Source organism: Xiphophorus maculatus, chromosome 18 (genome assembly GCF_002775205.1).
Source record: "Xiphophorus maculatus strain JP 163 A chromosome 18, X_maculatus-5.0-male, whole genome shotgun sequence".
Classification (NCBI taxonomy): Eukaryota; Metazoa; Chordata; class Actinopteri; order Cyprinodontiformes; family Poeciliidae; genus Xiphophorus; species Xiphophorus maculatus.
The window spans coordinates 24,030,137-24,089,689 of NC_036460.1; the positions used below are offsets into that span (position 1 = coordinate 24,030,137).

Sequence of the window (59,553 nt, forward strand, 5' to 3'; positions counted from 1 at the left end):
AAACTTCTGGAACACTATGGACTTAAAAGACAAACCTACCCGGAGTGCTGGACAGGAGGGAGATGAAGTCCTTTTCTTTGTGGACGTATCGGATAGCATCGTCAACAATCTTGCCGCCTCCATTAGCAGGAAGTTGCTGCGACACATCATCAGAGACCACCTTAGCCGAAGCGCTGTCACTGACTAACACGGATCCACCCGTCTCTGTAACCAACAGGGACCAGATTAAACCAGGATTAGGTCGTCCCAAACCAGGACAGGTGGTGCCCACCTCCTCTGCAGGCCTGGATGATGATGATCTTGGGTTTGTTCATCAAGGCAGGGCATTCCTGGGGACCCAGGTGTCTGTAGATGTTGTCGACGGGGAATTCATCTTTATTTTCCTCGCTGTGGTTGACCCCAAAGACACATTCGCGTTTCCCATGAGACATGATCACCACAAACACGCTGTCGGTGTCCCTCAGCTTCGGATGCTCTGCGAAAGTGTGCAGAACCTCATTCATCCTCTGTGCGAAATTAAAATGGAGACAATTCAGTCACAGCACAATGAGGAGAATGTGCAAGATGTCAACGTTCAAACAGATTTCCTCATTAAACATCTTCTGTCGGTTAGCTCTATACACAAACTATACAAATATACATTCTTGTTATTCAAAACAAAATTTCCTGTCATGTTAAATATTTATCTTTTGCTACCTGAGCAACCCTGACAACTACAGGTGAACTTTGCTCATTGCTTATGCAACTTTCAGTCATGACAGTCATATTTCAATCATAAAAGATGATTCTGCGACTTAGAATCAAAGTTTGTGCTCTGATTTTGTTGAGAACAGCAGCAGCTTTATCAGGCATCAGACGTACTGTGCACTGCAAAAATATTAATACTTCAGATTTTTACATTGCACAAACTTTTGGAGTATTTTATTATAGTTTTCCATGATAGATCAATACAAAGTTGCTTTTTTTTTCAGATAAAAGTTTTGAAAGTTTGGTATGTCTTCCTGTATAGCTTACATTTTAAATGTAGACAGAGTAAATTGACTAAACATAATTTATTTCACCAATTCTGAAATATTTTATTGTTTTTGTCAAACTTAAAGCTAGGAATGCCAGAAATAGCCAGACCCCCAAAACATCATAACTTTTTTGGCAGCAGGAACTAACTTTTATCCCGATTGTTAAATATTAATTGGGAAAAGTTGCTTTCAATACAACTAAAGTAAGAAAAAAGAAAGTTAAAAAAGGCCCATTTAATACCTGTGCAGTGAGGTCGTTGTGCTTCACCACCTCATATCCCAGGGATCTCAGCAGTTTCTCCATGTTCTCCTCGTCTTTCTCGGCTCCCTTTCTGGTTAATCTCTCATTAGCAAAGTTTCTGTTAGTGATTAAAAGGGCCACGCGACTTCTGAGGGACTCATCTGACACGGCGTAAACCTGAAATATCAAACGAGACACAAATTAACATCAGAAAGAGTAAATAGTATTGAAAATGTGAGGCTTAAGCATCGTTTAACGTGGAAAATTCCCAAAGTTTTTATCTGGTTTGGGGAGAACTTAAATGAAATCACAAGGCCTTTTATCCTCAGACTGCGTCTCTTCAAACTAAATTATGTCGTGTTTGTGTCTAATTGTTATTTTTGCCTGTTTTCACTTTTTATTGTTAAACTTTATTTTCACAATAGTGGACTGTAAGCTGAAAAATTAGCAACTGCTCATTCAAAACGCCCTCCGTGAAGTAAAAGCGGCATAGCTCGTGTTGAATAAGTCAGAGGAGGCAACGCAAGAGTTGAGCTCAGGTTACATCTTTGGATTTCCGTTTCTCGTTCCAGAAGGAGTCGGTCGTGGTGACGAGGGAGTTTGACCAGGCGTGCTGGTTCTGAGGAGCTGGAACTGAGGGGGGAAAAAAAACATCTCTAGTTATCACAACTGGAAAATTGTGTGTGTGTGTGTGTGTGTGTGTGTGTGTGTGTGTGTGTGTGTGTGTGTGTGTGTGTGTGTGTGTGTGTGTGTGTGTGTGTGTGTGTGTGTGTGTGTGTGTGTGTGTGTGTGTGTGTGTTTTTGTATCCATTTGACATCACGGACTTTGTGATAAAGGATTTCACTTGGCTCTCACCTGGCGTTGGCTTACAGGTGAGGCCGAGTTCGGAGTGAAGTGTAGGGTCTCTGTTCTCAAGGTGTTGGATCATCTTCCTGCTGGCTCTGTCCCCTTTCCTCCTCACCATGTCGATGAGGCAGCGGGCCATGTCCGCTTTCCCCGTGTTGTCCTCCAGCACAGAGTCGGTCTCCCCATCGTTCAACAAGCGGTCCTCCAGCAGGTCATCCAGCAGCTGCTTGATTAAAGCTTTGGAGACTTTTTCCACAAATCTCCCTCTCACTCTGGCGAGCTCCTTGTCTGCAGAGAGAAACAGGATGTGGGAAATACAGACCAGGGCTTAAATCTGCGGTTGCTCGAGCCTTACCAGCCATCACACTGGAGGTGAACGTCCTGTCTTCTAACAGATGAGGATTAGTGTGTGTGTGTACAAAGGAAGAGTTCAAGCTTTCAAAGCCCTGTTGAGTTCCAGGTAACTGGTTGGAAGCCCGTTCAACTAGTATGTCCTTGTCAGTTTTGTCTCTGAGGCTGTCATTCACTCAGACCTGAAATCATGCCAATTATGCTAACAATTATTTACTCACAAGTGTTTCAGAGGTCATAAACCCTTTGTAACTGTTTTCCTTACACATTTTGTCGAACCTTGCAGTCGAACGTTAATGCATGTTAGGATTCACATCACCAGTGATGTGCCAATTTTTTTATGTGTGCATATCTGCTAAAAGTGATGCTTTGCCTAAGAATACCAGGCTGTACATCAGTTGCTTGTTGCCACTGATAATGAAAATAGAAGTGTTTTCTTTTTGGTTTCTCTTACTTGGAATTTCTAAAGAGTGTTTGGCTTTTAACTCGTAGAAGTCAGGTTGTCAGACAGGATCCCACAAAAGGCAATAATGGTGAGAGGAGTACGTGTGTAAAACGAAGAGAATGACATGGAGTGAATGTCAAAATAACCTTTGTATGTCGGTGATGCCTTCGAGCAATTTGTTTTTGTCCAGTCTGGAATAATCTTTCAAAAATCTCCGTAATGCTGATAAATGTTAAAAACAAGAAATAGGCGCATGGATTTCAATATTTTGCGTTTTGGGTTTTTTTTTGTTTGTTTGTCTGTGTTTGCTAATCCATACATGATGAAAAGTGCAACACATGCAGGATAAACTGCATACACTAAACAAATGAAACCAGACATTTACACACCATAAAAGAAGAAATACATTTTTTTCTCACATTAGCATGTTAACTCTTTTGGTCAGCTAGGGTTTCCAAATTTATTTCTAGTTGCTAAATGCCAGAATGAGGGGGTGGGGGGAGGGGGGGGGGGCTTCAGTTCTTGTACAGTTTTTTTTTTTTTAGGTTTTTGAAAAATTTCTTGTCAAACTTTATGACTTGGGTCAAATATTTGGATCTCAAGCATCTGAAAATAGTGAACAGGAACTAGATCAGGTTTGGACACGGACTTCAGTTTTGCCTATACGTTTTCTGAGACTGAGAAGGATGGCACTGCACTCTAAACATTGACTTTATAACTAATTTTCTGATATTAGAGTGAATGTCTATTTGAAGATCAATTTGTCCAAGCTATGCTTTCCTGGCTACTTCCTAGAGATGTTGCTTTGATTTTTCCACAAAATGCTTTTTCCCCCTGGTTTCATGCTGCTCCTTCACAGTTCGGATGCTGTTCTCGGGCTTGAAGGCTTCCGCCTTTTCCCCAGTAACCATTTACACTCTGTTTCAATTTTACTTTCTTCAGATAATAGGACGTTTTCTAATATTATTTTACCTTCTTCTTCATTCTTCATCCTTCTGAAAACTGAAAAAAGACTAAAAACAATGCAATCCAACACTTTAGGGGGAAAAAAATTACATTAAAATGAAATGACATGAACATGAGAGAAAATTTATTCTTAATTCAGTCATTAAATCAGCATTCACACATATTTCTTTGTAATGACATTTTTCTACAGCTTTTACCAGATTTTTCCAGTTGTTTTGCTGTTGCTGCAAACACTGCAGCACGTTTACATTTTGTTCTTGGCTGTACTCGTTTACCAAACATCTCTTTCTTGAGCCTGGCAACTTTATTAGTCTGTGCTTGTTACAGAAAGCACATTTTCACATTTGAACAAATTTAAATAAAGATATTGGGGTTCTGTGGTGACACCGGGGCAAAGTCCAACCCACATATGGAGCCCGTAGTCCTCGACACGGACGTCTCAGGTTCGATTCCCAGCCTGGTGACCGTTGCTGCATGTCTTCCCCTCTCTCTCATTGCTCTCCTGTCTACCCACTCTCAAATAAAGGCAGTGGTCAGAGCCAATAAAACCCTTTAAAAAATTGTCCAGGTGCTTCTTCTGCAGAAAACAAAAATCGAAGAGCTGAAATCCGCAGGTTGACTTTCCTCCGTAGCACATGTTGAATTCATAGCTGATTTAATTAGCAGCTTCATCCCTCACATCGCCCATCATACCTGAAAACAGTCACAAAACTACCTGTGAATATAACTGACTTAGCTTCCTTCAATTTTTTTGTATTATTTTACCTTACAAAATGGAATTCAAATAATGTTACATTGTGGACATTGTATAGAACAACCTGTGAGATGTTTAGGTAAGCTGTATGCGTTTACAAGATCTGAGCAGAGACAGCGATGCAGGGACTCGGCAAAACAATGAGAAGTGTGACTCTGAGCAATCAGGGATCATAATATCATGACAGAACTATGTGATCTGAACATTTACGAAAAAAATATCAAGAATAAAAATAAATTATGAATAGATTGTTATTATTCTAATAGCCATACTTAACCTTGCAGTATCTCATAAACTTCGTGAGGCAGGTTGTCCATCTCCTCCAGTCTCTCCTGCAGGTGTCTGGCTGTAGCTTCTCCTGGCTTCTTTTTTCTCTTCCACATCAACAGCATTTTCTGCTTCCGCATGGTCACATTTTTCTCTGATTCCTCAAGGTCATCCAAGTCTTTGGATTTCAAGCCTAAGTTGATGGCGACCTGCTTCCACTCCATCCCAAGCTGCTCGGCGACCCGCAGAAGCTGCTTCTCTGACAAGTCCTGGCTCTGAGCCACTCCATCTGAAGAGTTCAGACAAAAAAAAGAAAAGGTACGTTACTGTGGACAGAGGTATGGTTGGAGTTGTCTGATGAGTTTTCAGTGGTCAAGCAAATTTACCTGGCTTGTCCTCCTGTCGGGCTCGTTTGCGAGCCGTTTCTTCTTCTGCTTCTTTCCTTTTGTCAGCTGCTTGAGAGACGAAAAAGCAGGTAATAATAGAGGTGCAAACAGGTGTGGCAACAGTGAGTTTGCTAAAAGACAAAATAGCTTTTTACACGTTTTCTTAAATGTACTCAAGCTAAACTCTGGTCTTTTCTTAACAAAAATCAGCTGAAATTGTGATCCTGTAATAAAAGAGTATGTTTTTCTAAGACGTCTTCAATATGCAGCGCTGCCCATGGACGTATATAGTAACACTTACCTGACTGAGCGCTGGACAAGCCCAGCTGTTTGAAAAGCTGTTGATCTTTTCTTTCCAGGTAACCAATCATCTTCTCGCAGGTCTCGGCTCCTTTTTTGATCACCAAGTCAATGAGAGCGCGTGCCTTATTAGCTCGCGTGCGGTTCTCCTCCAGGATTGCATCCTTCTCTTCATAGTTGAACACGTGATCTTTTAAACATAAATCTAAGAGTTGATTAATCACAGCATCAGACACTCGTTGGACGAATTCATCTCTCACTCCCTCAAGTTCTTTATCTGGAATTGGAAAGAAATAATAATGGGTTATAAGCTGTTTTAATTATTTAAATAAAGTAGAAAATTCTGGTGTAAAACTAAGTAGGGAAGACATTTCTTTTACAGTTTTAAGATCACAAAATCTTTCTTTAGATTCTCTTCACAGTTGATCAACACTTTTCCTACTTTCTTCCTCCTTTATAGCCACATTGATGCAGTTTTCTCCCTTTAACTTATGATTCTATTGATTTTAATTCCCGATATCCTGACATCCATCTGCTTTTGCACTTTTATTGATGTCAGTACAATTTTGGTTATTTTCAGGGGTCTTATGAGAAACTCTGTCCGCCTGAAAAAAAAACACACATTTGTTTATGTTATAGATTAAATAGCAGATTTATACACTGCGTTGTTCTACATTTCTGGTAACTACCATCAGATTAAAAAGCAACACTGTTTTTGCTCCAAACGTAACCTCTGATCAAGCGTTAATGATTTCTGACCAGGATTTGGTTTTAACAAGTTCATTTTCAAAATGTCATCAACAGGAACATCTGTTAAAGCAAAATCTGCGACCCATCAAAGAGCGCAGGTACGTCTTGAATTTCAGCGAGAAGAAGAGTATTTACGTAAACTGCGTAAATACTGACACATCTGGGATTGTAACCTTCACGGCTCCTTTATTACCATCGCATTGGCGGAGAAAATATAATGTATTACTTTGTCTTTGACTCTGAAAACTGTTTGACGGACCATCGCACTCAATGTCTAGCTGTCGTTAAAATATGAAAACCAACTGTGGCCGTTTAATAAATCGTTTAAACGATTAAGAAATGTTTCTAAGTGCTCTGGTAGTTTTTAATGTTTCTGCCACCTCTTCATTACAGTCATATCTCACTTAAACTCAAATGTAACTCAAATGGCCAGGACCACGCTGGTCACAGATTATGATTGCCAGAATAATTTGTGACCTTACTTTGGGATAAATTCTGTATATATATATCAGTATTTACGCAATTTACGTAAATACTCTTCTGCTCGCTGATCTTCAAGACGTATCTGCGCTCTATCGCCCCCCTCCGGTCATACAAAATGACGGATCACAGAAGTTGCTGCTCCTTTCCAACTCAAAGACAGACACAGTCTCTCAAAAGACTCCTCCAAGTTCCGTCTACTTCCTCTGTAGCTCTTATCTGGATACAATGTATCAACGGGACCTCATCTCTCAGTAATATTTAGCGTTTCCATCTCCGTACCGGCTCCGTTATCCGCTGCAGCTGTCTCCATTTCCCCGCGGTGCCGACAGCTCCTCCTGATGCGATATAGGTTTCGAAACTACGTGACGTTTGCAGTGAAATGGCGGGAGTGTTGGTTGACCCTTAGCAAACCCACCATGAAAGACAAAATGAAAAATTGTTTATTTGTATGAAATCAAATTTTATTTGTACAGCACATTTCAGCAGCAAGGCATTTCAAAGTGCTTTACATCATAACAAACAAAAACAACAAAGTCATGCAACATAGAATCAACAATTAAAACATTACATTAAGTCAAGTCCCATCATTAAATTTGTGATTGATGATGTTTCAAAAGCAACTCTAAACAGATGGGCTTTTAGTCGAGATTTCAAGGAAGTCGTTATTTTTATTTATATATTTGGGTCAAAGATGTCTTTAGTAAATACATAATATATTGACATCTACCAAAAAGTGGTGGAATCTTTATATGATACAGATTCTCTTTATTGGAAATAAAGAAAGCTCCACATTTTCATTGGTGCTGTAGCGCCCCCTTTAGAGGTCATAGAAAATGTCAGGTTATTTTCCTTTTCATTGAAGATAATATTATTTAATATTGTTGTGGTATTTTTCCTCAAAAAACACAACTAATTAAAAAAATAAAACAACAAATAATTATGTACTGGATTAAAAGAAATCCCATCTCGCAACAGAAAATGAACTTGTATGCCTATTTTCACTTCTGAAAGGAGCACATAATGTGAAAATGGATCATTTTCTACAACCCAAATTTCTAAGGATAAAATCAACAGCTTAAGGGGAAATTGTGGATAAAACTGGAATGATTACATCACCAGTTTGGCAGCATTTCAGATATTGAAAACAACAAACTAATGAACAATTATCGACATCGGCTTATATGAAATGCTTCTATCATTATACATTTTTCAGCCATGTCGTCCAGCCCTAAATATACTTAAACTAAAAACCAGAGAGCCACATATTGGTGACTGGTGTATATGTGCATGCTTCTGTGTGTGTTGAGAACTGTAAGAACAAATTATCCAGCATAGCATCCTCAGAAAATGCTTAGCTCCGTCCTTAGCGCCTGCAGCAAAATGCCTCTGCAGCTGAAACTGGCATAACTCAACATCCACTATGATTATTACACAGAATCATAAACACTTTGGTCATTCTGCTCTAGATTAACAGGAGAACAAGTTCGTATTGGCTGAGTAATTGGTTGGTTTGTTGCTCAAACTAGCTGGTTTGAGCAACTAGCTCAAATATAAAGTACAAAAAATTTCTTTTTTATTACTTTTAGTACAAAAACTACTAAGTGCTTCAAATCACACAAAGCTGTGTGACATTAGTGATCGTTGTGCAGGAGGCCTTGAAAGTGGTAGAAGCTCTTTGTCAGTGTGCATCTGTCAATTGTTGGCATCTGTAGTTTCTCATGGCTCCTAAACTGTTCAACACGCCGCATGACCTGTGGAGTTGAAATGGTGTAAACAGTTAGTAAATGTTTCATGAACCAATCAACATCATCATTATTACTGGTTATGTACACTGTCTATGCTCCGTTTTGTAAAGTCTTTAAAATAAATAATTTTATTTGAGTATTTTCCAGATCTAGAGTTCTAGTTCTAAGTTCTAGATTCGCAAACGTCCGTCCGTCCATCCATCCATCCATCTTTTGAATATTTTATATTTGAAGCCTAATCTTCAAAAATGCTGTGCACTAATAATTCCTTTCAGAACTCATGGCTTTTTTATACCTTCCTGAACAGATCATAAATGTGTTCCTTATACGACTCTGGGGTGAAAACCTCCACAATGTATTGGATGAGGAGAGACCCACGATCTGGTTGTCTGTACGACACAGTGTCTGAAGGAAGATGAGCAGGGATTAAAAAGCCATGAAGTTACAATCATTACAATAAGTTCATTTAAAGTGTCGCTTTCAACCCACCAGGTGTGCAGGAAAGAAGAGAAATGAAGTTTTTCTCTATGTGAACAAATTGAAGCTTGTCTTCTTCCAGGTCCACAGGTTGTGGAACATGTTCTGCTGTGTTTGGACTGTCGCTGACCAGAACGCTTCCTCTTTGTTCTGAAGCATAAAAAAGGCAAACAGGTGAGACCATTATATTAACTCACAGTGAACTTTAGTATCTGCAGCAGCAGATTTGAATCACCTCCTCTGCAGGCTTGTATGATGATGACCTTTGGTTTATCTCTTAGCTCTGGACAGTTCCTGGAGCCCAAGTGTTGGAAAATGTTGTTGATTGGAAATTCATCTGGTTTGTCCTCTTTCCAGTCAACCCCAAGAATTTTCCCCAGCTTCCCATGAGACATGAGAACCACAAACACACTGTCAGTGTGTTTTAGTTTGGGATGTTTAGTGAAGTCAATTAAAGCCTCATCAATCGCCTGAAAGAAGACAGAAAATCATGTCACCGGTTATTAAATTAATTAATCAATCAGATGAGAATCTGTTTCATTTAGTCTCTCATCTAGAATAAAGTACCTTTCCAGTGAGGTTTGTGTATTTCACCACCTCATACCCCAGATATGAAAGCAGTCTCTCCATGTTCTCCTCGTCTTTCTCTGCTCCCCTTCTGTTCATTGATTCCTCAGAAAACTTGATATTAGTGATCAGCAGAGCTACGCGGTTCTTCAAGGAAGTTTGTGTCACAGGATAGACCTGAGAGACGAATGAGAAAGAGGTGAAGAAACAAAAAATTAATATTGATTTTTTTTTTAAAAAAAACAGTTTGCTGTAGCCATAAGCAAAGGACATGTAAAGTTAAGTGAAGGTTGTTAATTATCATGTCATGTTTACATTTTTCAAAATTAGTTTCACTCGGTCAACAGCGCAGTGAGAAAAATCTTAACAAAATCAACCCCAAAGTAAAATAAAATATTATTTCATTAGATGCAAAGATATATAAAAATTTGGTAATACATCCAATATAGCAAAAACTTTTCACACAACTCGCCATTTAATTCATGATAAAGTATTACTGACCTCTGGATCGGCCATTTTGGACTTCCAGAACTCTTCCACACTGGAGTCTGAAGGAGTTGATCCACTCTGAGCCACCGGGCCTGCTGCAGCTAAATGATAAATAGAAATGTGTTGCTTTGAAAGAAGCATTTACATTACATTTAATACAGCACATTTATGACTGGATTATATATTATCAATGCTCAAAAAGTTCTTTCTAATCTTAACTATCTCTTATTGCAGCAGCATACACACATCATTTTTTTTTTGGAAAAAGTGTGTATGCCTCTCACCTGGCTGAGCAGGCTGGACGTTGGACAGACCCAACTCACAGTACAGTGTTTTATCCACACTTTCCAGGTGAGCAATCATCTTGCTGCTGGCTTCATGTCCTTTCCTCTTCACCTTGTCGATGAGACAGCGTGCTTTATCCGCTCTGCTGTCATTCTCTTCAACTACTGCATCCTTCTCCCCTTCATTCAACACACCATCATGCAAAAGGCCATCCAGGAGTTGATTAATTACTTCTTTGGACACTTTGCCCACAAAGCGAGATCTGACTCTGTCAAGTTCTTTATCTGGAATTCCAAGGATGTAGAAACAAATAACTCAAAATGTTACAATAAATTCAGGTAAAGTTACAAAAAAAAAATAAATAGACAAGGGATGCAGTGCAAAAGTTACTACAAGCACCAATATTTTAATGAGGGACAAAAACTAGAATTTATGGGGAAGCAGATTAATATGAAGTTTTATACTCTGAAAGTGTACAGGTGTCATGAATTGGTGGATGAGGTGGTGAGGCAGACGCTTGAGACTCAGGTTGAAATGAGAAGATGATGGTTTAATGGTGATAATCCAGAAAGTAACACAGTCCAAAAACACAGTCCACAAAACCTGGCAGCACGACTGAGCGGAAGCCTGGGCTCAACGTCGGTAGCGACAGGATAAACGAGGGACATAAAGACAGACTGGTGCGACAACAACGCAGAACTGACAAGGACCCGACGAGGAACAAGGAACACAGGTGGGGTTAAATACACAGGGAGTAACCACAGAAACGAGACACACCTGGGAACTAATCAAGGGGAAGACAGGACAACACGAAGAGACTCAAGGACACAGAGAACAATAAATAAATACACAGGAAAAACTCAGAACATGACAACAGGAGTGTAATTTGTGTTTCACAGTTCTATTAGTGCATAAAAATAAGAATAGAATACATTAGAGTTTGTGTTTTTAATGTAACAAATGTGAAATAGCTCTGAATACCTTTTGGAATACACAGTACTCTAAACATTTTTAATCAAGCATCGAGCTTGGCTGCACTCCCATAATTCGGTCTGTTAGTTTCACAATGACTGATTTTGTTAACAGTATTGTAAACACCCAGCTGGTGCATCGTAAGCGGTAAATAATTTTAAAACCTTTAAATACATGCAGTTTGTTTCTTTCTCTACCTACAAAGTACAGTCAAAGCGGGATACAACAAACAAGATTCGTCGTCAAAGTGAAACTATAACGAGGGTCACGAGCAAAAAAAAAAAAAAAAAAAAGAGATATAACTCAACGCTTTTGCTCTAATTGTCTAAAGTCCTAAACTTTAGATCTGAGACAATAACTAGTTTCTGTCTCAGTTCACATGGTTATAAGCAGGCTGCCAGTTTTGGGTTTATTCGATGCGCAATGTGGCTAAAACGAATCTAAAACTGTCATGTCTGCAAAGCTTTAAAGTTGTTCCTCTCACCTGCCATTGTTCTGCTTTTGTATCACTGGAATTTATACACGAACAACTTGAACTTGAAAACTTCCTGCTTTGACTGTGGATAACGCGCGCTGGATGACTCACAGCTGCAGTTGCATTACTGACGTGCAGCCTTGCGTCGGCGTACGTCAGTAATGCCACAGTAATGATAGCGTTGCCGCCGAAGTATGGGAAAATGTAATGCTTATCGGTTTTTTAAAAATATTCCTTACAGAACAATATTGTTTTTAGAAAACTTTAATTTGACTTTGTGTCTGTTTCATCCGACCAAAAATTAAAAAATAATAAGCAATTGCTTTTAATAAGGGGGAAGAGAATATTAAAAGCTCAACTTTGATCAGTTAATACTCTGCTGTTGAAACAATAAATACATATTCATTTCTTCCGTGTGTAATTGTTGTCCCAGTTCATTATTAGTTTTGCTGATAAACAGCGGGGATATGTCGTTGTTCACTCGAACTTTATGTTCTGGGTCTCGAACGACATGGGGTGGAGTTTTCTCGGACAAAGTCTTCCACGTACAAAGCTTTTGCAGCCATGGCAGGTAAGGAGACAGATTGTGTGGTTTAAATACAAGCAGCTGCACAATCTTCCCTTCAAATTTCTAAGACGATCCTCGCGTTTCGTGTGAGTGTAGAACTGATGAGTCGTCGGATGTCTGACCTGTCTTACAGTGCTTCTTGTAAAGGTTGTATTTTGCCCATATGTGCGTGGGCTGCGTAAGAAATCGACAAGAAAGTCACGTTGAACCTAAATTAGCAGCAGCTTCAGACGAAATCAGACAAGAAATATTCATTGAGTGACAGCAAATGCGAATACCGGGTATATATATATATTTTTTTTAAAACCAGACACTGTCTTTCTTCCTTTTTCTCATCGGGGCGTATTTAGTTTCACTTTTAATGTTTTTTTTAAATCCACATTTACTCCAAGTTCAGCCAGCATCCTTTTAACTTGTTCTTACTCATCAACAAAACGTCTTATTAAAGATTTAGAGGAGAATGTGCATATAAATTTGAATGTTTCTTGAAAAGTTTTTTTTTTTTTCATGAGGATTGTAAAAACTACACAGGCGGTTCTTGCATGAATGTGGCCCCGAATACAGCCCCGTACTTCTGCTCCACACGAAACCAACCACAAATATTCCTGATAAAATCTATTCTGCAAATAATAACAGAAATATTGAAAGTTAGCCTCGTGCTCTATTATAAGGTTAATTATAACAGTTGTAGTGTTGTCAGTGACAAGACAAAAATAAAAGTTAAAATACAATTATTCATCAGTCGAATGAATGTGGATTTTGTGCATCATTGTTTGTGCATCATTTCTGCAACAACAATCAATAGACCATTTCTGGTATCGCTTATGCATTTCAATGTAAACAGACTGACTGCAGTTTTGTAAACGCATCTTCTTTCTTTTAGAGGATAAACTCAAAGCGATTAGGCCCGGCTTTGTGGAAAAGTCCTCCAAAGAACTAATAAATCAGCTCCTGGACGACCTGCTGGGGGACAAAATCTTCAATGATGGGGAGAAAGACTCAATACTGGAGGAGAAGAAGAGTCGCGCAGACAAGGCGCGCGCTCTCATTGATTCAGTGTGTAGGAAAGGAGATCAAGCCAGCCAGAAAATGATGGTTCACTTTCAAAATAGAGATCCTACTCTCTTCTCTGAGCTCGGCCTATCTATCTGACCAGGTACAATCCCCAGTGAATCTAAAGTGAATTATCTTCACACACACACACACACACAAAAAAAACCACATGCAGGTCAAAACAAAACAAAAAAACTCAGTAACAATATCTTCTTTTTTCCCCAGCTGCCGTGAATTTGGAGGAAAAATGACGTGCAATCATTCCAGCAGCAGCTGATGCCCTGCAGACTGAAAAAAAGCAATAGTCTTGCATTGTTTTAAAACAACATTATCACAATAATTTTCCTCTTCCTTGATGTTTTTGTTTACGTATGTGAACTGACTTTTTTCTGCCGAGTTGCAGAGTCGACTGACATGATGGAGAAAATAAACTGTTTTGTAAAAGCATGCCTCTATAACATGATGTGACTTGCTTTGTTCTTTTTCAGTTGTAAAGCCTGTCAACATGTTCAGGGGCAAAAATTATAACTTCACTTAGGTTACATTGCAAGTCTCACTTGGGGCTAGGGACTCTAGATGCATTTTGCACTGAGATGACATGAAAAAAATAAATTTTTTCAAAGGCCATGCAAAAAGAAAAAAAAACTTACATTTTCATACAAGATCTAGGGGGATGAGTTTTAGGAATATGATTGAGTTGTGACTTTGAAATGCAGTTTATTTAAGTGCAAAACAAGATCACTTCACAGACAACTCAAAACTAAGTGAACTGAAAACAGAAACCAGAAACTCCTTGGGCATTTGCCTGGGAAATATTGAAGCTTTGGTACCGGCAAAATATAGAGCAATATTATCAAGTAAATAAAAAACATATATACATTTGCTTTAACTAAAGACATATGACTCAATACCAGTCTGGTATTTTTGTTTTACATATAAAAAAATTCCTGAAATAACATAAATTATTTATCAACTGTTGTGACCCCAAGTCCCTTGTTTTAATTTAATCTGATTTATTTTCAGCCACACACTTTTAAGTATGTGTATTCTGTTTTTGAACCACATTTTTCTTTATGCCAAATAAATGATAATACTGTAATCTAATGGAATACCATCTAGCTTTGATGTTTGGAATGCCACTTCAGTTCTTTTTTCCTAAATTGTTTATTTTTGTTGAATACAATTAGGTTAATGTGTTATTGGTGTTTGCGTTGTTTTTTTTAATTAACAAGAAAAATACGATTTTTTTATTTATTTATTTTTTTAGTACAATAAAATAACTTACTGTTTGCGATAGTAGTTCATAAGTTTCATTGTTTTTACTCAAATTACTTTTTGTCGATCCAAAAGCTAACGGTAGGGGGAGACAAAAGTTTCCCTTTAATTTTTAAACCCACAAAGAAGAATCTGTCAGAGAAGATGGCTCCAAGACGAAGCTAATTGTTTAGCCGATGTAAATCTGTCCACCGCCAACAGGCTGGAGACTGCGGTGACAAAATTATCAGATAACCCGTTGAGACGAATAAGACCGTACGTTTACATACAATTCACACAAATAATATGTAAATAACATTTATGTGTGTGACAGTAGTCCAGCTCAAGTAGCATTGGTTAATGATTGGTAAACAGTTAATTAGCTTGTACATTTTTGCGTTTTTGAGAACGAGATGTTGTTTTCAGCTTAAGCGTCCTTCTTCAGTATTACGATGATATGTCAGAAATTGTTCATAGCGCGTGTCACTAACTGACAACGAGTATTTACTTAGTTTAAGTGTCTTCATGTATTCGAGCTAATGCTAACTTAGCTGATAGCTGTTACATTCCTTCAGACAAGACGTGCCTCTGACGTCAGTCCTGCTGAAATGTCTTTGAGTTAGTTTGCTTAGACTTGGGCGTCATGATGGCCTGAAGGGCTCAAATGGTCAAATTTGTTCAAATTCAAGCTTCCGTTGACTGGAGCGTCGAAATACTTTAAATAGTTTGATGAGTAAAGTAGCAATAAATGTACTTACAGATGAACTTTTTGGATGCCTTGGCTATTTTACGTTTTTCTCTCCTTCTGGTTCCCCAGCTGTCACTGAGGAACGATGAGCCAGAGACGTGGCATCCATGTGGACCAATCTGAGCTGCTCTGCAAAAAAGGATGTGGGTTTTATGGCAACACAGCCTGGCAGGGCTTGTGCTCAAAGTGTTGGCGAGAGGAAAACCAGCGAGAAAAGCAAAGGCAAATTCAAGAGGACTGGGCTCTTGCTGAAAGGTTTGCATTCGCACTGTGTCTTTTCTGCAAAAAAAAATAAAGTCGCCAAAGTGTTGGAAGACCTGTCCACTTACCTCATGAAGACGTGGCTTTTGTGCTACTGTTCATCTCGCAAGATTTTCAGTTGTTCTGTCGTCATCTTCCCAGGCTGCAGAGAGAGGAAGAGGAAGCATATGCAAGCAGGCATCAGAGGGCACAGTCACAACCTGCGATCACTCCCTTCAACAAGTTTGAAGAAAGGAAGACGAAGGAGAAGTCCAGCAAAGTCAACACAGTCACAAAGTTTTTCACTCCATCAACAAAAACACCACCCAAAAAGGGTAATCTGTCTTGAACATACACACTGGTTGGTTCTAACTTTATTTGTTAATTTTTTGTTCCTGGATGCACCTCCTGTGTAACAAAACCTTAAGCTCCACTCACAAGCCACATTGGTGCAAACACAAATAATCACTACGTAAATATTTGCTCAACGTTTGAAATCTTTATTTTTTTTTTCTTTTGTTGTGAAAACTGTTTGCAGCCACTTTATGTTTAAATATATCAATCAGGTGATAAGATGCCTGTAGCTGGTCTTTTTTTCCTTTTTTTTTACAAGCTCACTTAACTTTCTTCCAGGAGCTTAATGTAATGCTATATGATAAATTAACCTGAAACTGGGTGTTTGGCCGGGTCTTTGAGAAATCTTTTCAAATTCTTTAATGCATTTACCTAGAAATAAGTGACAGATTTAGCTGAATTTGACTTCTTTTTGAAGCAGGAAATGTCAAAATTCATAGCCTGTTATTTAATTCAGTTTATTTATACAGCAACATTTCACCAACAAATGACGTCTTGAGGTACAGAAAAGTAATTTCAAATCAATCACATTTACATTCCAACTAAACCTAGTTATCAAGCAGTACAGTATCCTCAATTAATTATTCAAAGTAGTTTAAAAGTTTCTATCTAAGGAAACCCAGCAAATTGCATCATTCACTCCTCCATGACAGGGTAGCAAGAGCATACTGAGCCTTTAACAGGAGGAAACTTCCAGCAGAACCAGAACCTGGCTCTGCTGGCCTTCTGCCACGCTCGACTGGAGGTTTGAGAAGACAGGGCAAAGTGTACAAAAAAGAAGAAAAAGAAAAGCAGAAGAACTGATGTAGAATTGTTTTCTATATTATTGGAAAGTAAAATCTTAATAGCAGGAGAGGGGGACTGTCTAATTGTTGACAGCGTTGTCTCAGCTGATGCCCCCCGTCAAGAAGGTATTGTGGCCAAACAGAACACCAGGCTAAATGTGGCTTGTATGGAAAGTAAAAACCAATAAAATATGCGCTTCCTGAATACTTACTTCAGTTTTTGTTTTATAAACAGAGCACAAGTAGTGTCCAACAGATGCTTAACGTTAAATTTAGCTCCTCTTTTGATGTTTTACCACCTTACATTTGCTTGTAAATTGTAGATTCATTCTTCCTTCATTTTACCCATATCCCTGGATATTTGTGATTGAAAGAAAGCCCTCCTGAGGCTTACAAAGACGGCAGCACAGTAAATACAAACGTACCAAATTATTGTCTGGTTGTTGTCTTCCTCCAGATGCCGGTGCTGCTGACGCTCAGTCCACTCCGAGCTCCAGCTCCTCAGCCAGTCGCCAGCCCTTTCCAGACAGCGACCGTGCAACGCAAGAGTTTATAGATTTTCTGAAGTCGGTGAAGTCTGGCAGGGAAATCTTTAAACAGTGTCGGGCTTTCACTGAGGGCATGGTGTACAAGCGGGTGAGCTTTGATCCGTCCAGACGTTATTACTCCCGTTTCAACTCGTTATGCGTTTATGGCCATGTTTATGCTCTCACTCAAGACGGCTCTTAAAGAGGAGGAAGCTTTTAATTCACTGCATCGTTTTCATTACCATCTGCCACCATTCATTGAAAGATTGCACATTTTAGCATCATATATCCTTGAATACGTCAACTTTTAGATGATACGCGATAAGTGTAAAGTAAAAGTTTAACCCCTTGAACTTCTCCACATTTAGTCATTTTACAGCCACCAACTTCCTGTTTCTTTGTTGTTGTTTTTCGTATAGTTGAGCATGAAGTAATAGATAATTAATTAGAAAATATTTAAGACATAAAAAAAGCTTTTCAAGCTGCTGTAAATTGTAACATTCAGATGTTTTCACTTCAGTTTTGATATTTAATTAAAATTCAGTGAATAGTACTAAAGTCTTGCAATGTCTTTATCTGAAACTTTTACCTTGATGTAATTGTCTTTAAGAAAAACAAAAGGTTGTTTTCTGTATGTTTTGTGTTTATGATAAACAAGCAGTTTAAAAATGTTTACAGCATTTATTGCTGAACTTCCTGCCTAAATTATTAAGATGACGTTGATCAAGGGTCATCCCGATCAGATATTGATATTAGAAATCAGTCTGATATCAACCAAAAAAAAAAACGAGTATCTGATTATATCGGTCTGCATCTAAAGTCTCAGATGTAATCGTGCCAATAGCAGCACTATTCTGCAGCGTTTAGTCTGCCCCAGGATTTCCATCCAGCATTGTTTACATCCCACATGCCGAACCGTTGGTTAGTAATAAATGTGTCAGTTGTTCTTGTACCTGTTGTAATATCACGTGATCAAGCCTTTTCTAACATTCCACATGACAAAATCAGTAATGAAAGTATGCATGATTCGGGTTAATATCATATCGGGTCGATATCGGTATCCTATCGGAAGCGAAAAAGTTGTATCGGGACACCTCGATTGCAATCAGTGTGAAATCTGAATGCGACTCATTCCGAATTCATGTATTTTTTCTGTCCCTTTCCAGGACATGGGAGCCGACGAGCTGTCGGAGTGCGTGCAAGACTTCTACCAGAGCCTCTCAGACCGGCTTCACAACCAGTTCAAAGGTGCTTCATCGCTCAAATATATGTATATTTTTTTAGAATAACCAAAAATAGTAAAAACCGTACAGTGAGGATAGCGCTTGTGAAAAGTAATTATCGGTTTGCGGTGTAACAGGTTCGACAGAACATGTAGAGAGGGTGATGGATGAAGTGGAGAAGTACATGATGAGCCGACTTTACACGGAGGTTTTCTGTCCGGAAACCACAGACGACGAGAAGAAAGACTTGGCTGTTCAGAAGAGAATCAGGTTTGCAAACATAAACTCCAGCGTTTAAATTAAAAAAGAAAAAGAAGAAACTGCTGTAAATGTGACATTATTCTGTTTGTGTTCGGTTCCAGAGATTTGCACTGGGTCACCATAGAAATGCTGTGCGTGCCGGTGGATGAAGAGATCCCAGAGGTCTCAGACAGTGTAGTCAAAGCTATTACAGGTGAGTCGCCACCTGGGTTTGTTTTTGCCTGATTGCTCAAGTTAGGTCACTCCTCTTCTAACATTTCTGCCTAATTTCAGATATAATTGAAATGGACTCAAAGCAGGTACCCAAAGACAAGCTGGCGTGCATCACCCGTTGCAGCAAGCACATCTTCAACGCCATCAAAGTGAGCAAGAAGGAGGCTGCGTCGGCCGACGACTTCCTCCCGACTCTCATCTACATCGTGCTGAAGGCAAACCCTCCGCGGCTGCAGTCCAACATCCAGTACATCACCCGCTTCTGCAACCCCAGCCGACTCATGACCGGAGAGGACGGATACTACTTCACTAATCTGGTGAGGAAATGAGAAGGACGTGTTTAGCAACATGCAAGCTATCGTCCATCTTTCAGCACAGTCTTGAAAAATCCACTCCACTGCTGTTGATAAACACGTAGTTATTGTAAAAAAAAAATTATCAACTTTATTCAATGTAGTATTGTCTATATGATAAAGATCTATACTTCAAATAAAGCTTGGCTCCAGTTTGAGTGAGTTTTTCGGGGTTTCCTCCTGAAAACTTGCTAAGCCTGGTGCTTGGGGCGCTAGGACAGTCACGCAGCGGTTCGCTGTGTTTTTGAGTTAAAAATGTTTATAGTTGACAGGAAATGTGAAAATATAACTTGGTAATTATGTGTTATTGGAAGATTAATACCTAAACTCCAACTATAAAATCTTTAAAAAAGGCAATTGTTAAAAAAATTAAATAAATAAAATAAATAAACAATGCTTAGCCTGGTGGGAGCACAAGTAAAGCCTGGTGGCCCGCCAGGCTTGTAATGCACATGGAAGAACCTTAGTTTTTTGTTTAGTGTTGCTTTTTGATTCACAAAAGCACAACAATCTCAGAGTTTTTCCTCCTCGACCACCTAAAGTTTTTGTTAAGTATTCAAGTGTCGTCTTTTTTCAGTTTCTGATTAACAAAAACCTGATTCGGGTGCGCTTCCTAAAGTTTTGTGGATAGAAAAGCGTCTGTTCCTCTATGGATGGATCAGAAAACCGGCTGACTACAAGAGTAAACTAATTTTACAAGACACAACAGTGTTATAGACGTGTTTCCATTCACCTGTTGATCCAACAGTCAGTCTGTTTTTTAAATTCATTCATCCATCCATCCAGTTAGCTGTCCATCCATCCTTTCAGGTTGTTTTTTTTTTTTTTGCAGATTGCTCATTTAAAGCCTGACTGCAGCAAAATTTGTGATCTCTCTTCGTGAACATTAGTGCTTAATTTGTACCCTGTTTAGAAAAATAGGCCAAAATCTTGTCTTCAAGAAAAATCTGTACATTTGAGTTTGGAAAAGCATGACTTTTTGAAATGACCTGTATGTTTTACCTCTGGCTTAAAAATCATTTTGTTTTGTTTATATTTAACTCAAGATTCCTGACATCAAGGCATTTGAAGTATTTTTTTTCTCAGTGTCTAGTCCTCCTGAGCCCAACACTGTGTTCCCTAAAGGTTTAAAATATGAAAGCATCCAGCAGGGGGAGCTGTTAGCCCACATTAATGTATTCTCTACCTCATCGCTGTTAATCCCCAATAAATTAAACATTATTTAAACAAATCTAGGTCTAACGAGCGTTGTTGTTGTTGTGTAGATGATATAATTGTCATTAACGTCTCTCTGGGCCTCCTCTCCTCAGTGCTGTGCAGTGGCCTTCATAGAGAAACTGGATGGTCAGTCTCTGAATATGAGCTCTGAGGAGTTTGAGCTCTACATGTCGGGCCAGACGTCTCCGAACTGGCCACGGCCCACCGCTGCCGCCTCATCCGCAGGCGGCGCAGCCCATACCCAGGCCCACAGCAGCCTGGACGTGCTAACCGGGCTCGGCGAGAGGCAGGAGCGGGTCGTGGAGAAGGCTCGGCAGCTGGAGAGCGACCTGATAGACTGGACGGATGAAGTGGAGCAGAAAGTTCAGAGCGCGCTGGAGAGCTTTCCGCTCGACACCCAAAGCACCACGACGAACGCGGCCGGCGGGACGACGACGACGACAACAGCGGCCGCGGCGGCGTCGTCCGCGATCGACTCTGAAAATGTAGAGAACGAGCTGCTGCCCCCGCCGCTGCAGCCTCAGGTGTTTGCTGGTTGATAGGAAAACGTCTGCTCTGCAGAAAAAGCTCCTGGATGTTCTACTCCATCTTCCCGTGTGTTCTCTTTATAGTCCGTAAGCACATGTAGCGTCTGTTGGATCTGGAGTGTTCATCCATCCGTCTGTTCCCTTAGATGCTATAAAACATGCTGAATAGTTACCCAACTGTTAGATTTGAACTGAGTGCGCTGATTTACCTCCCTGAAGGAGGTAAATCAGAAAATGGCTTCGCTGTGAAGGCACAACGATCTTCACTGCAAAAAAACACAAAAACAAAATCTTACCAAGTATTTTTAGTCTGGTTTCCAGTGCAAGTATCTTAGTACACTTGAAATAAGTTGAAACTAACTTACATGTGACATTTTAGCAAGATATATGGCAAATTATTTCACCTATAACCTGGGAAAAATGTCTTGTTGTAAGTGAAATAATCTGCCAGTGGAACTGGAGCTTTTTCTTCAATGTTAAGGAATTGTTTACTTAAAATAAGCTCTCCTATGTTCCTGACCAAAAATATTTGGTAAGACTTTGTGTTTTTTGCATTGTTCCTGTTTACCTCACCACAAAAAGACAAATAAGTGACAAAATGTAACCGTAACGCCACACGAGGTGGAGCAGTGGAGCGCATCAGGGCAGACCCCGACCATCTGATGTGGCTCCTTTCACTGCAAGGGAAGAAAACACTCCGCTATAAGCGCTTCCAAAAAACTTCTCCTCATCCACTACCTGCAGTACCTCAGTACTTTTTATAGCTGTTACATTTGTACAGTAGCGATAAATGGCGTGTTTGAATCCTAAACCTTCAGCCATGATGCAAGATGTCCGGGAAAAAAATTAACCAAACAATAGGATAGCTTATTCTAGTTTAGAAACCAAAAAGAAAAATGTCAAAATCTGAATGATCGAACTCCTCTGTTCCTAATGTTGCTCTTCAAGTCATGCCTGTATTTCATGCTGAATTTAGCTTGTATTTCGGAGAAATAACCAGAGAGAGGGCGTGTGTGTGTGTGGCGGGGTGTGTGTGTGCACAATGACTGTGCATGTGAATATGCGTGCATGTGTGCTGCATGTTGTTCCCGACAATTTGAAGAAGAAGAAGAAATCGGCACCAGTGTGTCCAAATACTGTCTAGTCTGGTTTTTATGACCTGTCATCATCAGCTGGATGTTCTGATTTTATTTTTCTATAAAGTGTCAGAATATATCGATATTTCTTTGATTGGTTTAAACTTGTAATATTTACAGTGGCGAACGAGCATGGATGCGTGTTACGCCTCTTCTCAAGAGGCCGACGTCTCCACTAAAAAAATAAGTCTTAAATTAACCAATTTATTTATTTATTACCATTTGCTCCGGCAAATACTTTTAGACCAAAACAAAAGAAATATCTCGTTTTCCTTCAAAGACAGGACATAGCGATCACCCCTAAAGCTTTAGCTGCTTCATTGTAGTTATTTTTTATTGTTTTAGTTTGATTTCGAAGCTTCTTACCCAGCGTCAAATTTCAGCTTTTATCAGGCGATACCATGTCGGACAGATAGGAAAGTCGTTTCCATTTCTCTGGTGTTTTGGCAGACTTACAATGAGAAAAATGCAATAGGCACACATTTTACACTTGTGCTTTGTTTTTGTTTTATTGTATTGCATCCGAAGAGCCGCATGCACCTGCCGTTTGAAAGCCAGGTCTTGTACTGCACCGCTGCGGCTCGAAAACCTTTTTAATTTTGCACTGAAAGCTGAAGTTATTGAACAAGTGTTTTAACCCATTTGTTTGATTATAGGTTTGTTATAGTTCCAGGTTGGAGAGATTAACTCGAAACTGCCTTTAATTTAAGACATAATTTATTGGGAGAGTTTTGATCTGCCTACATCTACGGGAGTGGAACGATGGTGGTTAATAAAATCGAAACTCAGTGCTTGTATGTGTGTAGTTGCTGTTTTTCATGACTAACATTACCGCAATAAGATGAGTCACTCTTCCTCAGTAAAACATAAAGTCTGGGATTTTCTGAATCTAACAATGTACCAGGGTAATTTCTGCACATTCAACTAAGAAACTGATGAAATAGTAAAAATTTGCCATTCGAGTAAAAAGTCAGCAAAAAAAAATGCAAAAGGCCTCAAAAACTGGCACAGATTTGAGCTGTTATGGTGCCTATAGGGCCAGATTTTACACCATCCGTCCAGTACACATGTACTATACAAAACTCATACATTTCAGAAGTGACGGGACGTGATATTTCACAAAATGTGCAAATTTCTTTGAACTTATACTCGCATAAATCACAATTGTTTTGTCAGCAAAATTGACAAATAAAGAAACTGCTAGAGCAGAGTTAATAGTTTCATGTCCATCTTGGGATGAAAGTTCAGTGCTCCTCGTAGTCTTACACATGTATTTAGAAAATAGTGAGAACTCCTCTGCTGTGTCAGCCACTTCAAGCCTTCAGTATGCTGAGGTGAGTACATCTTCATCAATGAAAAGGATAGTAGAATGGAATGAAATTGGGTAATGTTGATATCAAGTATTTGCTTTGACATTTGGGCTTATTTTGTAACCATCACTTTAAGTTATCAGACTTTTATTTAACATGGCCAATAAAAATGAGCTGTAGGGCGTGCCGTGGTGGCGTAGGGGTTAGCGCAATGTGAACTAGAGCCCACAAAAGACCCCATGGAGGGGTAAAAAAAAAAAGGCTGTGTCCTGGTTTAGGTGGAGATGAGACTCTGTTATAGTAACAGATGCGTAAAATAAACAAGTTATACTGGGTTTTATTTACGTACATAAAACAGTACATCCTCATACAATCCCAGACCAGAAGTGCAATAGTGAAACAGGGATTCTGCAAACAGAAAAGTGTTTCAGCTACATAATTCACCACCACCTGTTTATTGAAGAGTGTAAAATAAACGCTCCTTTACTCAACTTCTATTCTGATAAACTAGTTGGGTTTTTTTTTTTTACCCCTCCAGAGGGTCTTTTTGTGGGCTCTAGTGTCCCTTTTTACAAAAGTAGGCTGACAGGAATGGGGGGAAGACATGCGGCAAATGTCGCCAGGTCCAGGAGTCGAACCCGCGACAACCGCGTTGAGGACTCAAGGCCTCCAAATACGGGTCGTGCTAACCACTACGCCACCACGGCATGCCCTGTTTTTTTGTTTTTTATTATTAGTTTAGCTTGTCAGTGGGCGTTGGTCCAGTTCATCTGAAGATTTGACTTGTGAGAGGAGTTTTTGGGGGTATTTTCAGTTCCCCTTTCCGCTGTTTCGCCAAGTTTCCATGATTAAGTTATACCTCAGAAGAGATGGAGGAAATCCTGTGATACGGTTTATAACAGGTCAAAACAACATCAACCAAAAAGAAAGTAAAATATAAGTAATTTGGTGAGGGGATGAAACAACAGCTGAGCTCGGAGTTCTGCATACTGCTATTGACTAGGATTTATTGATTTATCCTGCAAACATTAAAGTCGAATATTTCCAAATATGTTTAATGAAAATGAAACATTTTTATATTAAATAGTATAAAACAAACAATTGATGAGACAGCACTTTTCAGGATGGAGGACATCCTGTGTGAAGATAGTTCCACTTCTCCTTTTATTAGAATAAAGCATTGCGTCTCATCTGATCCTAACACACAGACTGAGCACAATGGAAGCAGTAATTTCATTCCTCGGTAGGTTTTAATTTTGCTTACTTTGATATGATTTGACATATTTGATAACATCATATTATCATGTTATCATGTTATCTCACTAATCCTTTATCACTCTCTGTTTCAGTTCTTTCATTGTTACCACAGCTCATAGTGTCTGAGGGTAAGTGCTTCATACAACTACATCATTGGGAGAAAATATTGCCGTTTTTCAGATGATAGTTTATGATTTTATGGAAAGCAACTCTTCATGTTTTTTTTTTCCCCCCTGACGCATGGTTTATTTTCTCTCTACAGTTCCCACTACAACCTCATACAGGGCCATCGTGGAGATAGTTTCGGGAGATTCCCGGATCTTCAGCGGGGAAAGTCTGAAGCTGAGATGCGTCATCCCCAACAAGTACCAGGCCTCCTGGGATTACCTGTGGTTCAGGGGATCTGTGCAGCTCCCACAGTCTGGCGAGATATACCAGCTGTGGAAGGCCAACGTTAAAGAAAGCGGCAAATATTCCTGCCAAGGACAGAGAGAGACGGATGTGGGAACCATAAAAACACTAAGAAGTCTACCTTACGAGATCCATGTTGATGGTAAGATCTTGTGTTCAACAAGAAACAAAAGTGTGTTTTTTTGGTCTTTCTTCCTCATTCCCGTATTTCCGAAACTGTCAAACGGCAAATTCTTCCTGACCTGGTCAACTTCTTCTTTAGCCCTGAGCTAGGGGTTGGTGGTGACTTAAAATTTTATCACGGTATTTTGACAACGGTGAAAGTGACAATAAGAACTATTTGTTACTCTTTTTTTACATAACTACTGAGTTGTATAAAACCCAGTTACATTTCTTGAAAAGCATTACCCATTTGTAAAGTCCTCTCTTTATGCGTCTTTTGGACACCAGTCACATCAAAAAATGGGATTTGTATCATTAAATGGTACACAGGAGCTGCACTTAATCATATTTTCAAAAGAACTGATATTTATTTATTGAACAAACAGTGGAGAAAACAGTAAAAACAACAATCCTCATAATGCAAACATTCATGGGTTTTAATAAGCATCATGAATTGAAATTTATATATCCAAATACTTAAAATACATTTATTGTGATAAATGATAAACGATGCGATAAATTCCCAACCCTACACTGAAATGCAAAATCAAGCTACCTCTATCAAATACCCTCAAATAAAAGCTCAGCACAGACTAAATGACTAATGGAAAACTTTTTTCTTTGTCTTTTTCAGGAGGGTATGCCATCCTGCAAATGGCAAAACGCCCTGTCCTCGTTGGAGATGCCCTGGATTTGAAATGCCGTCTCCGAGGGAACGCTCCCGTCCATGAGACAATCTTGTACAGAGACGGGATTGAAGTGATGGTGCAGAGCGGGAGCAGCTTGAATTTCCACCTCCCCCACGTCGCCCTGGAGGATGAAGGAAGGTACTCATGCAGGGTATCCTGGGACCTGAGTCGACGTACGCACTCCGTGATGTCAGTTCCCATTCTGGTGAATATCTTAGGTGAGTTAAACATTTATGTTTAGCGAGATATGGGCCAGTACCAGTGCCAGAAATCAATCCCCAGAGATTTAACTTGCAAGTGACTTTGTTTCTTCATTTGATCTATATCAGAGGTTCTAACCGAGCCGGTGTTGGAGATTGAGAAAGACAACGCCCAGCTTGAACGGAATAAAATGCGCCTCATCTGTCACGTCCAGTACAACGCCCCCGCCCCAGCCCCTCCTGTAAATTACTATTTCTACAAGAACAACAATCTGTTGGGACCAGCAACCTCACTGAACCACGTGCACGTCGGAAAGGCTGCAGGATGGTACAGCTGCAGAGCCAAGGTGCCAAAGCTGGATATCGTGAGGTGGAGCAAGCCCCAGAGCTTCGGAGAGGTCACAGGTGCTTAAGAGTAAATCTGCCCTACTGATTATTACACGTGGTGGTGAAAAAAGCACTCTGAAGTCATGCTGGACTTCTAAGGTGACCTTCTCCTTGACCCTACAGGGCCACCATTGATGCCTCCCCGTCCTCATCACAGAAATCAGATGACATCCCGATCACCCCCACACACCTTCTCGGCTCCTGAGACTCAGCCTGCATCCCCAACATACTTTGCTTCAACACCGTCTTCCGATCAGCACACAGAGAGTCCCAGCCCATCCTCGCCATCGTCTGAGTCCTCGGTCTCAACCAGTCTGCCGACTTCAGGCCAGCTGCCAGGCTAAACGCAAACCCCAGAACCTCAGAGTGTGTCATGGGGACTATTTTAGAAAGTCCTGTAAAGGTGTGACTGATGTGAAATTTTCGCCAGGTGTTGGTAACAACCTCAGTTCTTTGTTTTTAACCAATCATAAGTTGGTCCTTGTGTGACGACTTGATAACGACACACCTTTCTATTGGCCGTCATTTTGGACTGACCCTGACAAGGGGCAGGATGGTTTTCAAATCACTGGTAGATTTCAGCTTTTTTCTTGGCTTTCCGTGACTTTTTTCCACCACCCTTTAAATACTTTTCACATTACGACACACAACTTAATTTATATGTATGGATTATTTGGGTTGTTATCAATACCAGGTGAGAATCTTATGTCAATAGCACCGTTAGAAATATATTTACTATTAAAAACTGTGATTTTTTTTTACCAGCTGTACCTGGAAACTCCTTTTAAACCATACCATCGTACCTAGCAGAGCAATAATCTGAGGCTTTCTAACAATTATTAGCACCACCCTGGTCTGCTATTATAGTTATGTGTATGTGTTAATAATTCTTTGCATCAGTTTTCTCTGAGTGTCATGAAACTAACTTTTAATACAGTAAGAAAAAACAAATATTGTGTTTTAACCCAATAAAGCTTTCGATAAGCTGCATGAACGGTTGACTTTATTTTCAATTTACCTTTATAACAATCCTACAGCACATCAAAAACATTTTAAATATTGGAAAACATGTGGGATTAACTTGCCAGTAGATATTACTAGAATCTTCTGCACTAGAAAAAGATTTATAAGATAACAAAAGTTTGAAAAAAATAATATCAGATCACAGAGACATTATTTGCTTACTAAATACTCACTTTTGCTGTGACAGTCAAAATAGTTACAGTGTTGTCAGATTTACACTCCTTTGTGTTTTCCACAGTTTATGTTACAGACATATTCTGTAACTGATTAAAGTGTAGTTTTCTACATAAATTAGCACAAAATAACAGTGGAAACATGTTCAAATATTCTTGGATGTTAAGAAAAATAATGTAACATATGGGGTACATCCTTGAGATGCTTCTTCAACTTGATTTGAGTCCATCCTTGGTAAAGTCATCTGAAATCATACGCGCTTGTCTATATGTGATTTCATAGCTCGCAGTGCGTATCGGGGGGGAAATCAAGCAATTAAGTCAAACGAATTGTCTGTGGATCTCAGAGACTGAATTGTGTCAAAACACAGATTTTGGACGCCCCAAAAAGCGTTTTGACCAATATTATTTGGACGTGGAAGAAGCTTGGTTCCAAAATCTTCCTGGTTCTGGCTGCAAATTCTAACTGAATCCTGAGGGAAGAAGGTCAAAAAGCTAATCATGAACCTTGTAGTTCTTTAGGCAGAGGTCCAGGTCTCATTTGTGGAGACGGAAACATCTAGAAAATCAACCGCTGCTAATTCTCAAGTTACCGATCCTTTGTGGCAGTGACCGGACAGACATGTCAGCCTTTGAATCTTGTCGAAACACACCTTGGCGATTTGCAGATCAAGAAAATGAATCGTCTGGTCTGATGAACCCAAAACAGAACATTTGGTCTAAACGTCAAGCATCATACCTGGAGAGAAAAAAACAAAAAACCCTAACCCTAAAATAACAGTTACCAAATATAAAAACATCTTCCGAAAACCTGAGTCTAAGATGCCCCTGAACTAAGTCAGCAATTCATCTGTAAAGACCACAATTACCCGAAGCACACTGGCGAGAAATCTTCAGGAGCTACATATCTGTTCCTGCAGCAACATCAGACAGTGGGACCCCTGAATAAAATTCAATTACATATCTCTGGAAAGACCAAACAACCTTAGCAATTATTATTATTACTATTGTTATTGTTATTAATAGTAGTGTATAATTAACAATTATTAATCTATTATATTTGTTCTATACATTTACAAAAACCCTTGAAAGGATCTTTTACATTTGACAATAATGGATTGTTTTGTGTTGACTTTTATTTAATTATTTTTAAGAACTATACACTAAGAGGTTTTTGAATAAATCTTTAATGAAACAAGATGTGGAAAATTTGAAGGGGTGATAATAATTTCTTCTGGCACTGGACATGTCTGGTAAACATAAAGAAACAGCAAAAGACACATAAGGAAGAAGATGACAGGAGATGTTTGTGTTTGACATGCAAAGCTGATCGTGTGTTAGCATTTACCTGAGGGGAAAAAAAACAGAGTTCATTTTACAGGAAGAGAGAAATTGTTAGACCTGACATGGAGGAATTAAAAATTGCAAAATATTTTTTAAAATCTTTCACAATACAGTGCCTTGCAAAAGTATTCATACCCTATTTTGTCATTGCCAAAATTGTTTGCCCCCAGTAATTTTATTAAAATCTGTCATTTACTATTATTCCTAAGGGGGGGTTTTGTCCATGTTGCCAAAATGCACTTAATAGTTGTACTTTTGAATGCTTTTGTGAGATTATATGGCTGCATGTACTACATACATTATTGACAAGCAGTTCTTTCACATTAACTCTTTATTTATATAAACATTGGTTTTATCTTATATATTTACTTGTTGTTTTCTTTTCTGTTGGTTTACTTTCATGTGCATACATTCATTTTGCACTTCCTTTCCCATATTATGACTTAAATCTTGATTTTCTGTCATTGCAGCTGTCCGTTTTGTCTCTTGAGGTCATGAGTGGTTGGTTTATTTAGAAGTTTCTAAATGAGAGAATTTAGAGAATTTGACCCAGACGTTTGATGATAATAACAAACTTACAGACAAATAATTCACAGTTACAGAGTAGCACCCTCAGTATTTGGTGATTTCACCCGTGTGGTGAGGTTGTAACAGTTCAGCAGAAGAAAGAAGTCGCCGGTGTCGCAAACAGAAAGGGGCTTCAGGCTTTGTCTGAGTACAGAAGGAACCCGGAGAAGATGCTGTCGTCCTCGCTGCTGGCGTAAACCCCATTCCAGTCTCTGAATGTCTCCATCCAGACCTGATCTCCAGCTGCCAGTCTCAGCACCACCAGAGTGGATGCCTGGTCGATGTCCTGGCCGTATAGGGAGTCCCGTGTCCTGACTTTCCGTAACCCGTTCACCACAAGTGTGGCTCGCAGAGGCTGGTTCCGCACGGTGATGTGGAAGGAGAAGACGTAAACCCCGGGGTGGACGCATGTGAAGCTGTTGGAGCTCATATTGAAGTGGTTTTCTTCGTTGTAGAATATCTTGTCAAAGCGGATCGGGAAGCCAGAGGGAGGAAAGGATTTCTTTGGAGAGATGCCGACACTGAAGGCAGAGCGTTTCTGAAGCATTCCTGAACCTTTTGCTCCTTTTAATCCACGAAAGCCCCGCTCACCTCTGATGCCAGGGTACCCTCTGTCCCCTTTTGGCCCGGGCATCCCTCGTATCCCTTGCGGCCCTTGAGGCCCTGACACTCCTGGCTCTCCTGGAGGTCCGGGGTGTCCTGGATCCCCTCTAATGCCAACAGGTCCAGGGGTGCCATGTTTGCCATGTAATCCTGGAATTCCCATTGCACCCTGAATGCCCGGAGCCCCGGTTTCCCCTCGGTCACCTTTAGGACCTCTCTCCCCAAATATGCCACAGTCTCCTTTATCTCCCTTTTCTCCTTTAGGACCCTGACCCATAGCTGTTCCTGGAGGTCCAACAGGCCCTTCCAGTCCTGGTTCCCCTTTCTCCCCAGCAGTTCCATTCTGGCCATGGTCTCCTTTTTCTCCTTGTTCACCTTTGACACCATGAAATCCTACGTCACCCTTTTCTCCTTTGAGGCCAGCTTCACCTGAAAAGTTTCAAAGTGTTGTCAGAATAAATCCAATGCACAAGTATTTGAGATTTAAGCAACCATCTGAATAATTGTGGACCTTTTTGTGCTGGTTTTCCTGGAATCCCTGGTGGGCCTGATGTTCCAGGGTGTCCTCTCTCACCTTTTTCCCCTGAAAGATTCATTGAAATAAGTAAGGTACAAAGTTATTTGTTTTTGAATGCTACACAAATGGCATTAGACACTTAGCCTCTGGTGTCACCAATACCAAAGTTTTTGTGAACTCTCTTTACCCAAAACCTGAAAATCCAGATCAAAACCTTAAAATAATGTCAATTGCCACTGGTGTTCCTCAAGGTTCTATCCTTGGCCCCCTTTTGCTCATCATGTGCCTCCTTCCTTTTGGCCATATCTTCTGCAAATTCAGTGTGAGCTATCATCTCTCTGCAAAAGACACCCACCTTCTACCTTCTCTAAACTCAACTCTTACCACCTTTCTTGTTCCATAGCTGTTTGTCTGAACGTGCTTAATCTGCGAAGCGACCTTTTGTGCCATAGAATAGTCTTACAAATAAAATGCCCTTATATTAGTTAATAAAACATATTTTATTATTTGTATCATGAAGCATGTTGTCACAATAAAGTTTGCTTTATTTGATTGTACGTACCTTTATCTCCTTTAAAGCCCATTGGACCGCTCATGCCAGGTGGTCCGGGTATACCCTGTGGTCCTGCAGGTCCTATATCACCAGCTAGTCCTAGAAAAGAAAAAATAATTACATGAAGCTATACACACACACACACACACACATGTTTGCATGGCTATCTTTGTGGGAAATTTCCATTGACTTCCATTCATTTCTACACCCTAAACTTTACCCTTATCCTAACCTTAACCATTACATACCTAACTCTAACCCTTAGTTCAAAATCTGACCCCTGACCCAAAAACAGTGTTTCCCCTTGTGAGGACTGAAGCCTGGTGGGTCCCCACAACATAGTATGTGTCAGGAAAATGCTCCCCACAAGGGATTACAAACAAACACACATACTCCCACACACACACACAAGTGTTTTCATGTAATATAATACCATTTACAACCTCATTTAGTTTGATACCTGCTGATCCTCTTTCTCCCTTCGACCCCCTGGGGCCCCTCTCGGGGGGACAGCATTCACAGAAGTTGAAGTAGCACTCGTTGTAGTCTAGCGTGTAGTTGTCAGGTCCAACACCTGTGGGCTCAGTGTTTTCACTGTGGTGCTGTGGAAGGTTGTGGTTCACGTAGGTGGTCCTCACTGCGGTGGGCTGCGGCGGAGGCGGCGGCTGCGGCTGAGGCTGCACGGGGTTTGGCGTCACCACTATCTTCAGAGTCTTGGGGACACTGGTAGTGACAGGGTTGTGCGGCGTGACATGTGGAGCGGGCTTCTTTGTGTACGGGTACTTTGGTTTCGCTGTAGGTTTGGTCTTAGTGCAGAATGCCACGGTGATTGAAACCACAGCTACAGCCACAAGAGTCCACTGGCAGGATATAATCCTCATTGTTGACTGGGATCTGACAATGTATTAGAAAACAACAACACAAAGATCTCAAGTCAGACCTCAGATCTGTTGTAGCACTTATACAGCATCCCTCAGCATGGGCAGAGATTAAATAAATTTAGCTTTTATTGCATTATTTTAATCTCAAACTTTTTTAGATCTACTTTCTATGTATTTATTTGGTGAGGAAAAGCTCACATTAGAGATCAGCGCTTTCTAAACCACCAGTGCAACTGATATTGGCAACCATGAGAAAATAAACACTAAAACATTTCTCCGTTTTTAAGTCGGTAAGTGTCCGTGAATATTAATGAGTAATCTATGACCTCGTTTTCTTTTGGATTATGAATATAAAGTGACTCAGGACCCTATCGCTTATTGCACATTTTAAAAATGGAAAAGACCAGTTAAGACAGTAGTTTTAGTCTTCAGAAGTCTTATCAAGTCTGTAGGAAAATAGCTACTGGATTCATAGTCTGAGTAACCGCAGAGCATAATGCTGCTAATACTGCTAACATAAATACTATATATTTAGCAGTATACAGTAGTATAGTATTATTTTCAGGCATGTTCTGTGCCTCTGATGTGCCAAACATGCTTCATTTAAAGCTGGTTCTAGGCTGGTTCTCCAGGCCTCTATCGTTCCCTTACTTCTTCATTTCAGACGTATGAAGAAAACAGGAAAGTATTTCAACTGGTAAGAGGATAACCAGTATGTGTTGAGAATTCTTGCAGCTTCTTTAAAAAATTTTTCTCCTGGTCTCTTTGCAGCCTTCATGACCAGGTTGGGTCTTTTATTTTTTATTGGTACAGTAACAATTACATTTTTGCTATATCTATTTTGTCTCATAATTTCTTCAATTTTGCTTACTGTGCCTTGGCGCTTACTGTGGACTTGCTGTTACTCTCCTCCTGACTGATACCTTTGTATAATCAGATCCTTTGAGCTTTTGCGAACACTATGCAAATTGTGACTCTAATAAAGGATGAAAATAACGTCTGCATTACTGATTCAAAAGTTGCTTTGACAAGGTATTAGGTGAAGGATTCACCTGGTTAATACGACTTTATATCTACATATAAAATAAATTAATAATTAATAAATATGTACAAGTCAGTTGATTGTACAAAATGTGTCACATTGCGTATGAAAAAGTCTTGAAATGAGTTTTACCTCGCTAAACCTTACAGTACGTGAAAGGTTTTGAAGTTCAAGGGATTATCATACTTTGTTTGCTTTTAGTTAGACGGGTTAATAGGAAATATCCAAAATAACAAATGTTCACAGGTAAATTACTACTTTTTAGCTCCAAGTTGATTTCTGAAATTGGATCAAACCCGGTGCATTGCTCAGATGTGTTTAGAAACCCAACCTTTTATGCTTGGGAGGAAGAGCTGAACAAAAGAAGAGTAAAACCACAGCCACTGTCCAAAAAAAGACAACTTTGAAATCCCTTCAGGACGACTGCAGGACAGCTGGTCATGGCTTGTGCATAATTAGCAAAAGCGTGCTAATTGTCTTTATTAACTACATTACTATTTTCAGATTAACGTGTTTATGCATGCGGGTAAACTCAATCTTATGTCCTGTGCCTTTAAAAAAAAAAAAAAGAGATTTACTGTCTTTAGCATTCTGTCAAATTTCTACATGTAATCTCAACAGAACTCACCCAAATGTGTATGAGTAGTAAAGTCATTTATCCTCTCTAGCGATGTTTCGTCTGCCACACCAGGAGCTCCAGGTCCTTCTGTTACCTCTGCCAGGCTTGGGTGAAAGAACATCTCATCATTGGGGGTTAGGGGTGTTTTTTGTGGGTAAAGCAAAAAAGGGGAGGTCCGCAATCCCACTATGGTGGGCCGAGACCCAAAAAGAACCACTGTGCTGTGGCCCATTCTCTGTGTCCCTGTTGTGTAGAAAGGTGCTTTTGTGACACGGAATACAGCGCCCGCCCGGTGCACTCCCTCCCCGTGATCTGGGCAAGGAGCAGAGGCCGTCGGGGCAATGGGTCACCCGATACGCGAGGCATTCCTTCAGTCCGGGCTCTTAAGGTGGGACAAAGCCAAGCAAAGAGGAGTCTGAGACAGAGAGCCCAATGGCTTTTTTTTTCTTTCTTCAGATGTAGGTTTGGACAATCAGATAGCCACAAAATTCTTAATCCTAATCTTGCAAGCTAATATTCTCAACAAAGTGTGCAATAATTGCAAACTGGCACCATAGCACAGGGAGCTCATTATCTCAATTCACCAGTGGTTGGTTGGAATCCAGAGGAAAGCTTTAGCCTAAAGAGCTCTCGTAATCACTGAGGTGCTGCTAAAACCTGAGCTGTTTGTCGAACGAACCCACTTATCCTTTTAAATCAGTGCAGTTGCAGTGCTCGCCTAATCACTGTGGCGGACTTCTTTTCTTCCTGCACAAGAACTCTCAAGGTTGCTGGCAGCGACATCTGGGTAGCTGCGATTGTGAGGCCCGGACAATGACTCATTCTTGCGGCGTAACCGGATCGCCTCAGGTTTTTGTCGAAAAGTGATTTTCAGGTGGCTGTCGAGCTGAAACTCTTGACTTACCAGTGACAAAGAATGTTTGAAAAGTGGTCATGCCTCGGTTGCCGGAGACCCCGTGTCCTTGGGGAGATCTGTGACCGGCTAAAAGTGAGCAGGGAGACGGGAAAGGAAATTGGGGAAAATGGAGAGGGTTAGCGGTATCTGAAGGATGAGGATTGTGTTTGTTTGAAGCATGATTTTTGAAACACTTTGCAGCTAATGTGAACTGTCCAAAGAAAATTTGAAAATGCAGAAAGCTTGTGAGAAAGACTAGAGTTATTTTGGTTTCCTCCTTGCCTTCAGAGGGTCCAGGCTCACCTGTACACTGACAATACTCTGGCAACAGTACTCTGGCTTAAAGCCTGGAAGTGACCAAGAAGCCCCTAGATTCACATTTTATGCACATTCAGCTGTTTCCTACTACCGGATTGAGAATATCCTACGTGGGACACAATAACCACTTATTCAATGCCACTGACTTCGAAACTGCATGAAAGTTTCTGTAACCTTGCAAAGAAGTTATAATCAAAAAGCTGCTTGTTTAGATGCTGTCAGTACAGTCCCTTGAAAATGTTATTTTTGCTTTTTTGGCACTTAAATGTTTCTGATTATAGGCTGAGTTAGATTACCCTGAGCCATCTCTGTAGTTATACTGCTATAGGCTTAGGTTACTGGAGGAAAAACTGACGACCTTTTCTCACATCCTTCTTCTGGTTCTCCTGGAGGTTTCCTCGTATTACATGGAAGTTTTTCCTCTCCACTGTCACTACATGCATGCTCGGTATGCGGGATTGCTGTAAAGTCAACAACACAAGCGACTGTTCACTGTTGCTACATCGTCCAGGAGGAGTGAATGCTGCAAGTCAACGAGTCTATGAAATATGCTGGGTAGGATGGAAACTACAAATAACAATCGGTATATGATTGAATTGAAATCACTTTCTCTGCAGAGTACCTCAAGACGATATTTGTTGTGAATTGGCTTCGTATAAATAAACCAAATTTAACTGATTATCAGATAAATTGAAATATCAGACAAAATACATTGTATAATAATAATGCATTTTATTTATTAGTGATTTTCAAGACTGAACATCAAAAGAGTTTATTGTGAACAAAGGTAAAAAAATAAAAAGTGCTACAAAGAGGACATATAAAATAAAGAGTTTGTGTTGTGACATGTCTGGGAAGGTTAAGTTTATTAAGTTAGTTTGAACAGTTGAGTTATGAGAAAATTAACCTCAGTAAAGCGAGTAAGCAACCAATCAGCTCTGATCGGTTGCTTCTGGCCAGAGCGGTCTATTTCTGCAGATGGCGGTAGGACCACAAAAAAAGGTTTTTGGTTTCTTTGCAGATAATTTGTCTCACTTGAGGACCATGGTGCCAGTTTTAACAAATATGTAAAAGACATTTTTATAAAAGTTACCCACTGCAGCTTTAAAATATCGAGAAGCTAACAAAGTCTTAATAAAAGTTGAACTATTTTTTTTGTTTCGACGAAACTGACTGACTTCTGCTTCTTTAAAATAGTTCACCGAAGCTTCTTAAATCTGTGCACACACACCATGAAAGGATGGAGACAGGAAGGAGTTAAGTTACCAGTGCAGCCGAGCAGAGAGAGGACCAAAGAAGACTTAGCTGGATGGAGGTGTATTAACTTACATTAACCCTCTGCATGTAAAGGAGATCCTCAAGCTGCTGTGAACGTGTGAGGAGAAAGTTAGAGAGGGATTTAGACATGTTTAATAAAGCAAAGAAGCAAATAAAAACTATGAAATGATTGTCACTTATATCTTGCTAAACATTGCAATTTTGTATATATATTTTTTTGTTCCCTGCTGAGATATTATGATGTGATAATTTATCACTTTGGGCAATTACCAGTTTTAGTTTGCTTTTCTATAACAACGTTTTCATTTACAAGCATCTCTGGTGCTTCCTAAAGCACTTTGATTCAGATGTGCAAATACAAAGATACATTTTTCCCACTTTGAAAACCAAATGTATTACATACATAAATATGTATGGGTTGTTAGGTGAGTCCATTTTATTTAGTGATGTTAATATTGTATGTCTGAGATGGTCATTATTGCAGAAATATTTATTAACAAAATAGGTGTAAAAACTACTTTTAGGGGGGGCATTCATAATTTCTTGAACTTGATACTGTAGAGATAGTAAAGGTGACGGTTTAGATCTGTGTAAAAATGACGTGTTTCTGACACGTCAGATCTGAGTCCATTTGAAAAAGGAAATGTAAAAAATTGGTCAGAGAACAGAACCTCGTGAAAGACCTCTGCAGCTCCCGGTGAGAGACGTTAAATTCAATCTTTTCTAAGACATTTTCAGCTGTTCTGTCCAATATTTATTTATTTTATTTTATTTTTTTTGGCTCCACTTTCCCACCACGAACAAGCCTCAGTGGTAAGCTTTAATCTGCCTAACAAACTGCATGAACCTCAGAAGGACTAGAAAGGTCTGGTATCAACTTCTCTGTCCCTCCCTGCCTCGGTGAGTTTCACAGTAAAATTCTTGGGAATCAGTCAAACATTCCTTCACAGCAGCTCGCTCAGGCTGGGACATTTCCTGTTTTAATTATTTATTTATTTGTTTTTAATTTTTACTTAAGGTCTTATTCCTATAAACAGTAGCAGAGCAAAACCACTTTGAAATACTTTCATCACAAGTCAGCTTTGGTGTACTTTTGTGGCAAATTTAACACCCGAGCAAAATGGTCCCATATGGACAGTCAAAAACTACTATTTCTTTGCATGTCCACTTGGTGGCAGACTTTCTTTTTTCTTTGCCCTTTTAGATGAATTTATGGCTTGCAATGTACCTGGTTTGAGCCCCACAAGGTAACTGCAATCAAGTGAATATATACGGCAATTCATACTAATATTAGCTTTACAAATGTTTACCGATTACAAACAGGTCAATCTTTATCAGGCCTCATTTTTAGTCAACAGAGTCAACTAAAGACATTTTTCATCTTAATTGAAAGAGTATTGACTCAGTCCCCACCCAGGCTTTGGTTTTTATCAGCCTCTCCCTTGGTCATATTCCACTTGTTCATGGATCGGATTCCACGGAAATGGGAGGTGTGTCGTGCAGTAGATTTCTCGTCTATCTTTGATCTGTAAAAATGTCAATAATTGCACAATGTCTCTTAATGTCGCAACACAATACCCATTTCATCAAACATCGGCGAAGAAAAGAAGAAAGAAATCATTTGGACGCATGAAATAATGGCTATTGTCAAACCTCAGGAAACCTCTGTTGTACATATATGGCGGTAATATTCTGAAGTTTCAATAGTCTGTGTGCGTGCATAATGTAATCAATGTCCAGTGTTTGCTTATTTGGTGTACTATAACCAGTCCAAAAACCTCCATAATATTCAGTTTAAACAATTAAAACAAACACACACGCACACACACCCCTACAAATAAAACAAACAGCAGGTACGTCCTCATTGTAGTTTGGAGAGCTAATACAATACCGTCATTTTGTGGACATTTATACTTTGTGTGTAGAATATCCAATATCTCCTGTCAAAAGCCTGCGTTTGCTCAAGCTCCATGCTAAAACTCTATAACAACAGACACAGACAAACACACCCCGCCGTGCAAACAATGCTCGCTCAAAGCAAGCCCATTAAATAGATGTAACACTGAGGAAGAACTGGGCACTGGCCATTTTTATTCCTGTGATAGTGCATACCTCTTGTCAAGAGATTGCAGATTAAAAATTTCAAAAAAACACGTTGACCGCACTAGACTGAGTCATGTGGTTAATGAGCGACAATTCTTCATAAATGTGAAGCAATGCAAAGTGACTCAAGCATTAAAGCCTGTTGGTGTCGTCCCAAACTGTTTCCACTGAGCTGTGAAAGCAGTTGCTGGCCTGAACTTCCAAAAGTGTCTTAAAGATCTGCTTTATAGTTCACCACAGACCTAAACTGATATTTTTATCATGTGTAAACATTTTACAGATTTCACAGCTGGAATATACTGTATAGTCCAGCCATTAGTTAAAAATCTGTATTCATACAAATAAATCAATCAATCAATCAATGAGCAAACGGATGGATGGATGGATGGATGGATGGATGGATGGATGGATGGATGGATGGACGGACGGACGGATGGATGGATGGATGGATGGATGGAGTCCATTTTTTCTATGCATTGATCATAGTTTGTTTTGTAAATTTTTTTAATGCTGACTTTGTTCTGTGTCCCAGACTGAACAAAGTGTAATGTATATACTTTGTAATGTTTTCATACATTATGCAGTTGTTTTTTATGTGTAGAAGCCAAAAGCGTGCATAAGTTATTACTATTACCATTATTATTAGTAGTATAATAATAAAATACTAAAGCTCCAAGCAGCCTCGAACGGCCCTGGCAGCTCTGCGCCGCTCCGGCCTCGGTTGACCTACATTGGACCTGAATCTAGCGTTCTACAGTGACACAACATTATGTAACTCCAGCATGAATTTAGGTTTACAGAAGCTGAGAGAATTATTTACCAGGAGATCCAAGCACACATAAATATACGGAAGAAGATTAGGGCCACTGGAAAAAAATATAAAGCAGTTCTGACTTTAATCTCAGAATTTTGACTTTATAACTTATGGACACCGGGGGGAGGAACCATCTTCCAATGACCAACATGCTAGTTGTGCAGGAGGACAACGAAATATCTGGAGGAACATGTTGGATTTAAGTCAGCTTTTCCGTGTCTGAGGGGTCTTCGAAGATGCCATTTCATTAATGGGGCAGAATCGTAATAACAAACAGCATGATTACAATAGGCCTTCGCGGCGCTTAGGCCAAATCATACTAATGCTCAAAGCAGCAGCCCACTGATTACAGGATTACAGGACTCATTTTACGTCATTTGTCTAGTAAAATGTACTGAACGAATGAAGTAAACTTCATTGTTGGGGCATTTTGCCACATGCAAGTGTTGATGACTAAAATATTTACACGTCTCTTACCAAGACACAACTGAAAGGACCTGGATTGAACATCTTGTCTCAGAGACACAATGCCAGAAACTATTTTACATTCAAATCAGATAAGATATACAGAGCTTTTAAAGACACACAATATAACGCTTAATGAATGCAACCAGTGGCAGATTTTTTTTTTTAAAGTGCCCTAGGGGACTCCAATTAAAATTCAAGCTGAGATTCTGGGGAGAATAAAATACAGCATAGTCCCAGTGAAAGCACTTAGACTAGTCCTCCTATTATTAGCTGCAGGAAAAACCTACTGCATATAAGCAATAGAAAACTTGCTAAGGGCACAAGTGGCAGATTAGTTGTATTTTATTATCTCGTGCTTGTGTGCCCCTCTTTCTAATACCACACCAGTCAGAAGGAGCCATTGTAAAGTAAGTGTATCTAGAGAAATGTGTGTGTGTGTGTGTGTGTGTGTGTGTGTGTGTGTGTGTGTGTGTGTGTGCGTGTGTGTGTGTGTGTGTGTTGTATGGTCTTCATGTTGTATTAAGATCCAAAATAGGAAAACAATAGTGGTTGCAATGGAAGAGCTGGTGGATATCACCAGCAGCCTTCCCAGTGTAAATTCAGGAAGAAAAATGTTACTAGTTGAAAATGTCGATGTTGTGATTGTATTGCATGATTACCTTCATTTAAGGCTTGTAAACAAGCAGGCCATTACACACCACTCTGTCCTCTTTATGCATTCGAACATTTAGAACTAGGCATGATGCATCCGGATTATTCCAGTTTTAAAAAGTTGGGCCCGAGAACGGCACCCTGTGGAACCCCTTTGGGTCGGTCAAAAGATTTCATCTCATCAAGGCAAACACATTTTCAGATCGATGAATATGAGACATTAATTCTCACGATTCATCTTACGGAACAAGTGTGTTAGTTTTCCTCACCAGTGGTGAACTTTAACCTACCTTTGACAGACAAGCTGCTGCTAAAGTGATTCTCTCTGTGCGCAGCAATAATTTTCTAGTTCTATAAACCACACATTGCAAACATGAGCACCTCATATCAACATCTAAACACTAACTGGGCTATTGTCGTAAACCTTAGTCTTGGTTGTGAGCCAAGAAAAACGCACAAAGACGTGTGCTTTCCTTTGTGTCAGGTGTGCTGTGTGTGAACATTACTGAAGTATGTCTCCCTCCTACCTCAGCACCTTTTCCTATTGTTTGGGTGAACATCACTAACGGGCCACACAGCAGAAAGAGGACACCAACCGTCTCCTTGAGTGTTTAGGAGCTTTGTTTACACCTCTTCTTTATAGAGTCGACCTCTAACCCCTTCGTTCACGGGACATAAACTAACACGGTCAGTGTCAACACCAAAGCTGCTCCTCAAAGACCATGAACAGACGTTATGCCGCGCAGACGACACAGAACGAGAAAAAGCCTCGTCTTTTTATGACGAAGAAAGGTAAAAACCAACTAAGACATAAGGAAAGGAAGGTAAGAAGGAGGACAGAGGCTTACAGTGGCATTTTGGTTGGGCTGGGATGTGCGGGGATGACAACTGAGGCTGTTGCACGTATTGCCTTCCAACATCCTGGAAAAATACAAGGTGAAGGGTGTTCGGTTACAACCCATAAACACAGCAACCCTTCCGATCCCTTTAGTCCAACTTCACCACAGGTAAGCTGCTACTCGAGCCTCTATCCTCGCCACATAAATGTGCATTACAAGTAAAGTGCCCTGGAAAAGCAATCATACCATTTTTATTGGGATTTTTTATTTTTTGTACATTTTTTAAAAAATGTCTAAAAAATGCGGCATGCAGTTGCATTCATCCACCTTTATTCTGTAGAGCAGTGCAGCCAGTGAGTTTCAGAGGTCACTTAAAGACCTGTGTGTAATTTGATCACTATGGAGGTTTCTCCATTCTGCCTGTATCCAGACAGGTCAGATAAAGTTACGAATAAGTTTAAAAGACAGTTATGGCAGCATCAGTTAAAGAAGTAGTCCAGGGTAACTTTGGGGTAGCTGCAGAGATCCACAACTCAGGTGGTAGAATCTGTTGGCAAAACAATTATTATCTTAGCCAAGACTTGAGAGACTGGGGGCAAAGTTCACCTTAGCCAGACGAGACCGATAATGTTTTACATCCAAATGTATTCATGTGCTAGAATGGCCCAGTCAAATCCGACACCTAAGTCTAATTTAATTTTTTACAATTTTGATTAAAAAAATTAATCAAATTATTACATTTCAGGTATTTCGGGCAATACCCGAACCATATTGAACGTTTCAGTCTCTAAATGGGCTCAACACCCAATAAACTCCATATTATTTCAACTTTTGTTTGGAAAATATGTGGAAAAACAATCATGTTTTACTGTAACCACCATGATTATGCAGTACATGTGTGTTGCACTATTGCATAAATACCAATTATAATGGGTCAAATTTACACTGAACAAAAACATCAACGCCCCATGTCAAATATCGTTGCCATGTGAAGTTTACAACTGTAAATGAGCATTTTCTGACATTTTATTGTACAAAAGTAACATTTCTTTTTATTTGTGTATAATTTTTAATCCAACTTGTCAGTGAGCTTTACTCAGTGAGTTGTGGTCACACGTCGGCCACGGGTGACCACTCCAGCACAAGATCGCCATCCGGCTCCTCCATCTGCGGGATCGGCTAAGACCAGCGACACACACAGCTCGTGAGACTATTGGTCAGCACAACAGACGCATCACACCTCAGACTGTCCGTCACCGCCTACAAGAAGCCAACTTGGTCAGAATCAAATTCCTCTACCACTATTATGTTCAAAGGACTGTCAATTCGCCACAAATGGCCAAACCACGATGTTATCAATGCCGATATGAAGATCAGTACTTACGGAAAATATATTTTGAGATTCTCTATATATTGCATAACCCAAATGTTCATTAAACACTTATATTTGACATGGGGCATTTATATTTTTGTGCAGTGTATGTTTTGTAACGTAGCAAAATTGTAAAAGTTGTGGGACTCGTTACTTTTCTTGGCACTGCATTCGGAAAATGGCCTGGAGGAGTATTCTTTTGTGTCAGTCAAGTGTTACATACTTCATAATGGGTCAAACAAAGACCGTGGCCTGAGGACACCAGAGCTTTGTGGGTACGGGCAGCTCACCAGGTGTGCGGTTCACCGTGGTAAAACACGGCTTGGAAGAACTGGTTTGATGGCTCGTCCTCTTATTGTCCGAATCCATCTCATGTGGTGAAGCATTTCAGGTCGGGTTTGGTTCGGCTTTCTTCTGTTTCAAAGCAGCTGAAGCCACATCCAACGTGAATATCTACCTCAAACTATTCCCAAACAGCTGTGGCAAAAACAGCAAGCACGAAAAAGAGACAGAGAGAGACGGCGTAAGTGTCATCAGATGCCTTTATTTTTGCGATTACTACAGTGATGTGTAGCTACCATGTAGAAATACAACATTCAGTTTGGTAAACTGTGAAAGAAAAAAGAGCATCTTAGAGGCCTCTTCATTCTTGCTGGAAAATGTGTCACATTGATGAAAATGTTTATCAAAAGTCAAGGGAACATAATACAAAAGCACGTAAAGGCAGAGATAAAAGAACAAACAATGCTGTAATCATGGCCTACGAGAGACTTCAACATAAATAATTGAACAATAAAAAGTTTGGTAACTGACATTGTAACCAGCCAAGCATTTACCAATGAACATAAATACATACGTAAATAAAAATTAGCAAGTCATCAGTGATCCGCAGCACAAATAATTAAAGCCGATCTTCAACTCAGAAATATGCTAGGCGCCATCTCTACAGATCAACTGCAGCCGAGGAAGATGTTTTTTGTTTTTTTTCCTTCCGACTAATTTTCCAGCCGCGTGACGCAGCAAATACGTGCAAAGCATAACTATGCCACGAACAAAGCGAAGCCCGGACATAGAGGAGAGTTAGATCAATATTTGTTCCCCGTTCAGTGCTCAGCACACCTTTCCGACATGCCATCGTATAAAAAATAAAACTGAGATAAAGAGAGGGCTCGGCTCATTTCATCGCTGTTATTCTTTTATTGCTCCTTTTGATCGGCGCATACCTGAGCAGACTCAGGACCAGATGTAACTGATAGGTTCGCATCCGTTGCATAGCTAAAACTTCCTCTTCTAATGTCGTCACTTCCGCGCTGCTTTCAGCTTGCTTTTCAGTGCATAAAGGAAACTAAAAAAAAAAAGTTTTCCCCTTTTGTATTTTCTCAAGCATAGTTAAAAATATAGCATTTGGTGCATGTCAACACAGCTGTGATAAACTCTGCTCTACCTCCCATTTTAACCAGAAAGCAGAGATTCTTCAGGTGTGACGTGTCAACACACACATTCAGCGCAGGTGAGAACAACAGCAGTGTGTCGCTACGGGCCTCGACTCGTCATGTAACAGACCTCCAGGTGTGTTTTTAACTCTGAAGCGTGCAGACGTATACATCGTTGCCGGTTTGTTGCCATTAGAGGTGGAGAAAAATGTGCATATTTACAAGCTGCGAGTCTCTGCTGTCGGCTTTGGAAATTGTGGGGCCTAATTTGGATTAACTGGGTTCTGTCCGTGTTTATTGGCACCGGCCGGCCTTTAAAGTAAATTAGTTTTATTGAGATATCATCTCTCTCTTTTTAAAAAAAAAAAAAATTATTCTAATCTTTAAAATCAAACTTTTGTTTTCATCTCCCTTCTCAAAGCAAAGCGGCTTCGTTCGTCACAGTTCCAGCTGTTTGAATCTTTGAAGATATGTGGAAGCGCAGGCAAGCAGCTGTTTTACTGGAGCTAATATATGAAGCTCAACACAAGTTTGCTTTACTTGTCTCGCAAGACATCTTGTCTGAGGGACGGATAAAAAAAATAAGGCTCTGTGTTAGATCATATTAACATAAATATCTGATGAAGACCCAAATGCTACTTTGACGCTAGAAAATTAGGCAAAAGAGGGAAAGAAATGGATTCCTGGAGGGTTTTTTTGTTGTTTTTTTTTTAGTATAAGCTTTCTAATCTTTCCCATTTTGAATAGTGGACAAGAAACAGACCTGTTACCAAAAAAAATGATTAGACACTCTGATCAACTTAAAAAAGTAAAGCATAGATTTTTAAAAACTGCTTAAATACACTTACTTTTTAGGAATCAAATGAAGGTGAACTACGCTGAACCTGGGTAAATCGTTTTTCTATGTTGTATTTTTTTTTCTCCACTTAAATGTTCTCAAATTAAAAGTTGGATTTCTCCATGTTTTGTGAAAGGTTGTGCTACTGCAGTAAAAGATTAAAATATTCTAATGTTTTTTACATGAGTTTATGCAGGGTGCCGCTACATGTGAAGCATGGCATATATTGCGTTTGTCATTTCAAACACAATCAGATTTAGAAAAAAATTAAAGAAAAGTTGAGAAAAAAGTTTCATAACCTTCACTGCTTTAGTTCTGGGGGGGGGGGGGGGGGGGGGGAATTATTTCTTCCATGATGTCCAGGTCTTAATAAGCTAAAATCAGAACTTCTGGAATACCTTCATGACTTTTGCATCCAGAAGAACAAAAGGAGACCGGTTGTGCTTTGTTGGTTGTCAAGCATGCAAATCCACCTGTCATGTACGGCCCCGTCATGCAAAACCCAGAGGTGGGATGCACTTAAACAGGACATATGGCGAGGAAAAGGAAAACCAAACATTTCAATAGCGCAGGAAATTAAAGCACTGCTGCGTAATACCATCGGGTAAGGCCAGAGGGCGAGGGATCCAAAAGAAGTGAGTAAGGCCTCCAGATCATTCCGGCAAGATCTTCATATTTTCAGTGTCGATGAAAGTGTCCGGTTTGTGGTTTGGGTGAAGAAGGGAGACGCTTAAGGTCACATTTACACGCCGCCCCTTCTTCTTTTTTTTATGAGTCTTTTCCCTCCGTTTTCCTCCTTCGTTCTAGTTCATGAGCGCCATGGCGCTCTCCGGTTGGCCGTCAATGATCTCGGAGAAAAACTCCAGAGCCAGACGCACGTGGATGGGCACGAACACGTACGAGGTGTAGACCACCATGGCAATGGCGGAGAAGAGGACAGAGTTAAAGATGGACTTCTCCCACGGCTCCAGGACGTAGATGCCGGTGATGAGCAGGTACTGGTAGTACAGCCAGGCCAGGTACTCCCGCATGTTTTTGAAGCTCATCCTGCCAGCTGGGGAGTGGGCAAACAGAGGTGGGGTTTAAACAAGCGAAGGGAAACGGAAAGTGAAGTGGTTTGAATGGGATTTTACAGTTGGAACTGTAACATAAGTTCTGACTGTAAATAATGTTAAAGAGAAGTTAAAGTATTGCAGCAGCACTTTTCACAAAACAACATATTTAAATTTCCATCCTACCACAAATAAATGGGAGTACAACACTCCACAATGTTACAAAAGGAAATACATGTTAAAATTACATGAGCTATGTAGAATGTGCTGTGTGCATTTGAGTGCATCCAAATACAAACGCAATGTGAAATACGGGCTGGCCTGAGTTTCAGTTTTCTTGAGACAAAATAATTTTTGGTTTACCTTGTGACTTTAGTTTTGTGAATAAAGATTATTTTAAGATTCCTCTAACACAAAGTTGACCAAAGAAATAAGTCAACTTTATTACCACTTCAGCTGTTTGAGTGGTAACTTTTAAGTGATTTAAATTTATTTATTTTCTAATCACATTTATTTAGGCTTTAAAAGAACAGCAACTGTAACAACAACTATTAGTTGTGCGATAGGTGAGAGTTATAGTTTAATTTGTTTATTACCCACCAATCACTTGGTAATAAAATCACTACACGAGTGGTGATTTGACTACACCAATCACTACACAAGTCTGCGATGGTGTCAGAGACTTGCATAGCAGAGTAAATAAATGGAAATCAATCAATAGATCAATAAATTATAGTTTTCCATTGAAAGTTATCGGCATATTCACAATGAATCTGACCCCTCCTTCACGACACTAATAACTGTAAGATTTCCAGAAATAAATTCTGCGATTAAAATCAATATATCTGTTGTCTTAATACAAAAATCATGAAATCTAAGAATCTTAAAATGCACAACAATCAAAGCTCAGACAGTTCAAGGCAGATAAATACGGAGGCTGTGATGGGTTTGACTGGAAGTGGTGAGCAAATCAAATTCCCATCAGGACCCCATCCACTCTTGGACATAAATACCTCTAAAAAAAATAAACACAGCAGTGCCCTGAAATCAAGAAAGCCTTGCAAAACAAATTACAGGAAAAACACCAATGAAATCACGCTCACAGCTCCCACATGACCTGAAAGGTGTCATCACTTATCACCCACGCTTGGGTTTACCATTTCACAAGGGAAATATAAGCAGCGGCTGTGCAATTTTCCCCAGACGATCAGACGGCTGAACGTGTTTTTCTAACCTACATCTATAGCACTTTCTGCTCTGGGATCAAGTGCTCCATTTTACAAATATTGAAGGAAGATGTGTTTATTTAATTTTTCCCAATTAAAATTGTGCAGATGTGAGTGTAGCTCCTGTCACTGTGGAAAGGAGGGATGGGCCAACAGCTGAATGTGTGCCTACTTACATGTGTGTTTGTTTTTGTTTTTGTTTTGTTTTTTAGAGAAAATGGGGGGAAGGCTTTAATTACAAAGGAATTTGACAAAGGATTTGGCCAAATTCATAAATAAAGACTGCATAAACATGAGCCAGAGACAAAAAGAAAACACGGTTTGGACTTGTTTACATCTACTATTTTGATTGTTTGCAAAAAGGAAGATTGTGGGCAACATCCCAGACCGACGGCTGAGTTCAATAAAAGTACATCAGAAATGACAATTAATCTTTAGATTGAATATATATAAGAAGGGGTTTGTTACTCACCTCTGTCGGTGGGAACCCCCTGGTTGTCTCCTCTGCAACAGGACCAGCTGCAGCCCGCGTCCCCCCTGCTGCTCCGCTGCTTTCTGTATCGCCAGTCCACCCCTCTCTCTCTCATATGTATACATTCAGCCCTCATGCATGCTCTGGAAACGGCACCACACCCACGGCTCGTGTTTACACTAACCCTTCACCTGGCTCGCGGGTCATGCAGGTGGAGCGACGGAGGAGGCGGACCGGTTGACGCATAGGCCGGTCAGTGTGCGCTAAGAGGAAGCGGCTGGTGCATCAGAGGGCGCAGAAGGGAGCCGATGTATTCCGGGCTGCGGTTGTCTTTTTTCTTTTTTTGCGTCATGCATGATGCCCTGCTATGTGCGGCGTTCCTAAACTTTTCTCCAATCCATGCCGCATCCTTGGCGCTGCCGTCCCGCCATCCTGCAGCCAGAAGCTGCGCCGCAGTCTCTCTCCCCCCTCCTCCTGACGCAGCGAGCAGCAGCAGCGGCGGAACGGAAAAACAAGCTGCTGCACACTCACAGCAACCGGGTTGGTCATTATTAAAGATCCCCAAATCTGAAACATTTAATGGTATAACGACACCTGATTCATTGTAAAATCTGAAATTAACTGCAAGGACATCTAAGTACTCAATTTAAAAAGTATTTGTAACAGAGAAATTAAATCTTACCGAAAAGTGTGTGTGTGGCTCCTCATAACAGACACATTGCATTTAACCAGTTTGAATTTTGCTTCTCCTGACTCTTCTGCTCACTCTGAATTTAGAATACGTCACAAACATCTTTAAAAGCAGAATTTCTTCACACTGTAATGTATTATGTAATGGCTGTGTTGTAGCTTACAGAGTCAAAGAAAGGCTGCTGACTGGAGGTTTTCAGCGGGCGGGTAGTGATGTCTGTCAAAAGGAGAATAAACACTTGAGATCATTACAAAAGGAGCTGGCTGTACACAGATAGCCATATCTAAGAATACGTGGAAAGTTTAGTGCAGGGGTCTCAAACTCCAGTCCTCGAGGGCTGCAGTCCCACAACTTTTAGATGTGCCTCTGCTGCACCACACCTGAACAGGATAATTAGGTCATTAAGGCTCTGGAGAACTGATCTACACAAGCAGGAGGTAATTAAACCATTTCATTCCAGTGTTTTGTACCTGTTACACATGTAAAAACTGTAGGACAGCGGCCCTCGAGGACTGGAGTTTGAGACCCCTGGTTTAGTGGATGTAAAGTCATCAAGTGCGTATATCCAGGATATAGGTAACAAAACTTTCTTCTTCAGCTCCATCAGTTTTTACCTTTGCTAACGAGGAAAAAGACTGGACTGAATCTCATTGGTCTAAAAACTTATTTTCAGGACTTGTTATTCATCTTATTGGATAATTAAGACCTGAAAAAAGAGTGGAATGCCACAAAATCCAAATTACTTGAGGCCCAGTGTGAAGTTTCTGCAGCAATATAAAGATTTTCAGAGCTAAACCTTGCAGCCTTTATGACCAATGACGAAATAAATACACTAGTCTAGAAAATCTGAATAACCTGACATCCTTGTTTGCTTTCTGGAAGCTTCTTTTTCCACTTCAAAGCAGGACAACCTGTTTCATTTTGGGGAAGGGATCGAACAGATGTAGGAAATCGTATCTCCTTAATTGTAGGTTTGCTGAGCAGCTCAGTTGTGACGCTGCATTATTGATGTGTAAACACCCAGCAGCGCTGATAAGGGGCACCAGTTATGCATGGATACATTTTATTTTATTTGTTTTGTTGGGGTATAAATGGAAACTGAATCTGTCCGAACAGATTTCAGGTTAAGATTAGAGGTAAAACGACCCTGTGAGTACCGACCTGTTTTTAAATTGGTATTTAGAAAATTATGTACACAAGGAATCAGCAAAGATCACATTGTTTTTCTGTAACATCTTGAAACAGTTTAAAATGCAACGTACAAGAGTTAACGATGTGAAAGTATTCTGTGTAAACGCAAGAAAGGAAGAAAAAAACATAGTGATGGTGAAATACACACTCACATTGTGGATTCACTTCTATCACTTTCCCAAGTGGATCTGATTACCGAGCTCAGGTTTGGGAAAAACGAGACCGGCTCTCCTCGAGGTAAAATGTGACATGTGTCACAAAAGACCAAAACACGGCGACACAGACGCTCCTCTAGAGTGTAGACTACATGATTATATAAAGGAAAACAACAAATCTGGTGGTAAAAAAAACAAAACAAACACAACTCCTGACTTTTCTTGCTTTAAAATTAAACAAAAAATATATATAAATAAAATCAGAACAATGAAAAACAATTCAACTGCTTTCACTTGCTAATAAACGCCACATGAAGTGCTTCAAAACGTCCCCTCAAGCTGGTTCCCATGTTAATCTGTTACAACCACAAACTTTCATATATTTTATTGTTTCATGTGAAAGAGCAACACAAAGTATCACACAGCTGTGGATGAAAGTGGATACGTAGTTTTAGGGATATGTAACAGTAACGTCAGTATCAGCCTATATGTGTCCTTTTTTTTTTAACATATCAAAATAGTTCCAATAAGTGAAACTGCGCCGATGTTAGCTACATATATTTATTTATACCTTGTTGACGTGTGTGTGGGTGTGTGTGTGTGTCATGAAGATCATGCCATCATGGGAGAAGAAGCGGAGGTGTTTGAGGAATATAGATACCTTGGAGTACATCTGGACAACAGACTGGACTGTTAGATCACTTCCTCTTTCTTCAACTTATGGAAGAAAAACTAACTTTCTGTTTTTCTTGCTAATAAAGACCACATGAAGTGCTACAAAAAAGCAAGGCCTAATTATGGGATTGTTGTGTCCAGGGTGGTATGCAGTGTTTGTTTTCGACTTCATTGAGTTTTCGACTTTATAGGGTTTCAGATGCAAGGGGAAAAAATTAAGTCCTGCTTCCATTTGACCAGAACACCCTCCTCCAAGCTAGCAGTGGCTTATTTACATGATGGTTCACCACAGCTTTGGTTTCCAAGCCTGGGAAGGTTTGCAGTCGTGCCATAGTCTATTTTTAGGGAATGGATAATTATTTCATGAGATGTTCAAGGTTGTTACACCAACAAAACCCCGCTTTAACCTTCTATACATCTTTCTCTCTGACTTGTCTGGTGTGTTTCTTGGTTACCACAATGTGGTTTGTTTTTCTGAGGCCTTCAGTATAAGAAGAAGTTCTGTGATCTTAACCTACTCAGAGCTCAATTTTTTAATTTCCAACTGAATATGACTGAATTTTATTTAAATGAGGTGGTAAACAAAGGCACATTGCAGTTTTTACAATATTATTTGTAGCAAGATGATTAAAACTTAGCATCTTCTTCTGCTTCAGCGCTACGCAGTGATTTGTGATGGTCTATTGCATAAAATCCCAACAGCCTACATGTAAGTTAGTGGTTGTGAGATGATTAAAAGTGGAAAGGTTCCAGGGGTATAAACACTTTGGCAAGGCAATGCAGCATTTAAATCCATTTTACTGCAGCTGAGGCAACAAAAGCAGCTTAGCTTCCAAATAAAACCAACGCGCATTATGCAAAAACACAAGAACGTTGTAATTTACTTTCCATGATTTGTGCAGTCGGCTTTTTCAGGGTTTATACAGGAATCCTAGACTTGAATTTTCTACCTCTTACTACCTATTTTTACTCCCGCTAGCTCTCAAAACACAAGTAGTTCTCCGTAAGATATAGGACTCCGGGACTGATGTACAGTAGTGTGTTGGTATTTTCCTGTCTCTGTTGATCAGGCAGCAAAGCCAGCTGTTCTCACACACTGGCAGAGGGCGCTCACTCTCCGGAAGGCTGAAAAGCTCATGAAAAGCTCCTCTCTTTGTGTTGTAGTATCGGCCTTCTTCTCTGCTGGCACCGAGAAGAGCAGCAAAAAAAACCGCTCCTTCGGGCCCCTGCTGTGCCAACCCGTCTCCTCAGGGTGGTGTTGCTGTGCTCCTTCAGCTGCAGGTCAGTGGGTATGTTGGTCCAGATGGTGTAGGGGGCATCAAGGTGCTGCTGTAACTTGGGGCAACTTTTAAAGATTAAGTCAATGATGAATAACTTGATACCTGCAGAAACACCTATGTTGAAGCCCAGCAGCTGGTAAGGTAACACGCACAAGCAGATAAAGGTCAACCACAGCCCATGTAGAACTTCTGAGTTAACTCTGGCCGGACCCACATGAACAGATTTTTTGTCTTCTCAAGGATGTCGGCCATGTCTCCAAAAAGATTCTGAGCTTTATGACCGACATTGAGAACCAACTGGAACTTCTCAGATACATTCAAGTTTTCTTTTGGAGGTTCCAATGACTCAGACACTTGAGGTATGATGCTCCACTGGATCCTCCAGCTTCTGGAAATTAAGATAATTCAGGGAAAGGCGGCGAATTGTGAGGAACAGGAAGATGGGGATGGTCCAGCCATGCCACGCTGCGTACATGTACACAGTGAAGACAATGGCAGTCATGTACACAGAGTACCAGCTGGATAAGGCAGACAGGTTCCTCATGAGGTTTGTCACAGGTCTGGAATCTTGTTTGAGGCGTCTCATGTTTTCAGTCAGCCTCCTGTTTTCACACTCAGGACTTGGACGCTTTTCAGTTTGTTTTCTTTGCACCCGGTCATGCACCACAAACAATATTTCCATTTTATAATCGCTGCGATATTGTAACCTCAAAACAACAAACTCTTCACGACCTGAAAGCTCTACTTCATTACTTGACAGTAATGAGAGTTCTTTTGCATACACAAGCTGATTTCAGGTGGGAAATGTAAATGTTCCTCTGAAGTGCCGACGGACACGTACGGCCAATAAACATAGATGATCTGGAGAGGTGGAGTGGCCACAGACAATGGTGCCATTGAAATCTAAATTATAAATCAAATTTATATCTCCAGCACCATCGGATTTCAAAGCACGTACTGAACGTTACTTACCTCAACATGCTTTCCACATGAAAGGTTTTGCATATTGGCCACAGTAGCCAAATGAAACCATTATGTGACCTACTGATTCACCTTACTGCAAGTGGAGATACATGTACATGAATGCATTGTCCCTATTTTTTTGTTTTGTTTTTTTGCCCAAAGCGCCCTCTGGTGGATATTTTAAGAAAAAGAAAAATATAAAGGTCACATTTATTTTGATAAAGTATATTTATCATTTGGATTTTAGATGGAGTATTTACAGGTACAGAGATCATTTAATTAATGTGAGGCTGAAAGGCTAGTTTCTCAGTAAAAGACTATTTGAGCCTCGGTGGGGTTACAAATCATTGCACCACAGTTCAAAAAACTCTTTACTGCCTCATCAGACATTCTCTGTCCTTAACATGCTGCGGGATGTGTGTAGTCGCTTTTTCCATCAGCAGATATGAATCTGACACATTCAATGTCAAGGCCAGGCAGAACCATGAAAGAGCTGGTCAGTCAGTCATCATGTCGGCACCTTCTCCTCCGGTAGCGTCCGCCAGGCTGAGCTCTTCCATCATCTCCATTAGGGAGATGCGCGGCGCTCCGTCATCGTCGGTGTCGCTCTCTACTGGGATCTTTGAGGCATCTGTCGTAGGAAGGAAAAATCGCTCATTTTTAAATAAAATCTAAGTCGTAAAATGAGTGATTTTACAAAAAATGAAGCAGCAGACATCAATTACTGAGCTGCAATCTGACAAAAGTGACATTAAATAGTACTTTACATTCACATGTTGTATGGTAAACTAATTTTAACTATATTGTATTATTATTAAGACTGTATTTAATTACTCAAATAGATTTTTTTTTAATTTGAACCAAATTACAGTTAATATGATCAAATATAAATGGGATCCATTTGTCTTGGTGTGACATTTTTTTTTTGCTGAACTGAAGCCACATTAGGCTCACCTCTGTAGATGTTGACATTTTTCCTCAATGCCTCATCTTCCTCCAGGTCCTCCAGGAAGTCCTGGTATTGTCTAAAGGGAGAAAAGGAAAAAACAAAATCGTGGTAAATAACCTTGCGCACACAAGAAAATCAACATTAACAGGATATTTAGCACGTTTTTGAACTACCCATCAACAAATTAGTCACCTTTTAGCTATCCAAAGTATTTAGATTAGAGCATTAGATTAAATGAAAAATAAATCTGCAGATGAAAGTAATCTAAAAATAGCTCAGAAGCAAACAGTCAACAGGCTACCAGCTACGAACATCCTGCTGTGAATCTCAAATAAATTCACCAATTAAAAAAAAAGGTGAATTTTATAAAGCTGCAGGACACAACAGAGAGGAAGAACTGTGATCCCACCTTTCGTCGTCGGTGTCCATGCCTTCCCGGTCTCTGGCCATCTCCTGCAGCTTCCAGTTCCTGCGCTTCACTCTCCTGCTGCGGTCATAACTCTTCTTGATCAGCACCTTTTACAGTCCAAAAGAAAAGTATTTGAATACAGACAATAACATGAGAACAGGATCCTCTGACATCGACAGATTTAGAGGCAGTGTTTTCTTTTGCCACAAGGTGGCAGTGTTTGGAAGAAAAAACAAAAACAAAAAAAGACCCTAAATATCTGGGATTTTAGGGAGTCTTAGATAAAACCTACCACATCAGGAAGATGGTGTGGGTTCATTTTGTTCAGGTACTCATCGTTGATGTTGGAATTGGCAAAATCGTACCTGCAGAAAAATGTTAAAGCTTGTGTCAGACTCAGAAATTAGGTCACCCAGACTCGATTCAGTGCTTCCACTGTGAATCAAGCAAATTTGGGACAAAAAAGTTGCCATCCTTGGCAGATTCTTTATGTGGGAAGAGATCAGAAGTGGAAAAAAAAGAGAAACGATGGTATGTAGCAATTACAATTTGGCCCAAATGCACACATCAGATCTCGCCAGCCATCTTGTGACTTGACACCGATCCCACACACTCACCCCATCACCAGGTCTCCGATGTTAAGCAGATGGCCCAGGAATGTACGGCAGTGATACTGCTGACTCGAATCCATCTCCGAGGTTTTCTGCACCCACACCTCAGCCAGTGTGTGCTGCGACATAAATGTACAGGTTTAATTCATTGGAAGTCAACAACTTTTATTTTCTCACTGTAGGGAGTTTCTGCAGGAATGGCTTTTAAAGCATTCCTGGATTAACGCATTCCTGGATTTGCAGGATTTACGACTGCTGCTACAATGTCTAGAATATCTGAAAAAGTCTTTAGAACATTTGCTTCTACTGAGGATCTTTGTAAAGAGAGAAGTTTTCTGAAGCAGCAGCCTAATGCTCCTCCTCTCTAAATCGAGCTAAAGTTGACAATTCAGCTTGTAACAGGATTCTTAAATCTTTAATGGCTGTTGGTGTGTGGACTAAATGTACAGTGAGGCGTTTAATGCCCTTTAGAACATTGCTCCCCTCAAGCACTTTGTAATACATTCCTTGGTTGAGTGACTTACATCACACTGACCTCACAGACAGCTGCAGCAGACAACACAGTCTCTCTATTCAGGGTTTCTGCAGGTTTCACCAACTAGTATTTAAGTCCAATTTTTCATGTTTAAAATCCACTAAACCTCCGACTTCAGAGTTCATGTCACACCAAGACACAGAATGCAATGAAAATGTCTGTGTGAGACAAAAAAAAAACTCACAAAACACTACATAGGAAATTAAATAATCCACAATAAACTGTAAGAAAAGTGATTAACGTATTTAACGCTGACTTACTTTTTTTTTTTTTTAACAAAATTAAGATGACCTTAAGGGCTTAATTTTAAATACATGAATTTAAGCTCTCTTAAGGATTATTGTTCTTTCAATGAAAACTTGTGAGAAAACAACATTTCTCTTGGCTCTTTTGGAAAACATCAATGAAAGCGCAGCATTCAGACAGAGGAAAGAAGATGGGAACCCAACTCCAATCACTCCTGTGAGGTTCTGTCATCTTGGCTCCAGTCCCGCATACAGGTTCAGCGATAATGTAATGGTCTGCTATCGATTTTCCTTCCAAGAGAAGAGCAATGTTCCCCTGCATTGCAAACTGTTCTGCACCAACACACCCCACCCAGAGCCTCACCTTGTTGGACCTCGTGCCAGCTCCAGCGCCCAGCTTCTGGTCTCTGATGACGTCGGCGTCCATTACGATGAACTCCTCCAGTTGCCGGGGGCTACAGAGACTGTTGAAGGGGTTACGCCAGTATGTGTTCCCATCAACTTCTGCAACTGGTGAGACGAGGGTAGACGATATGAGTTTTTTCTTCAAACTACTCCTTTTCATTCACAATTAGTGTGTATGTCATCATGTGACATGCTAATTTTAAATTGTAAAACAATGAAGTAAACAAATAATAAATAGGAAGTCATTCCTATTGACTCAACCAGAATTAATATATTTAACTAAAAAACAAACATAAAACCTAATCTAGGCTGAATGCTCACTTATAGCACATTTGTTTTTCTAGTCATTCCTGAGGATGTGAACACTTTACAGAGTGTGATTTCCATGTTTAACGTTTTTCCATTTGTCTATTCTTTTAAATAAATTCCACAGAATTTTCTCATTTCTCTATGACAAATAAGCTGCTCAAGCAAAAAAAAAAAAAGAAAAACAAGTTAATTAGTGTCCGACTCTGAATCTGCTCCACAGACCCAAGGCTGTGGAGCAGATTCAGTCGGCTCAGAAACGTTGCACCACAGCAAACCCGCCGCTCTTTGAAGTGCAATTAAAAACATGTGTGCCGTGGCAGGATGTCAGAGGTTTGCTCACATAAAAAATAGCTGCACCAACCATGGAGGCACATCCTCACGCCGCTTAAATTTGTCAGGAATTTGAAGAAAAACATGGAATTAAAATGGCTCAAACATGAGTGCACAGTGCTAAAAGTGGCTTGTTAGACGACTTTCTGTGTCTTTAATGTTGCTGCGAATGAAGGCAAATGAGTCAGATGAACCAGAAGTCGAGAAGATGCACACAAATACTTACTGTTACCTGTGGCAACTGTTCTCAGACTGTTTGCACAGCTGAAACTGAACAACTGCACAAAATAAATGAATACATGTGTGATTTTAAAAAAATGACTTGTTATATTCAGTGGAAAATTTGTAGCACATTTCAGCTTTTAATCTTTTTAAGAAGGTGTCAAAATAGTAAATTCCTTGGCCTAAAAGAGTAAAAGTGAAAAATTATCCTAAAAAAAATGTGTTGAAAGTCTCCCAGGATTGAGGCAGTAGTGCTGAATCAAACAGAAAATGAGGAAATAAAAGGATTAACTTCTACTTATCAGATATTTACTATCAAAGTAACGATAAATAAATTTTTTATTGCTGCAATCATAGCTTTCTTAGTCTGTATATACATCAACAAACAACATGTCTCTTTATGTAGTTGTGTTTTTAATCAAACCCAGACGTCTTAAACTTATGTTTCCGTTTAACATTAATGTTTGTAACATGGACCTCAAAGAAATCAAGAAATTGGTCGCTGAATATGAACTTCTGACCACAGCATCTCTAGTATTAACTAAACTCAAATTCATCAAAAGGAAAATAAAAAGAAAGTCATTCTTGCACTGGATACAGCAGGAAACAGGAAACGTTTTCATTTTCTATTAAGCAGAAACAGAAAAACAACGAAAGTAGATTTTTCAGTATCTAAACTGACGATTGCAGGTTTGAGTCAATGAAGAGAAATATTAGCTGCTTGTTGCATCACAGAGCAGCAAGGTAGTCAGAACATTCAGAACCATCAAAACAAGTGAACGATAACTTGCATTTAATTTCACATCTCTAATAGCACAGACTCCTTAGTACTTAATTAATGTAGAGGTAATAAAAGCCAAATACTTTGCTGAGCTTCCACAAAGTAGGTGAGAGCAGATGACTCAACTCTTCATTTGTTTAGTAAAACACCAGTTAGTGCAGTGGTTCCCAAAGATTTTCTGGATTGGATTACAATAAAATCCCCCCCCCCCAAAAAAAAATCAACTGGGCACACACATCGTTCAACCAGACATAAACCTTTACACATATTTTGTTTTCAAACGCCACTGAAGTTTATTTCACACTTCAGGTTGCAACAAAACAAACTATAAACCATCTTTACAGTGAAACACTTTTGTGTAACTGTTGTTTTTTTTTTTCATTCATCTATACTGCTTCCTGTGCCCCCCTGCAATGGCACTGCACCCCCGCCCCCAGGGGGCGCGCGCCCACACTTTGGGAACCACTGAGTGAGAGTAACTGTGTGAAACTGAAACAGAAATGTTCTTTGATAAATGAGGCCTGGTGTGTTGGAGCCAAAGTATTCAAACACTGGAGCAGATTTGGGTGCAGAGATGATTGTGGAATGAGTTCCAGTTGTGATTTAAGAAACGCACACAGGCCAAAACCTGTGCACAAAATCTGCAGACTGCAAACATCAGTCACTTACATACTGTACCCCTATGAATTTACCAACTCAGTGCCAGGGGAATTTGTCACATTTGGATGAAAGAAGGAGGATAGAAAACATCTCACTTGGATTTTAAAGGAGATCTATGTGAAAAGGACTGCCTACCCATTTAATTCTCTGCCATAGGCACATTTGATGCTAAATCAGATACTAAGAAGTAGTCAAGATGGCTGTCACTTTATCGTCATTTTAGTCAGTTAAGAGGACTGCTACACTACAAAAACACCACATCTTACCAAGTATTTTTGGTCTAGAAAAATACTAGTTCCTTTGTCAGAGTATTTCACTTATAAGACGTTTTTCCAAAGTTATAATTGAAATAATCTGCCAATGGAACTAATACTTTTCCATCAATATTAAGGCATTAAAGACTTTAAATAAGTTCCTACATATTGCTGAAAAATTACTTGTAAGTTAGTTTTGTCTCATTTCAAGTGTACTGAGATCTTTGCGCTAGAAACTAGATTTTGTGTTTTTGCAGTCTAGGCAGAAACTGCCACCTAGTTGAGTCACAAATTTAATGTAAACTAATTAGTACATCCACAGGAGTGCCTACATTTAACTCAAATGTTGTGAATTAACCTAACAGAAGCGTAGAAAGCTACGGCCTCTTCACCTGGACTTTACCAAACTGCTTACTGGCACAGCAGTCATAGTTGGTGTTAAAACTCACTCTGCAGGGTCCGGGGGTCGATGAGGTGGATGGTGCTGGTGACTCGGATGCACACACAGATCTGACCCATGTTCCCCAGGCTCTGCGCCAGCCGTGGTGGGAGACAAACCACGTTGTCCTGACAACCACACAAACAGAACAAGGTGGGATCAAACCAAGTCTTTCAGGTAGTGAGTCATTGAAAATAAAATAACCTGATAACCAAACATTTAGTTTCAGTTTTTAAATCAATTCAGGCTTTATTTTCCACATGTTTTATTTTATTTTATTTTTTTGAGCAACTGTTTTAATAAACATTTCTGACCGGGTTTGGGTTTCTAGCAACATGTGAGAATACTTTAACTTTTAGCTTTTATTTCTAATGTATTTATGAGAGATGTGTTTAGCTAATGGCTAATTTGCTTCTTGATTGAGCAATCAATCAGAAAATCTAAAAACTGATTTTTTTTTTGTTCAAATCCATGAAAAGTAGGCATGGTTGATATGGATTTTGAATTTTATGGCATTATAGTAATAATAATAAAATTATGGTAAAAAAAGATTCTCATTTAAAACACGCTCCTTTGGGACACACTTAGAGTGTAATCTGTATCACTAAACTGCATACAGAAACTCCATTTAATCATATATTTGTTAATTTGCTGATATTTATTGATGCTCTGGTGG

At 39.8% G+C, this 59,553-nt stretch overlaps 8 protein-coding genes and 1 pseudogene across 11 annotated transcripts in view; 2 read left to right on the top strand and 7 right to left on the bottom strand.

The window, feature by feature from the left end:
* LOC102220363 (caspase-1-like) overlaps window positions 1–2,533 on the bottom strand; it is a 3,173-nt gene extending 640 nt beyond the window's left edge. The window contains exons 1-6 of the mRNA XM_023351675.1: window positions 2,460–2,533; window positions 2,114–2,392; window positions 1,802–1,890; window positions 1,258–1,434; window positions 272–506; window positions 40–204 (exon numbers count right to left, since the gene is read on the bottom strand). Of these exons, the coding sequence (XP_023207443.1) occupies window positions 40–204; window positions 272–506; window positions 1,258–1,434; window positions 1,802–1,890; window positions 2,114–2,392; window positions 2,460–2,466 (952 nt within the window). The 5' untranslated portion in view covers window positions 2,467–2,533. The remainder of the gene's footprint in view (window positions 1–39; window positions 205–271; window positions 507–1,257; window positions 1,435–1,801; window positions 1,891–2,113; window positions 2,393–2,459) is intronic.
* A 1,440-nt stretch (window positions 2,534–3,973) lies between these two features.
* On the bottom strand, window positions 3,974–7,157 carry LOC111612017 (caspase-1-like). 3 transcript variants are annotated; one of them, XM_023351679.1, is made up of 5 exons: window positions 7,086–7,157; window positions 5,575–5,850; window positions 5,274–5,339; window positions 4,898–5,176; window positions 3,974–4,559 (listed from the first exon to the last, which is right to left on the bottom strand). In XM_023351679.1, the coding sequence occupies exons 1-5, from the start codon at window positions 7,114–7,116 to the stop codon at window positions 4,522–4,524; spliced, it is 690 nt and encodes a 229-aa protein (XP_023207447.1). In that variant the 5' UTR covers window positions 7,117–7,157; the 3' UTR covers window positions 3,974–4,521. The 3 variants fall into 3 exon arrangements, with proteins under 3 accessions (XP_023207447.1, XP_023207446.1, XP_023207448.1); XM_023351678.1 differs by having other exon boundaries at window positions 5,274–5,342; XM_023351680.1 differs by having other exon boundaries at window positions 4,893–5,176; window positions 5,274–5,342.
* A 205-nt stretch (window positions 7,158–7,362) lies between these two features.
* On the bottom strand, window positions 7,363–17,333 carry LOC111605766 (caspase-1-like). 2 transcript variants are annotated; one of them, XM_023351673.1, is made up of 10 exons: window positions 17,244–17,333; window positions 15,769–15,842; window positions 15,450–15,568; window positions 10,369–10,653; window positions 10,097–10,185; window positions 9,596–9,772; window positions 9,264–9,498; window positions 9,041–9,178; window positions 8,847–8,956; window positions 7,363–8,557 (listed from the first exon to the last, which is right to left on the bottom strand). In XM_023351673.1, the coding sequence occupies exons 2-10, from the start codon at window positions 15,771–15,773 to the stop codon at window positions 8,438–8,440; spliced, it is 1,278 nt and encodes a 425-aa protein (XP_023207441.1). In that variant the 5' UTR covers window positions 15,774–15,842; window positions 17,244–17,333; the 3' UTR covers window positions 7,363–8,437. The 2 variants fall into 2 exon arrangements, with proteins under 2 accessions (XP_023207441.1, XP_023207442.1); XM_023351674.1 differs by lacking the exons at window positions 15,450–15,568; window positions 15,769–15,842; window positions 17,244–17,333 and adding an exon at window positions 11,826–12,382.
* LOC102237454 (rab5 GDP/GTP exchange factor-like) lies at window positions 13,704–21,359 on the top strand. The gene is made up of 9 exons (XM_005807998.2): window positions 13,704–14,967; window positions 15,509–15,694; window positions 15,842–16,014; window positions 17,276–17,454; window positions 18,512–18,593; window positions 18,706–18,838; window positions 18,931–19,022; window positions 19,103–19,359; window positions 20,706–21,359. The coding sequence occupies exons 2-9, from the start codon at window positions 15,525–15,527 to the stop codon at window positions 21,150–21,152; spliced, it is 1,533 nt and encodes a 510-aa protein (XP_005808055.1). The 5' UTR covers window positions 13,704–14,967; window positions 15,509–15,524; the 3' UTR covers window positions 21,153–21,359.
* Window positions 21,360–24,757: 3,398 nt separating this feature from the next.
* LOC102220103 (low affinity immunoglobulin gamma Fc region receptor III-like) lies at window positions 24,758–27,682 on the top strand. Its single transcript, XM_014472104.2, has 6 exons — window positions 24,758–24,829; window positions 24,936–24,971; window positions 25,106–25,396; window positions 26,051–26,323; window positions 26,435–26,710; window positions 26,816–27,682. Exons 1-6 carry the CDS (start codon window positions 24,805–24,807, stop codon window positions 27,034–27,036), a joined length of 1,122 nt encoding a protein of 373 aa, XP_014327590.2. The 5' UTR covers window positions 24,758–24,804; the 3' UTR covers window positions 27,037–27,682.
* Window positions 27,683–29,851: 2,169 nt separating this feature from the next.
* Window positions 29,852–35,917, bottom strand: otol1 (otolin 1). Its single transcript, XM_005808012.2, has 5 exons — window positions 34,024–35,917; window positions 31,933–32,366; window positions 31,482–31,571; window positions 30,914–30,985; window positions 29,852–30,831 (listed from the first exon to the last, which is right to left on the bottom strand). The coding sequence occupies exons 2-5, from the start codon at window positions 32,351–32,353 to the stop codon at window positions 29,933–29,935; spliced, it is 1,482 nt and encodes a 493-aa protein (XP_005808069.1). The 5' UTR covers window positions 32,354–32,366; window positions 34,024–35,917; the 3' UTR covers window positions 29,852–29,932.
* Window positions 35,918–45,359: 9,442 nt separating this feature from the next.
* Window positions 45,360–48,531, bottom strand: sptssb (serine palmitoyltransferase small subunit B). Its single transcript, XM_005808011.2, has 3 exons — window positions 48,456–48,531; window positions 47,774–48,340; window positions 45,360–46,077 (listed from the first exon to the last, which is right to left on the bottom strand). The coding sequence occupies exons 2-3, from the start codon at window positions 47,907–47,909 to the stop codon at window positions 45,827–45,829; spliced, it is 387 nt and encodes a 128-aa protein (XP_005808068.2). The 5' UTR covers window positions 47,910–48,340; window positions 48,456–48,531; the 3' UTR covers window positions 45,360–45,826.
* Window positions 48,532–51,460: 2,929 nt separating this feature from the next.
* LOC102219338 lies at window positions 51,461–52,447 on the bottom strand (annotated as a pseudogene).
* Window positions 52,448–52,937: 490 nt separating this feature from the next.
* nmd3 (NMD3 ribosome export adaptor) overlaps window positions 52,938–59,553 on the bottom strand; it is a 15,707-nt gene continuing 9,091 nt past the window's right edge. The window contains exons 10-16 of the mRNA XM_005807997.3: window positions 58,888–59,005; window positions 55,842–55,987; window positions 54,704–54,816; window positions 54,379–54,451; window positions 54,087–54,193; window positions 53,683–53,753; window positions 52,938–53,359 (exon numbers count right to left, since the gene is read on the bottom strand). Of these exons, the coding sequence (XP_005808054.1) occupies window positions 53,226–53,359; window positions 53,683–53,753; window positions 54,087–54,193; window positions 54,379–54,451; window positions 54,704–54,816; window positions 55,842–55,987; window positions 58,888–59,005 (762 nt within the window). The 3' untranslated portion in view covers window positions 52,938–53,225. The remainder of the gene's footprint in view (window positions 53,360–53,682; window positions 53,754–54,086; window positions 54,194–54,378; window positions 54,452–54,703; window positions 54,817–55,841; window positions 55,988–58,887; window positions 59,006–59,553) is intronic.

What these genes read in the sequence shown, in the direction of transcription:
- LOC111612017 (XM_023351678.1), bottom strand. Translation starts at nt 7,116, where the DNA reads ATGGAGACAGCTGCAGCGGATAACGGAGCCG. An exon ending in CTTGTCCAGCGCTCAGTCAG is followed by an intron (nt 5,343 to 5,574) that starts GTAAGTGTTACT and finishes TCGTCTCTCAAG; the next exon opens with CAGCTGACAAAAGGAAAGAA. An exon ending in AGTTTATGAGATACTGCAAG is followed by an intron (nt 4,560 to 4,897) that starts GTTAAGTATGGC and finishes GACTGTTTTCAG; the next exon opens with GTATGATGGGCGATGTGAGG.
- LOC102237454 (XM_005807998.2), top strand. Translation starts at nt 15,525, where the DNA reads ATGAGCCAGAGACGTGGCATCCATGTGGACCAATCTGAGCTGCTCTGC. An exon ending in GCTGTTCAGAAGAGAATCAG is followed by an intron (nt 18,839 to 18,930) that starts GTTTGCAAACAT and finishes GTTCGGTTCCAG; the next exon opens with AGATTTGCACTGGGTCACCA. An exon ending in TGTAGTCAAAGCTATTACAG is followed by an intron (nt 19,023 to 19,102) that starts GTGAGTCGCCAC and finishes GCCTAATTTCAG; the next exon opens with ATATAATTGAAATGGACTCA.
- LOC111605766 (XM_023351673.1), bottom strand. An exon ending in CCAAAATGGCCGATCCAGAG is followed by an intron (nt 9,773 to 10,096) that starts GTCAGTAATACT and finishes TTCGTCTCTCAG; the next exon opens with GTCTATCCTGTGACACAAAC. An exon ending in TCTTCTTTCCTGCACACCTG is followed by an intron (nt 8,957 to 9,040) that starts GTGGGTTGAAAG and finishes ATCTTCCTTCAG; the next exon opens with ACACTGTGTCGTACAGACAA.
- LOC102220103 (XM_014472104.2), top strand. Translation starts at nt 24,805, where the DNA reads ATGGAAGCAGTAATTTCATTCCTCG. An exon ending in AGCAGTAATTTCATTCCTCG is followed by an intron (nt 24,830 to 24,935) that starts GTAGGTTTTAAT and finishes TCTCTGTTTCAG; the next exon opens with TTCTTTCATTGTTACCACAG. An exon ending in CATTCTGGTGAATATCTTAG is followed by an intron (nt 26,324 to 26,434) that starts GTGAGTTAAACA and finishes GATCTATATCAG; the next exon opens with AGGTTCTAACCGAGCCGGTG.
- otol1 (XM_005808012.2), bottom strand. Translation starts at nt 32,353, where the DNA reads ATGAGGATTATATCCTGCCAGTGGACTCTTGTGGCTGTAGCTGTGGTT. An exon ending in GGGCTTTAAAGGAGATAAAG is followed by an intron (nt 30,986 to 31,481) that starts GTACGTACAATC and finishes TGAATCTTTCAG; the next exon opens with GGGAAAAAGGTGAGAGAGGA. An exon ending in AGGAAAACCAGCACAAAAAG is followed by an intron (nt 30,832 to 30,913) that starts GTCCACAATTAT and finishes GAAACTTTTCAG; the next exon opens with GTGAAGCTGGCCTCAAAGGA.
- sptssb (XM_005808011.2), bottom strand. Translation starts at nt 47,909, where the DNA reads ATGAGGGCTGAATGTATACATATGAGAGAGAGAGGGGTGGACTGGCGA. An exon ending in GGGGGTTCCCACCGACAGAG is followed by an intron (nt 46,078 to 47,773) that starts GTGAGTAACAAA and finishes CCCACTCCCCAG; the next exon opens with CTGGCAGGATGAGCTTCAAA.